Source organism: Vipera ursinii, assembly GCF_947247035.1.
Source record: "Vipera ursinii genome assembly, chromosome: 9".
Lineage (NCBI taxonomy): Eukaryota > Metazoa > Chordata > Lepidosauria > Squamata > Viperidae > Vipera > Vipera ursinii.
In genome coordinates, this window is record NC_139523.1 from 2,524,298 (window position 1) to 2,595,317 (window position 71,020).

At 48.2% G+C, this 71,020-nt stretch overlaps 1 protein-coding gene across 1 annotated transcript; it reads right to left on the reverse strand.

The window, feature by feature from the left end:
• Positions 1 to 697: 697 nt before the first annotated feature.
• On the reverse strand, positions 698 to 28,047 carry CSF3R (colony stimulating factor 3 receptor). The gene is made up of 16 exons (XM_083369016.1): positions 27,911 to 28,047; positions 24,572 to 24,671; positions 24,176 to 24,478; positions 21,825 to 21,948; positions 21,385 to 21,569; positions 20,366 to 20,520; positions 19,919 to 20,069; positions 19,222 to 19,298; positions 18,274 to 18,487; positions 14,625 to 14,813; positions 12,689 to 12,790; positions 11,635 to 11,781; positions 9,207 to 9,347; positions 5,829 to 5,919; positions 4,437 to 4,518; positions 698 to 2,398 (listed from the first exon to the last, which is right to left on the reverse strand). The coding sequence occupies exons 2-16, from the start codon at positions 24,663 to 24,665 to the stop codon at positions 1,886 to 1,888; spliced, it is 2,568 nt and encodes an 855-aa protein (XP_083225142.1). The 5' UTR covers positions 24,666 to 24,671; positions 27,911 to 28,047; the 3' UTR covers positions 698 to 1,885.
• Positions 28,048 to 71,020: the final 42,973 nt, after the last annotated feature.

A 71,020-nucleotide genomic window follows, 5' to 3' on the forward strand; every position in this document is an offset into this window, starting at 1 on the left:
CGTGTCCCGCGGTTTTTTTCGCTTAGTTGCTTGTTTGAGGTTAATACCTACTTATTTGGGTGTTGGCTGTTAGTGAAGATGTGTTCTGTTTTTTTTTGTTTCCTTGTTAGCCTTTTCTATTGGCTGAATAAAATATAAACAGAGAGATAAACAAACCTCACAATCACTAGCACCGAGGAGGTAACTTAGTTGAGTAAGGAAAGATCTGCAGGTAAACAACCAAGGTCAGACAGCACCAAGGATTCCACACATCTTGGAAGTGATAAAAAAATTACCCTCCAAGAATTTTAGGGATGGGAGGAGCAGCTGCAGAAGTAGGTATACTTGCAGATGGATCCATTTTGGCAGTTCCTTCCTTGAAAAGGTAAAGGTAAAGGTTCCCCCGCACATGTGTGCTAGTCGTTTCCAACTCTAGGGGCCGGTGCTCATCTCCGTTTGAAAGCCGAAGAGCCAGCGCTTGTCCGAGGATGTCTCCATGGTCGTGTGGCCGGCATGACTAGACGCCAAAGGCGCATGGAACGCTGTTACCTTCCCACTGTAGTGGTCCCTATTTTTCTACTTGCATTTTTACGTGCTTTCAAACTGCTAGGTTGGCAGAAGCTGGGACGAGTAACAGGCGCTCACTCTGCTACGCGGCACTCGGGATTCAACCCGCCAAACTGCCAACCTTATGATCGACAAGCTCAGCGTCCTGAGCCACCGCGTCCCTTGTAGACTCTCCCAATATGGGTTCATGCTACTTTGTTGCAGAAATTGAAGATGCTTTGATTTTTCTTTTTCTTTTAAAGATTCATGCACACATAGTCCATTAAAGCTTGAGGAAGAAATGGAATGATCTGTATGTGCTCAAGGACCAAGTCAAGGCCAGGGTGAGCTTAGCAGGAGTAGGAGTGTTCCAGGCACACCTAAGAAATCCTGCAACATGTAAGAGAAAAGTCAAAATTTGGTGGAAAGTGGTGGTTTTGGAATGAACACAGCACCACCTCTGGCAGCTGAGGGATGTTAGTGGTGCAGTCCAGATAATCAGGAAACATGGAGATCCGGCAGACAGCTGTTGTGACCAACAAACTTTGTATATCAGTGTCAAAAGAAGCCGCCGGGAAGGAGGATGTCCATTCTAGAGCCTTGAAACAAGGGCTGTGGCCCCTCTATTCCGATCGGAGCAGAAGTCATGAGAACAGATGATACTCGGCAGGACTGAACAGGCCTAACAGTGGCAAAAAAATGATGCAAAAGTGGTGGTGGGGGAACTTACAGCTATTGGGCTGCATCTACAGCTCTTGCAGCACCATGAGACACACCCTGCAGATGGCGAGGGGTGCAGTGTTTGTATTCTGAAGGTGCAGAAATGTTAAATGTGTTAAGGCACCTAATTTTTACCTAATCTTCGAACTTCCTAGCACCTCCCTCCAAGTAGGCTGCTTCCCATCCCTGGAGATGCCATCAGGTCATCTCAATGCCGCTGGCAGCTTCTGGAGCAGAAACGGAAGTGAAAATCCAATATACACACCCTCCCCGAGATTGCCTTCTGCTCATCTAAACCATTCTGCTCCAAACTTGGCAACTTTTAAGACTCATGGACTTCAACTTCTTGGCTGGCTGAGGAATTCTGGGAGTTGAAGTCCACGAGTCTTAAAAGTTGCCAAGTTTGGAGACCCCTGATTTAAAGGAAAGCGCGGCTGCTTCTGAGTCTGGAGAATTGTGACTCTGCCCTGGGAACATGGCCTATCTTTCCCACCTTCCTGGCCAGGAGGACATAGTCTATATAAGGATATAGTCTAAAAGAGAAAATAATGGCTGGCCAGATCTCTCAGGGGGGAGAAGGGAGGAGAAAAAAAGAGAAGGCTGTTCCCCTTGCAGCCCCCCTGGGACACCAGTCGGGTCATTACAGCCTTCGGAAGTTGCAGAGGTCTTCATCCCCGTCAATTTTCAGGCCCTGAAGCAGTGGGAAATCCAGCAGGGCCCCATCCAAGAAAACCGTTTCCTCTTGGAGGCTGGGGGGCGCCGCTCGCTCGGGCTGGTCACTGTGGAACCACAGGTTCTTGTAGGGCTTTGGGCTGGGGGTCAGGCTGCGGAGCAGAGGCTGCCTGGAGCTGGAGCGGATGTAGATGGTGGGCGAGGCTTCTTGCTGGCTGTGATAGCTGCCCCCCAGGACCTTGGCATACTGAACAGGCTCTGGGTTATTCTTGCAGGAGGTTGGCCCTGAGCCCCCGGTGGGCGCAGCTCCCTTGGCTTTGCGGGCACCAGAGTCGGAGAGGGCTGCCGGGCTGTCCTCCGTGGCCGGGCTGGGCTCGCTCTTCCCACAGGAGATGCACTTCTTCTCATCGGCTTCAATCACGAGGATGGCAGACACGATGACGGGGCTGAGCTTGCACGGCTTGGGGGCCTGCAGGGTCTCCTGTGGCAAAAAGGCAGGAGGAGAAGGGAGAGTTAAGGACGGCCAGGTGGCCCCTAAGGGAAGCTACTTCTGGCTGAGTGCAAATGGGATGGGGGGTGGTCCCGTCCTTAGACAGGTTCTGCTGGGGGTGATCATTTCTAGCGTCTTCATTTAGAGGTAGACTATCATGGGGCAGGGAGGCTTTACAGGCAGTCCTTGCCTACTTACTGACTGCCTTATTTAGTGACTGACTGAAGTTACAACAGTGGGAAAAAATAGTTCCGTGACCTGCCCTCGTACTCACCTGATGGCCATTTGGCTGCTTCACAACTAGGTCGCCAGAAGCAAAGTTAACAGAGAATGGAGAAATAAAAGCCAGTTTGATCTAGTGATGAACGTAGCAGGCGAGAAAGAGGGAGACGGGGAGTTCTGGTCCCGCCTTAGCCATGAATGCCGGCTGGGTGACTTTGGGCCAGTCCCTCCCTCTCAGCCCAACCCACCTCACAAGGTTGCTGTGATGGGGGAAATCTGAGGAGGAAGGAGTCTCAGGTGTGCTCCTCACCTGGAATTATTTGTAAAAATAATGAAGGTGGGACACAAACAAGCAAATACATAAAACGTCATGGCCCCCTCAGAGGCCGGTTCAGAGGAGGAAGGGTTGGAGCTGGGAGCGCCCGATGGGGAAGGCAAGCCAGGCTGTCTCAGTGCTCGACCAGATGGAGAGCTGCCTGCCTGCCTGCATCGACACGGGAGGATCGGTTGCTGACCGGCAGTGGTGCCAACTGGCAGCAGATCCCCTCTGTCGAGGAACAGCTGCCTCCCCCACTGATCCAAGGGCAAGGAGAGCGGAGCAGAGGCAAGCCCAGAGAAGAGCTGCAAGGCTACTCGGGAGGAGGTCGCCCCACCCTTCCTCCTCCTGGAGTGGAGTAACTTCCAAGGAGAAGGCAGGAGAGCTAGTCTTTGCCAGGAACAGCTGTTTGCTTTGGCTTACCCTGCCCCGGCTTCGACGTGGGCCTGTTGCTGTTTGCCTTAGCTCGCTTGGAAGATGGCTCTTCACCCTCGCCCTCCTCCTGTGGCTCCGTTTGGCCTTTGCTTCCTTGGGGCCTGGGAACTGCTGCTTCTCTGGGACCTGCTTCTTGCCCTGAGGACCGCCCAGCTCTTGTGCCTGGACCTGCCTGGAGGATGGGACTTGGGACCCTGGACCTTGCCCTGTGAGCGGGCTCCTACTCTGGGGGCTTTCTTGCTACTACAGGGGGACTGAGGGTGGCTGCCTTCAAGGTAGCGTGCGGGTGGAGGGCCAATGGCTGGAACACTGTTTAAGAGAAATAAAGAACTCTTTAGAGGCCTGCCTTGCCTTGGCCACTTGGGTCATAACATAAAACCATAAGTTGTGGTCATGTAATGTTTCACTTAGCGACCAAACAGGAAATCAGGTTATAGGTCTGTCATGGTCACATGATTTTCCACTTAGCAACCTCAGGATTGGTCCCAATTGTGGCCACTACCTTGCACTCTGGCTGCCAGCAAGCAGTCTTCAAGAAATGGGGTTCCCTGGAATGGCTCTGGGGAGACCCCAGTTCTTGCTGAAGCTGAGACTCAGTTGCACTGCATCATGTGGTCATGGTAAGAGTAAAAGGAAAGGACTCCACTTAACCTCCCGAGAAAAGGTTGGAGAGAAATGCGTAAATAAATGGAAATAAAGCTCCGTAAGCCTATGCAAGCTCTGCTTTGCAACTGGTCTGGGCTGTATCTGGACACCCTTATTATCTCTGTATACAAAGCTCATCAGCACTGAATGATAATCAATGCATTTTGGCCCAGTATTTTGTATGAACGCAGCTCAGGTAATTAGTTTGTGGCTCAATGTGTTGTATGAACCCAGGAAAGGGGGTTAATTGAGCTGTCGATCAGGACACGCATATTTTGCAAATCCAGCAAATGAAGATGGGCAGCGTCGCTCCTGCAGTGGTGCTGACACATCTGGCTGGGTGGAAGGTTCATAAAGCAGCAGCTGGTGGGGAAGGAAGAGCAGCTGCCTGTCTCTGGCTTCCAGGCTTACCTCCTGCAGGACGTCGGGGGCCCATTTGCCCAGGCTGCTGTTGGCCGGGTCAGGGACGCTGGGCCAGAACTGCATCTTCATCCTGGGGGCGAGTTGGGGGGCGCAGAGGGAGGGAGGGAGGGAGGGAGAAGCACCTGGTTAGTCTGGAGCTCTGATGGCCTGAGAGGAGTCAAGCTCTACACCTGGATATTGGCCATTCCCTGTTCTGCTCCTGTCTAATATGTGAATCAACACAACCTCTCAACACAACACATCAGCACTGGGTATCTGGAACATGGGTCGGGGAATTTTCTTTCAGGACAAGCAGCTACTTAGGAGGGAAATTCTGTTACACATATATACAAACTCACACAAGTTTGTGATCTTGCCTTCACACAATCTACAACACACACACTCTATCTGTATCTCTATATCATCATCTATATGAGGTGTGGGGAACTCTGGCCCTTTTGTGACTTGTGCAACTCCCAGAATTGCAAGTATTCTATATACTTCTGGAAGTCCACAAGTCATAAAAGGGCCACGGTTCCCCACCTCTGATCTATAGCATCATCTATATATCATCATTTATCTCTTTCTCCCACAGTCGGGTCCCTCAGCCCAACCCAGCCCCCACGGCTTTTGTTGTGGGGAAAATAGGAGGAGGGAGGGGTATTTGGTGTGTTTGCTGTCTTGAGTTACACATAAAGTCATAAAAGTGGGATCTGTGTGTCTATGTGACCGAGTGAGTCTGGGGTCTTTACACATTCTGGGTCCTTCATACGACCTGCGATTTGGTAAGTATTCTTTTGTTTCCCACTGGCATTTTTTTTAATTTTATTTAGCTTTCAGATAAGTAAATTCTTGAAAAGTGGCAGAGTGCTCTCCACAAATCGTGGCACCAGTTCCCCCTCTTTATTGGAGTCTCTCCTAAACTCCTCCTGGCCTTCTTTCATGACTGGAAGTCAAAAGGAGGAGATCTCAGTTTGAAGGAAACGACATCAAGCCCCCCTGCCTTCTCCCATGCTGTTAGCCTTTCCTTCCTGGACTTGGCTAACCCCCCAAGTGTACCCCATAAAACGGGGAAAGGTTCCGGCCTGGGTTAACCAAAACCCCTAGAGAGGATGTGGGAGTGAAGTTCCGGCGTGCCATCTCACTCTCCGTGAAAGAAGGACCGGCCCCGTCCTCTCTCCTGCCACCTGCCACCTTCACATCCAAAGGTGTGCAAAGGTCTTATGCAAGTATGGTCTTTGCCCTCCCTCCTCCTCCGCTGCCCTAGGACATTTCTCCTGCTTCGCCTCTGCCCTCCACCCCACTGTCTCTGCCTAAGCCGTCCCCTGCCCTTGCCGGTGGGAGTCCAAACTCGGGTGCCAAAGCAACGCTCTGCAGCTTCTGACTTGCTCTTCCACGTACCTTTTCCTCTTCTGAAAGCAGATGACCATGCCAATTATCATGGCCAAGAGCAGCCCAATGAGTAAGTACACAATGGTGATGTCCAGGTATTCTGGAAGAGAGAGCAAGGGGTTGGATATGGGTGGATTAGTGGCCACATGGAACTAAAGTGGAACACTGTTGTGGGCCCTGTTCAGAGAGTGTGTGCCCAGGGCCAATTGGCTGCATTGTCGTGTCATCTGCTCTTTGGCCAAAGTAAAAATGAACTAGTATGTCAGAATCCATTTATATCCCATTCACAATTCTCTATATGCATGTTATAAAATCTTATGCCTCTCCCTGGATTCTGCCATTTTTCCAAGGAGGAGAAGAGAAGATGTTAATAGGTGCAAGGATTGTTTATTCAGCCTGCCGGGAGGCTGTCTTCAAAGACCAGGGGAAGAACCTTTGAACTGAGAACAACAAAGGAAGGGGGGGGGGGGAGAGATTTGGTTTGTATCTCCGATTAGAATCTGAAAGGAAGGAGGTAATTGTGGTAAAGGCATGGGAAGATCCCTCTTTCCCATGGAAGGGTTTGACACCTGAATTTTCATTGATCCGGGACTGACCAGATGGTTTGAGGGGAGGGGTTTGACTTGGTGGACTCTTTAAAAGTACCAAACTGTAACACAGTTTCAGATCCTGTCTAGTATTCCTATTACCAATCATGTTTTAGTAAAAGCTCCTTTTGGACAATTCCTGGTTCAAGAGTTCTTTCTTTCCTAAGATGTGGATTGGGGTGGGTCCTGACATAGTACATCATCAACTGATAATTTGTAGGTTTAAAAAATTCATGCAGGCAGAATTGTTCCTAAAAGGAAGAAGGAGGTTGTGCAATTTGGCCTTTACAGGTAGTCCTTGACTCATGACCACAATTGAGCCCAGTATTTATGTTGCTACGTAAAACAGTTCTTAAGTGAGTTTCGCTCCATTTTACAACCTTCTTTGCCACAGTTGGTGAGTGTTTAGTGAATCGTTGTTAAGTTAGTAACCTGGTTGTTAACTGAATCTGGCTTCCCCCATTGACTTGGTTTGTCAGAAGGTCGCAAAAGGAGATCACGTGGCCCCGGGACCCTCAACCATCATAAATATCAGCCAGTTGCCAGTTGTCTCGATTTTGATCGAGTGTGAGGAGACTGCTACAGTCATGAAAAATGGTCATAAGTCATTTTTTAGTGCCGTTGTAACTTTGAACAGTCACTAAACGAATTGTAAGTCAAGGACTACTTGTACTTACACAGATGGGCTTAGAACAACTGATGGACGTAAGTAGGGAGGCCCAAAGAACTGGCCCCAACTAACCCTTCCTTTGAGGCCGAGAGTTCTCAGAGAACAGCTAGGAAAAAATTCCGTAACCCTTCAAGGATGGTTTTATCTTTGAGATGGCCAGGGGGGAAAATTAATCTTGTTTGCCTTTCCTAAGGCCTTTGCTTGTTTCTTTCACAGTAAGAACAGCAATATAAAAGTACTCTTCAAGACAAAAGGATGAGTAGATTCAGTCTTGTGAATTTCCGATGCCTCCCAAAATTTCTCAAAAGCAAGGGTCTCCAAACTTGGCCACTTGGAGACGTAGGGACTTCAATTCGCCAGCCAGCCAGTCTGAAAGTGGCCACATTTGGAGACTCCTTGCTGAAAAGCACCAGGAGAACGGGGGAATCAGGCTGCGTTTGACACCGTGGTCATGTGAGCCTGGCACACGTGCCAGGGAGGAAGCAGGGGCATTATTAAGAGGCACTGAATCAGAACAGTGAGCCATCTTTAGCCAACCATTTTGTATATCAGTTTTTCTTAAATGTTTTTCTCTCAGGACCCCTTCTCGCTTTTAAAAATTATGAGGGATCCCAGAAGGATCTTTTGTCTGTACCAGTTATATTTATCAATATTTACTGTATTAAAAATTAAAATTGTGCATTTGTAGAATATTTAGCTAGTGAATAAAATACAAATAACAATGTTAAACCCCTTAGATATTAATACAAATGTTTTTTCATTTAAAAAGTCCTATTTTTTTAACAAATAAAAAAATAACGTGACACTGTTTTTAGTTTCTGCAAGTAACCGAGGGCTGTAAAGCACTGTGAAGCAGTATATAAGTCTGAGTGCTATTGCTATTGCTATCTTCAATATCTGGCAAATAAATTTGATTTTTGCGGACCTGCGAGATGGTGTGGAAAAAAAAGAAACTTTGATTTTGGGTTTTGCTGACTAGATAGGTTGACATAGAAATGGCTAGTATATATTATTACCTGTAAGTAAAAAGTTGAGGTGTATGTTATTACCTTTTTCTATTGTCCCAAAAAGAGTTGGAGGTCAATGCTTTTCTTTTTTCCTCTCCCCCTTTCCCCTTTTTACCTTACACTTTCCCCCTTTTCCCATTATTTTCATTTTTCTTTGTCTATCTGTATTTTATATTTTGATAAATTAATAGAAATATATACAAAGAAACACTGCTGTAGAGAGCAAAAGGAATGGCTGTGAAGGACAAGAGGCAGAACTGCTACCAGTCAGATAATGGGGCTGGGGGGGGGGCTGGGGGCTGAGCCAGGGCAAAAAAAAAAGCAATGAGAAAATGTCTCAGGAAGGAAAACACTCAGACCTGCAGGATTCTGTTCCCAGAGCTGTTACAGTAAAAGTAATACCTACCTAAGTGGCACTGATTCCTTAGACTCTAGTCTACCTTGCAGGGCTGACGTACAGGTAGTCCTTGAGTTAAAACCATTTGTCCAGCACTGCAGCACTCCCTGGACATGTGAACAAAATTTGGGTGCTTGGCAGCCTGCCCACATTTATGACTGCAGGGGCCTTGCCACTGCCCCCTGTCTCCTCCCCCCCGCCCCATGGCACTTGGCAGCGTCAGGCTGGGGTTGAAGCAGGGCCAAGACTGCGGAAGGCCCCGGGCCTCTACTTCAGGCCCACCCCCGGCGCTGCCACCGCCGAGTGCTGCACTGCGGGGTCAGGCTGGGGTGGCTGAGGCTTTGCACCTCACTCGGTACCCCCAACTCATATGCGCCTTGTGCTGGACCCCCCCCCCCCGAGCATCTCCCACACCTCCTGAGATAACTCCACACTCCTTACCTGGCACTCTGAAAATCCACCTGCAAGATTGTTTAACAGCCGCAACCAGGAGTGCCTGGGATAGCAGTCTTTGAGAAAAATGGTCATGTAACAATCGCTTTGCTCAACGACCAAGATACGGTCCCAACTGTAGTTGTAAGTCAAGGACTACATGCCTCCTTTACACCTCTAGAAAAATCCTGCACTCTCAAAATAGCTTATTGACTTACAAGCCTAATAGTTTTTGCTTTCCATTTCCATGGCCCGTTAACTTTCCCAAGCCCCGACTGCCAGGATTGCCCTTACCCATGTCCTTGGTGGTGATCACAAGACTGGTCCCGTTGGTGCTCCCAACCATTGTAGAGGCCATGAGATGGAGGCTGTACATCCTTGAGGGCCGAAGACCTGAGATGGTGAGGGTGTCTACAGAAGTGTTCACAACGATACCTGGAGAAAAAGTGGGCAACGCTTTGCTATCGTTTCAGACTGGAAAGGTCCAGAAGCCAGAAGGAGGGCGGTAGAACAATAATGACGGGAGGCATTGTTCTATTCTTTAGACTCCTCCTAAAGGTTTTTCTCTCTCTGCTTGGGGTGATTAGGTGTGGCATGAACTTTGGGCAGCAAAGTCTTGGCAAGGTTAGAGAAACCTGTTAAAATCAACTCCTATCATCTTTGTCCATTGTCAATGCCATACTGGTGAGTATATTCTAACACATCTAGAAGACACTATTCGTTCTCTTCCAATATTAATATCCCAAGCAGCAAAAATATTGAGAAGCGCTTGGTTATCTATTTATTTAATTTATATAGTGTCCATCTCACTATCCAGAGATATTCAGTACAGGTTTTTACTGTCAAATCTATTATTATCAAAAAGAGTGCACCTTGTCTCTTTCTCGCCCTGTGCTCCAGGCATGCCAAATGCCCAGGACAAGGGCAGGGTGGGATGTCTGGTATGGTCCCTTGGGACCCCTGGCTCCTCTGCTTTCCCAGTGCCCCTGCCTGCAAATCATGTCTAACCCATTTCCTGCTCATTCGATTTTTATTTTGGACTAAGTTGCTTCCATCTGTTTTCCCCCCCTCCCCTAGGCTCAGATTTTGAAAAGAAAGATCCAATTTCTTTCTCCAGGCATGTCCGACTCTAGCGGCCGTTACTCATGTCTGTCTCTTAGCCCAGCAGCCAGCATTTTCTGAAGAGCCTTTCCACGGTCATCTGTCCAGCATGGCTATGCTGTACGTCGAAGGCAGCCAGAACGCTCTCAGCTTCCCACTAAAGTGGTAGCTATTTATTTACTCGCATTTGCGTGCTTTCAAGACGCGAGGTTGGCAGGAGCTGGGGCAAAGAGCGGGAGCTCACCCCATCACACGGCACTCGGGTTTCAAACTCGGGCTGTCAGCTTTCCAGCATCTTAACCGCTGAGCCTTTGCACTCCCTAAGTTCACTTTTGGAAAAAGAAAAATCCAATTTTCCCCCATGCTCTTTAAAAGAGGGAGACAGATATATTGCTATCCAGTACAGAATGTTGATATGTTGCAAGCAATATATTTAGGAAGCAAGTTATGCAGAGGGAAATCTTTTGCAACTTCCTCCTTAAATTGATCAATACCAGAGGATGTGTAAATTGGTTTAAACCGACTTGGACGGTCTGATTGCATGAAGGAAGTTCATCCCCGAAACACTGAGGATTGTCTACTTATTCGTTTGGAGCATATTGTTTGGGTGAATAAATGCCATCTTGACTTGTGCCGAGAATTTCTAAACCATCGACCTTCTCCCCTTTTCCTCTATGCTGCTTGTTATTTGTTTTGAAGACAAGTGTGTGGTTTGCAGATTATTGCACAATTCACACAGCCTTAGTTGTCTTGGTGTCAGAGGCTTGGATATAATTTTCTAATGCAGTGGAGAGAGGGCAGGATGGATTCTGAGTTTATTTCTAAAGAGATATAAACATATAGAAACAAGAAGCAACACTGGACGCCCTCTCAATAAGAGGGAAAGATAGTGTCAAGTCCACCGTTTGGGTGTGCCGAGGAGGAGGGGGATGGCGTGCTTGGGCTTTTTTGTTTCTGCTTTTTGCTTGGGAATTAGGGAGGGCTACTCTCTGCAGAGATGGGACGGATTCCTTCCCAGCAAGGTTTTTGCCAGGCTCCAAGGCCGTCGTGCTCGGAGGGTGAACTGTTATCTGCCTAGCACCTCAGCGTTCTCAAAACATCTTCTCAGCATCACATTGGTTGCCAGTGGACTGGTCAAGGGGGATGGGATTGGGAAATGGAAAGAATTCCTTTGTGCTTTATACCCTCAGATTCTGCCTCACTTTACTAAAACCACTTTCTCTCAGTAAAAGGTCTTGTGATTCAACTCAATGGAGTCAAGAGTCTTACTTTCCTGAGGGGGCCGACTGGGGCAGGTCTGACATTAGGTGGAATCTGAAGGTAGACTGATCCATCCCTTTTCCTCTAGGACAGGGGTCTCTAAACTCAACAACTTTAAGACTTATGGACTCCATGCTAGCTGGGGAATTCTGGGAGTGAAAGTGCACAAGTCTTAAAGTTGCCAATGTTGGAAACCCCTGCTCTAGGCACATCAGAAAAAAGGGGCCAGAACAGCCCTAGAGGCAGTGGCTGCTCTCTTCTTAGCTGAAATCCAGTTGCAGCCAATAATGGAGGCAGAGGGGTTCCCTGCTTTGGGGGAGAAGTCATTCCCCCCATAGCTGCAGGGAGTGGCCAAACGTACTTCTAGCTTCTTCGTTGGGATCGATCCAGAAGAGTGTATAGCCGGTGATGAAGCCGTTCTGGTCTTCAACAGGGAGGGGACTCCACCAAACCTCAGCTGTGGACACCCCAATGTTTAGGGGATAAACGTTCGGGCTGCTGGCTGGAGCTGTGGAGACAGGAAGGAATCAGAGTATGATCAACCGCAGGTCAAAGTGAAGGGTATGCTGAGCTTGGGTAAAGAGAAGAGACTAGGCTTCGGTTTGCCATGAGCAGTCTCTGGAAGCAGACTAAGAGAATAGCAGAGTTGGAAGGGACCTCGGGAGGTCATCTAGCCTAACCCGCTGTTCAAGCAGGAGACTCTATACCATTTCAGACAAAAGGTTGTCCAATCTCTTCTTGAGAACCTCCAGTGATGGAGCGCCCACGATTTCTGGAGGCAATTGTTCTGACCATCAGGGAGTTTCTCCTTAGTTCCAGGTTGCTTCCCTCCTTGATTAGTCTCCATCTGTTGCTTCTTGTCCTGCCTTCAGGCGCTTTGGAGAAGAGGTTGACTCCCTCTTCTTTGTGGCAGCCCCTCAGATATTAAAACACTGCTGTCGTGTCCTCCCAGTCCTTCTTTTCACTAGACTAAAGATACCCAGTTCCTGTAACGGTTCTTCCTATGCTTTAAACCTCCAGACCCTTTGTCATCTTTGTTGCTTCTGAAGTGCTTCTGGTCACCCCTCAAAAAGTTTAAAACTGGATGAGCAAAAGATCTTCCTGTTTCTACTGACTACTTACTAATAGTTACTCATCATGCCAGCCTCTGACAACAGTGTTCAGAAGGGGAAGATGGAATGCTTGCATTATTATAATTTTGGAATTTAAGTTGATTATCAGGCTCAATCTGCACTACTGTTTTTCTTTTACAACCCATTCCTGGAAAACACAATACCTCCAGAGATGATTAGAAATTACACAGCTTCCCCTCCCCCTCCCCTAATGTAAAATCCCAACCAAGGGAACTTTTGATTGCTTTGGATGGAGGCTGAGCTCAACCAGCCCCCCTCCCCCCACCTGAGTGGAAGACACACCTTTCTGCCTTGTGTAAGCTTCTATTGATTGGGGCATCCCAACTCTGTCTCTGTAGAGGGGGTAGACGGAGATGTTGTAGCGCTGGAAAGGTTCGATATTTTCTGAAACAGAGAAGGGGCAGGTGTTAGTAAGGACTGAAGGGCGGGGGTCAGGTGGGGTACATTCCCACTGCCTCTTAAGCTGCTTCCTCTACTCTTGATTGTGCCCTTTCAAAATGTTGCACCTCTAAATTTGCAATTATTCTTGTGAAAAAATGTTGCTTTTGCATGCCCCTTTAGGAGATGGATGTTGCAGTTGCTTTCTTTTCCCAAAATAGTGTGTTCCCCTTAAAAGAGCAGTGATGAAGTTACTTGGTCGGGTAATGAAACATCTGCAAGCAAACAAGCAAGCTCAGAGAGCACCAAGGACTGTGCAAAATAATAATAATAATAATAATAATAATAATAATAATAATAATAATAATAATAATAATAATAATAATAGTAATTGTGTTGATATTTATTTCACTTGCATTTGCTGTTTTGTGATCAGTTAGATATGACTGAATGTGTTGCCAGGCAGTTGAGGCATATCATGTACTCGAATATTGCACAGTTCAGTAACCGCAAGGAGGGAAAACAGGAGCATTCAAAATGTCAAGGGAGATACATCTGTGGTGTTTCTCTTCCACACATGTTGCAGAAAGTAGTTCTGTAGCCAAAGATGCCACCAGGTTTAAGGGGTCCTCCTCTTCCTCAGTGACACTGTCCGTCTGCCATTTCTGTTCTCCCTCCTCCATCAAAACCTGCCTCTGCTGCTACCCGCTTGAAAACCCTTCCTGTCATTGATCCCTCTGCACCGCCCCCCCCCCCCGGGCTTGCTGGAAGGAAGCTGCAGCCCTCTGGGTGTTGTCCTGAAAGCCAACTGAGAATCCTGGTTCGAGGGCAGCTTCCCTCCAGGTGGGCATTCTCCAGGGAGAAGAATTGCAATTCCCAGAATTCTTGGTAATTCTGTGCATATCGAGGTTGCCTAGGCCACCAATCCATTGTGTTTTTAGAAAGGTGTATGTTTGAAAAAAATACAATAAAGTAAAAAGTAAGGTAAAATACTAAAATAAAAATAATAAAATAAAATAATAACATACATAATAATAAATAAAATAAAAGTGCACCTTTGGAGACAACTTTTGGCCTGCCAACATGCGTTGCCACGGTACCTATCTGTGGGTTGTTTTGCAGCCCCAGGACTCTCCCCGCAGGGATCTTTTCCCCTCCGTGGTGGCATAATGGATTGTGATGTCATACAAAACTCAGTAGCAGTGGAAGTAACATCAATTAAAGGTCTAACTACTTTCTTCAAATGGGTCATTAATACAGTGGGATGAAGATCATGCAAGTGATCCTAATTTGCTTACATCTTTCTGGACCAGTGGGATCCAAGCCATCGTGGGCAGGGGTCTCCTCACTGTTGCTAGAGTGCAAAGCCATGTGGAAGGCCTCTCAAAGTCAAGGGTTGACGTCTTTGATATCTATGGAGATCCTCCATCATCTGGATTGTGGTTGTGGTTGTCCCAAAGGTGCTTTTTCCAAAAGGCAACTGGACTTTCATGGTTTTTTTTCCTTAGAAAAGAAGAAGCTTCTTGGATGAGAAGCAAAATGTTTTCTAAGAAAAAACCAAGGAAGCCCAATTGCCTTTTGGAAAAAGCTCCTTTGGGACAACCACAATCTCCATAGATAACGAAGTCAAGGTTTCCGATCCAAAAAGGGACTAGTTTGGATAAAAGCAATATCTGAAGGTAAGACAAAGTTATTAAAGCAACATGATGATTCCTCCTGGTTCAGATCTGAGCAAAGTTGTGCTGGCAAGTTGGGAAACTTTGGCCAGATAAATGCCAGAGAGAAGATTTGTCTTTGCTCCCCAAGGGTGCCCCCTCCTTCTGCCCCGGCAGTGGATCACCTTGGATCAGGGTTTCTCTCATGCTTTCATTCTGTAGCTTTTGCCACTCAATGTTGCTGTCTTCTGTTGCAGAGGTCACTCGGTGCCACTCAACGATGTAGCCTGTCACTGGGGTTCTCGGGGGATCCCACCACACCCGGAAGCTCTTCTCATCGTGGGGGGATGCCTGGACCTTGAGCACAGGATGACCTGAGAACAGTATCAGAGAATGTAGCAGAATTGAATTGAATTGAATACTTTACTTGTCCAAGTGTGATTAGATACACAAAGAATTAGGGGGCTGGAGACTAAAACATATGAAGAATGGTTGCAAGAATTGGGTATGTCTAGTCTAGTAAAAAGAAGGGGCAACATGATAGCAGTATTCCAGTATTTGAGGGGCTGCCACAAAGAAGACGGGGACAATCTATTCTCCAAAGCACCTAAAGCAGAACAAGAAGCAATTGATGGATACTCAGCACGGAGAGATCCAACCAAGAACTAAGGAGAAATTTCCTGTCAATGAGAACAGTTAACCAGTGGAACTCTTGGCCTCCAGAAGTGGATGTTCCTTCACTAAAGGTTTTCAAGAAGAGGTTGGACAGCCATCTGTCTGAAGTGGTTTAGGATCTCCCGCTCATGCAGGGGCTTGGACTACAAGACCTCCAAGGTCCCATCCAACTCTGCTCTTCTGCTACAGAGGGAGCACTTGGCTCTTTCTGCAGCTGGGATGGGAAAAGGCAGGTGCACAGAGAGAGGGCCTGGGTGGAAAAGCCAGACCGATTCCTCCCCCTCATCAGACTTGGCCTTCAGGCTACTGGATGGTCAAGGATAAGCAATAGGGCCTGGTGTTAGATGCTATTGGCTTAAAGGGAAAATGTCACTACGTATGAATAATGGCTGCATCTCTTATGGATGAGAGATGAGGTAAAGGCAATGTCACGAGGAGATGGCAGGGCATGTTTGCCTCCAGCCTAGACTTGCACGGGCCAAAGCAAGCTCCTAGCTGTGAAAGAAAGCATCTCAACAGCTTGCAATCAACAAACTATCTAGGAAAGTAGGCTTCTTTAGAAAGAAAAGGGACAAGCTTCCTGTTTTGCTTCTGCTCCTTCTCATGCATTGTGCAATTGTTCCCTCCCGCAAAGCGCATGGGGAAAAAACTCCCCCACAGAGAAAGGCTCTTGGAAAATCATGCTTTGCTTGCCTTTGTCATTCGCACTAGCAGTGGCATGAACAGGCCGAGCGCTTTTTTCTGCAAAGGTCTCAGGAACTTGCCTTCTTCTTGTCCCCAACCTGTACCAAAGCCTCTTTTTGACTCTTCCTTCACCTGCGGCTCTTCCAGTCTCTTCCCCATTAAGCAGTAAAGAGCTGTGGGACTTTTGATGTGTGTAGGTACTGCAATGTACTTTGCCGAGTGTTGGATCAGAGGGGGCAGCTTCAGTCCAACACCGATTGGGCACTGGAGGTAGGGGCAAGAAGCCTCTTGTCCCCTTTCTGCTCAGGGCGTTTTCCCAGGCCCCTCTGGCTGCTTTGAGTAGAGAGAGAGTTTGGTTCTTTTATATCAACTTCTTTCTCTAAGCCTGCTTGGTTTCTAGAAATACCCCTGGTCCAGCCTGGATTGTCTCAAAGAGCAGCTGATCCACAGTGGCAGTAGGGGGCTATTTGGTGAAGCAGGAGAGAGCCCACCCAACTCTCTCTATCCCAGTCAACTGTTGTTCAGTGGCTTCTGAATATGGGTTCAGGGAACCTCAACCATGCACTGCATCCATGTCCAAAAAACCCTCTGATCTGACTCAAGTATTTTGCTAGCCTGATCATCTTTTGGATGTGGGTTTAACACTATTCCAAGGGAGAAACTCCCTTTGGGTGCACCTGTAATTAATAGCCTCACAACCTAGGCCCAATTTAACAACTGACTACTCCAGCAGATCACAAGAATACTCATGAATTGCGCATTTCAGGCTGCAAAAGAAAGCCCATTTGGTGCAGTGGTGAAAGCACCAAGCCAGAAACTATTGGGCCCAGAGTTCTCATCCTGCCTTTGGCATGGGGCCAGCTGGGTGACCTTGGTCCAGTCGGGTTCCAAACTAAGCCCTTGAAGTAGGCAATGACAAACCACTTTTGAAAAGCCAGGCAGTTGCCAGCAGTCAAGACACACTTAAAGGCACAACAAATAAAAACAAAGTTAAGAAGCCATTTCTAATCCTCTTAAAAAATCAAATGGAAAAGGACACACAATCGCCCAGAGATTGAGTTCAGATAGAGACGGAGAAAGAAAACGCCCACCCCTCCCATTTTCCCATACCCTCACCACCAGACAAGAAAAGATGCCATACCACAAATTCAGCTTTATAGAAAACTGGTACGTAGTGATCAAATGTTAAATCTGCAGCAGCCAACCTCGTCCCCCAGAATGAGGAGAGTAAGACTCCTCAAGTCTGCAGCTCAGAGACGCTCTGAAGCAGGGCTCTCCAACAGTGGGAACTTTAAGACTTGTGGACTTCAACTCCCAGAATTCCTCAGTCAGCCATAGCTAAAGTTGTCAAGGTTGGAGACCCCTGCTCTGAAGGACAGAATTTATCTACCTCCAAAGTGCATTCAAGAGCCTCTAACCCCCCCCCCCCAATTTCATAAAACAATGCACTAGGACACAAAACAAAGAACGGAAAGCATTAGGATACTAACAGGATACAGAATAACAGGGTTGAAAGGGACTTTGGAGGTCTTCTAATCCACCTGCTCAAGCAGGAGACCTTATACCATTCTGGACAAATGGCTGTCCAGCCTTTTCTTAAAAGCCTCCAGTGATGACGCACCCATAGCTTTTGGAGACAAGCCATTCCACCGATTAATTGTTCTCACAGGAAACTTTTCCTTGTTTCTAAAGTTCTAATGCTGCCATAGATTTTAAAAAATGTATCAGAACATATTTAGAGACCATTCCACCCGCTGTTGATCAAAGGTGGCCCACAAAACTCCCTGCAAACTCTGTGCAAAAGACTGCAGCCCTCTTCCCCACCCCCCAAACCAATATTGTACACAACTGCCAGGGCTGCAACCAAAATGACACAGGCCACACAGGACATCAGTTACAACAAAGAATTAAGGGACACAAAACTTCCAGAAAGACTGCCAGAGCCGGTTGCTCAAAGAAATGGGCCACTAACAGAGGCAATGAGTTGGATACCATCAGCCAGGCACCTAATTTGAAACCCCCACAACAAAACAGCTGAAGAAGGATCATTCAAACAGTTCGTTCAGCACTTGGATCTTCAAGGCCAACTTCTGGGGTTTTCAACCATGGCTGCCTTGCCAGCTGAGACCTCTTTGGTTGGGAAAGGCTGCATTTATATGATCCGAAATTTAGTTTTTCTTCAAAATGTACACTTCTCCAAATTTTACAAGATTCATTAATGTGATAAAGTATATATTTGAATAATGTTTACATTCAAAAAAGGGATGCATTCATGAAAATTGTAGTTATGTCAGGGTAAATTGGTTGTAAAAATTAATCAAGCAAGACTTCAAATAAAAATGTGTATGTTTGGGGAAATCTGTAAATGGAGACAAAGTCTACAGTCCCTTTAAAAATGAAAGAAAAAGACCCCAAATAAAACAAACTGAATAGCAGACTCACAGAAACAGGATACCAAGCCAGTCTACTGCCTACCTTTTTTCTCCAGCAAGAAGATTTCTGTGGGCGGAGATGCACCTCGAGAGTTGTAGGCTGTGAGATAAACCCTTTCGGCTCCTGGAGGCATCAGGAATGTGCATCGCCTCCCGGTGGTGTTGCACAGAGAGAGCACGTGGCCCCTGTGCTGACCGGTGCTGAGTGCTGCCCAGTATCCCAGGATTCTGCCATTGGCCTCATGTGGCTTCATCGGCTGCAGAACGAGACAAAAGCAGCTGGAGACGCAGCCCCCGAAATCTGCAGCTCCCACTGTCTGCGTCCACGCAGCACACTTAATCAGAGTAGCAAAAGAGCTGGAGTTTGCCTTTGCACAGCACACTCGTCTTTGTTTTCACTGCAGCCGCTCTTTTTGGGGCTTCGTAGGTTTTGAGAGCTCAGGACAGTTGGAATAATTTGTTTGCGTGAACCAAGTTTGGAAATGGGTTAGTGCAATATGGGTAATCCTCGACCTACAACCATTTGTTTACTGCCCAAATGGTTAGTAAAAGTTACAACGGCACTGAAAAAAGTGACCTAGGACCATTGTTCACAACCACCGCAGCATCCTAGAAGTCACGTGATCCAAATTTGGATGCCTGGGAACCGGCATGTATTTATGAGGGCTGCCGTGTGGGATCCCCTTTTTGCGACCTTCTGACAAGCAAAGCCAACGGGGAAGCCAGATTCACTTAACGACCATGATACTAACTTAACAACTGCAGCGATTCACTCAACAACTCTGGCAAGAAAGGTTGCAAAATGGGGCAATCCTCACTTAACCGTTACCTCGCTTAGCAACGTAAGTGTTGGACTCAGTTGTGGCTGTACGTTGACCACCTCTGAGAAGATTACCAGCTCCCTCCCGCTCCTGCTGTGCCCCCTGAGTGGGTCTCCTCCCAAGAGCAGCTGCTGGGATGAACCTGCCTGCCCAGTGAGGCCCCGGCTGACCTTCCAGAGCAGCTGCACCTGCGTCCCCTTCTCCGCCTCTCGCAGTCTCCACCAGGCATCAAGCGTCCCTGACGGGGCTGCGGGAGAAAAAGGGGCTTCAGGACCATCAGCATTTGGCTCTGGCCCTGCTCCCTCAACGCAGCCAAGCTGAGGAGAGGGAAGACCAGCTCAGCCTCCGCTGCCTTCAGTCCTGGGGGGCCGCAGTTCAGAAGGTTCAGCATCCTTTGCCCACCCAGCCCTGGGCCAGGGGCAGCAGTGGGATTCAGCCGGTTTGCACCACTTCGGCGGAACCAGTAGCTAATTTTTTGTTGCCCAGGCCCAGAACGGACTTCCGGAAGTGGCATCCACACAGAGAATGGGCTGTTCCCATATTTGAATCCCACTCTTGCCTCTGCCGCATATCCAGTCTTGCCCTAACTTTTCAAGAGCAGCCAAAGTTGGGCAGGGGCTCCCTATGCTTCTGCTTGTAATGTCCCCCCCTCCCCAAATCTTCACTAAACGTATTCGATTGTATGCAGACATGATATGATACAATCCTTCATTGGACACTGTGTCCTAGTTCCCCGAGAAGATGCACCCTGGAAGGGGCTCCTCAACCCCCACGGGCCAAATCCTGAGATGGGAGAAGGCCTTGGCGGCTGACCCGTCCCGATGCCCCGGGGCCTGGCTATCTATGGGGGAGGAGCCCCTTCCCCACCTTTCTCCTGTGTAGTGAAGAGCTTGGCCGAGCTCCAGCTGCTCCAGTAGCTGAGAGGCAGACGCCTGCAGCGCATCTGGAACTGGTAGAGGCTGCCAAAGAGGAAGCCGCACTGCTGGATCTGCCGGCTGGAGGTGGTGATGTTGTGGACCTGGGATGAAAGGGAGGATGGCAGAAACATGGAGAGGCTCCTTCCCTTGCCGACCCCTCCCCCCCAGCCCACAGGACCTCCAGGCCAGAAACGCTTTGAGTAAAAAGGCCTTTGGCTGGATGGAAGAGGACAGGGCCAAGGCGTGATGGGTGGCTACCGGAAAGGGTCCGAAGCCTGAAGAAGAGGGCTTGGGGGCAGGGACAGAAGGGAAAGCCAGGCCAAAGGGGCCTTGCTGGTGCCCCCGAGGGGTCCTACCAAGAGAAGCCATTCTGCTGCCAAGCCAAAGAGGGACTCACAAGACTCCACTCCAGGCTGCCTTCCAGCTGGTAGCGCAGGTCACAGGCCTGTTCCATGAGTCTGCTGTCCTTCGCCGCCTCCCATTTTACCATCAGGCAGTCGCTCTCCTCGGAGATGGGCTGGATGTCCTGGATGGTCGGGGGCTCCAGCCAGACTGGAACGAACAATTTGGGTTGAGCGAGAGCTTTGTACTTTGTTTAAAGTATTTTAATGCCGACCTCCAAAGTTATCCCGAGGGTAGGTAGCAAGAAGAGTAAAGAGTAAATAATAAAATCAAAAGGCAGCCCATATTAAACAGCAACAGGAAAGAGGATGGGAAGGGCTGAAAGAGGCGTGTCGGATGCCTGGCAGACATCTGCACCAGCGATGCCTTTGGTGGCTACCAAGGGGATGTTTGTCAAAAGTGAGATCTTGGATCTTTAGGGTGACTTAGAACAGGTTTTCTCCCCACCCTTGACCTTTGGAAACCATAAGTGGGTCTGAACATGTCTAGACTTTAATGAAGCTCCACCCATCTTTAGAGGATGAAGAATGGACCAGCCAAGAAAGCTGTGTGCCATTCAAAAAAGCGCCTTAGCTGTTGGATGTTGCTACGAGATGCCAGGGTGGAGAGAAAAGAGGAGCGTGGCAATCCTTCTGCTTTCTTCCTTCCTAGAGGTGAGGGGTTTTTTTGGCTGGTTGAACTGAAAACGTTCCTTGGATGAGAAGCGAAACATCTTCGTGGAAAAACCAAGGAAGTCCAGTTGCTTCTTGGAAAAGCACTTTTGGGATGCCCAGGGAGAGAGACCCCATCCTGAGGACCCCCACAGACAGACTCTCCCCGGGCGGTCCTTTTTGCCCGACTTGCAAGGAGCAGCCTTCCTCCCAGCCCAGGGAGGGACCACAACCTCCCAGGCAAGACAGACGGCTTCTCAATGAACTCACTGCAACTCTCCCTCCTTCTCACCCCCCTCTATGGACTCAGCCCCATTCGCTAGAGGAGAGGGCAGGGAGGCCTCCCCTGCCTGACGGCACCCACCTAAATCCATGGGGTCGGCGCACAAGCGCTCTGAGGTCACGTTGCCCAGCGCATTTTCCACAGACACCCAGAAAAGCATTTTTTGATACAGCTGCAGCTCCAGGCGTGGGAAAGTGCAGGAGTGCTGGCCAGGCTCAGGGATGCAGTCTGCGATGGGGGCCAGGGCCTTACACTCCCTGGAGCTCCTGAAACACCAAGAAGAGCTATCAGGGGGGGGGCTGGAGAGGAGCGATGCAGAGAGTGCAGAGAGGTGATTAAAGGGAAAGTGCCCGTCCCTGGCAGACATTATTCCAAGGAGGAAGGGACTCAGTCAAGCCAAAAATTCGGATCATTTGTTTTTTACAAGTTAATGGTCAGGAAGAATGAGAATGAAGAAAAGCAGACCCCCCCAACCCACGTTGGCCCTCGCCTGACCGCAACGGTTCGTCTCCTGTCCTTACCGGAATCCCTTCAGGGCCACGCGGGTTGGGAGGAGACTGTGCCACCCAGGGTCCCACTGGCACGCCAGGCTCTTGGAGGTAACATTGAAGATGCAGGTGAGGTTCTGAGGCTGGGATGGAGGGTCTGCTTGGCGTCCGCGTGCAACGAGAAAAAAGAAGCAGGGAAAAGTTTCCAGCAAAATGATGAGGGATTCACACAATGCATTGTCCTAATGCAACCTAAGTCTCAAAATTGGATGTTCCTGACTGGTGACTTGTTTGAACACACAAGTGTCACATCCGCTGCCCCTCCCACCATATAATTGGTATTTTATCTGAGCCAGAATCTAACATGCAACATCCATCAGCGAGAGCAGAGAAACTTATTTGGTCTTGTGAAACCAGTGAACGGGTGCAGGCTTTCCATTCTGCCCAACACAGCCAGTTTGTTAGGATGCGAATCTATTGCTAAGTTCAGTTTTAGATTTATTGGACAACACCACCCCCCTGCACACACACAAAATGCCTTTCTATGGCATTACTTGGAAGTCGTTTTGTTAATTTAAAAGATTTACTTATGGCCAACTGTTTAACTTTGATTTCTGTTCTCTCGAAGGAAGTAATGGTCATCCAGCATTTTATCTGGCATCTCCCTGTCACTTGCAGCTTGGCTTCCTTGTTGAAGCCATCTCAAGCAACACCATCGCTTTAATGGTATTCCTTAAATGCAGTAAAAAGGCCCTTTCTGTAGATTTGGTTAGAATTGGGATCTCATCACACACCAAACTAGTTGTTCTCCATCACAACAATTTTGAGAGGTGTGGACTTCAACTCCCAGAATTCCCTGCAATGGCCACACTGCAATGGTGAATTCTGGGAGCTGAATTTCACACTTCACAAAGTTGCCCAAATTAGGAAACTACCAGTGTCCAATGGTAAATGTCTGAAGCTGTCTCTGCTGGCTTCGTTGCTACCATCATCAGGAAGGGCTAGAGCAGGGGTAGGCAACCTCGGCTCTTTTATGACTCATGGACTTCAACTCCCAGAATTCCTGAGTCAGCAGAATTCTGGGAGTTGAAGTCCATGAGTCATAAAAGAGCCGAGTTTGCCTACCCCTGGGCTAGAGAATAGCCGATCCATGCATTCGTGGTTGTAACGCAGCTCTGCTCTCAACCAAACCACAACATTCTAGAAAATATACCAATTGTCTGTGGCAAGCTAGTACAAGCTGGACACAGCATGTGACTGGAAACACCACCCCAACTCTGGAAGTTTTTAAGAAGAGATTAGAGAGCCATTTGTCTGAAATGGTATAGGATGTTCTAGGGGGTTGAACTAGATGACCTCCAAGGTTCCTTCCAACTCTGTTATACTGTTATTCTTTCTCACCTTCTCTATTTGTCTGTTTGTTCCTCAGCTCAATGCAATATGCTGCTTTGAGCTTCAAGAAAGGAAATACGCTGGAAATAACCAGCTCAAGGCTTTCTTCAGTTCCCCCCAAAGGGGAGAGAGTTTGTGTGGAGCGAGGATGTGTCATTTTTAAATATTGCAATTCTTGGGAACAGCCCAAGAGAAGGGTCTCCCTCTACCTGGCCCCTTTTAGATGAGTAGCAAAGATGGGGCCTTTTAATGCTGTCTTTCTTCTTTGGCTTATAACAGAATAATGCAGTTGGAAGGGACCTTGGAGGTCTTCTAGTCCAGCCCCCTGCTCAAGCAGGAGACCCTATGTCATTTCAGACAAATGGTTGTCCAAACCTCCAGTGATGGAGCGCCCACAACTTCTGGGGGCAAGCTGTTCCACTGATTAATTGTTTGCCCTGTCAGGAAATTTCTCCTTAGTTCCAGGTTGCTTCTCTCTTTGGTTAGTTTCCATCTATTGTTTCTTGTCCTGCCTTCGGGCGCTTTGGAGAAGAGGTTGACCCCCCCCCTCTTTGTGGCAACCTCTAAAATACTGGAAAGCTGCTATCCTGTCCCCCCTCGTCCTTCTTTTCACTGGACTAGCCTTGCCCAGTTTCTGCAACTGTTTTAGCTTCCAGGCTCCTAATCATCTTCGTTGCTCTTCTCTGCACTCTTTCCAGAGTCTCAACGTAATTTTTGTAACGTGGTGACCAAACCTGGGTGCAGTGTAAGTGAGTAGGAGGGTCTTCAGAGGCTGCAAAGATGTGACCCAAACTCCTTTGTGGCCACTATTTTGACTTTTTTAAAAATCACATCCTGCTCATAAGGGATTTTGGTTTTAGTGCTGGATTATTAGTTCTACTGTTGATTATTGCCTGTTACGATCCATAAACAGGCAGTACGAAGGAGCAAAGGTTCCTTTATAATCACTGCACGGTGGGGATTCCCGTCTGGATCCCTGCAGTGAGACTTACATCCAGCCTGGATCTGGGTAAGGTTCACAACCTGTGGGACGCCGTGTTCCAGCACGCAGCAGCTCAGGGCAGTCAGAGGTTCCTTGAAGGGGCCGACGGTGATGTTGGAAACTTCCACCCCATTGCTGAAGCTGTTCTGCGATCCTTGAAGTTGTTGGTGGCCCAATTTCCAAATGATCCAGATTCTGCTATCCTTTGCAACTGGGCAGTGGTTTCTCCAGATGGTACAAGAAGCCGTGATATTTCCTCCCAAGATGACAGCCGAGGAGTTGACGGCCAAGTGACTGCAGGAGAGGGACCCTGCTGAAGAGGGAGAAAAGGCAAGGTGGGCGACTGCCAAAGGCGGCGGCCTGTCCTTTCCCCAAGGCTCCCAGGCTGGGGGCCTCGAGCACCTACCTCCTGGCATCCAGAGGAGGAAAAGGGCGCATCCCAGCATCCTTGACCAGGGTTCCCACATGCTTCTCGTGATTTGGCTCAGGCAGTGTAACATTTAATCCTGCAATTTACGGAAAGAGACATTCAAGCAGCGTCCAGCCCTTTGCCCTAAGGCCTGCCCCTCGTGCGGGATTTGGCTGGCTCCGAACATGGATGACGGTAGGAACACAGGCCGGGCTGACGGTGGGGCCCCAGAGAGGAAGGTGGCAAAAGGCTAGGATTTCATCCTCTTTTTGTGTACCACACAAAGGGGCATTAGCACCTTCTTGACAACATCCTGGGCTTCTCTGTGCCTGTTGTGGCATCAAGTTTCAGTACGCTAAAAATATTGTTGAGTTGGTGGTACTACATTCTGGGTTTGTGCGTTCAAGAAATAATAAAACAATTAAAATTATTTGTCTAGAATTTCGACGTAGCCACCAAATGCTTTTTATTCTAGGGGCTAAACATATTCAATGTGCTTTTCTTTGGGAGACCCAATCTGAGCCTTGCTCCTTTTTGTCCGGTTTCCAGCTTTTGGGCCTCAGCATGAAGCTGCTAAAGCTAAGCTGAATTCTCCAGGGAAGGAACAATCAGCGTACACGGACTATTGCTAATGTACCATAAGCCATTGAGACTGAAGTTACACAGTCATTGCCTCACAGGGATGGCTCAGGGCCTCTTAGAAGCTCTCCAGCCCCTTTGGCATGATCCTGTGCCAAGCTAGGCCTCACCTCTCTGAGCTGAGTCTTCCCACTGAGCACAGAATTTTGCCTTTGTCTGCGAGGATTGTCTGGTGGTGTGGTAGTGTGGCGATCTGCTCAGAGATCGGGGCAAATGGACGATCACTTGACTATGAGCCAGCAATGTGCAGCCGCCGCCAAAAAAGGTAACACAGTCCTGGCTTGTATAAACAGAGGCATAGAATCAACATCACGCAAAGTATTAGTACCGCTTTATAAAACCCTAGTGAGACCACACCTGGAATACTGCAACCAATTTTGGTCACCATACTACAAAAAGAGATGTGGAGAGTTTGGGAAAAAGTTCAGAGAAGAGCAACTAAGATGATCAAAGGCCTGCAGGCTAAAACATATGAAGAACGGCTGCAGGACTTGGGTTTGGCTACTCTAAAGAAAAGAAGAAACAGGGGTGACATGATAGCACTATTCCGGTATTTGAGGGGCTGCCACAAAGAAGAGGGCATGAAAGTTTTCTTCAAAGCACCAGAAGGCAGGACAAGAAACAATGGTTGGAAACTGATCAAAGAGAGAAGCAACCTGGAATTAAGGAGAAACTTCCTGAGAGTGAGGACAATTAACCAGTGGAACAGCTTGCCACCTGAAATCATGGGTGCTCCATCACTGGAGGTTTTTAAGAAGAGGCTGGACAGTCACTTGTCTGAGATGGTATAGGTTCTCCTGCTTAAGTGGGGGGCTGGACTAGAAGACCTCCAAGGTCCCTTCCAAGATCTATTCTATTCTATTCTGAGCTGGTCTCTCCCACTGCCCCAAAGAGAAGGGATCCTCAGACAAGGCTCAGAGTTGAAGAGAAGGAGAAGCCAGCGCTCACCTGAAGCTGCCCTCAGAGCCCACCTGACAGGGATGCTAATTGAATGAAGGTTGGTGAAGCAGTTCTGATTACAATATAGGGTACAATTAATTCGAAGTATTCATTGAAGATAAATAAGGAAATGCGATGTGAGAGTCTTACAGAAGGGCCACAGTGGAGGGACTGAAGTTTGCTTCACCTCGATTAGGCATGTCTACATGTGTGTATGCAGCTACTTTTCAACTTACGATCACAACTCAGCCCAAAAATTCTTTTGCTAAGCAAGAGAGTTAAGAGCCCGGGATTCTGCAACCATCATAAATATGAGCCTGTTGAGAAGTGCCCAAATCTGGATCACGTGACCACGGGGGTGTGCGCTGCTGCAAGGGTTGTAGATGTGAAAAATGGTCAGTGCTGTTGTAACTTCAGACAGTCACTAAACCAGGGCTCTCCAACCCTGGCTGCTTTAAGACTTGTGGACCAACTCCCATGGCTGGCTGAGGAATTCTGGGAATTGAAGTCCACAAGTCTTAAAGCAGCCAAGTTTGAAGACCCCTGCACTGAACAAACTGTTGTAAGCCAGGGACTACCTTATGTGGCACCAGCCATTTCAAGCCACTTTCCATTGTAAATGTAAACATTAGTTAAATCAATCAATCTGCCATTACCGAAGTATGACCCTAGTGGGCGATTGAATTATTATTTATTAAATCTATATGCTGCCCATCTCAGCCTGCAAAGCGACTCTGGGTGGAGTTGCAGTGTGCTGCTCATTTGGGATGCTTCGGCAGCTGCAGGGCTGCCAGAGGGACTGGAAGGGAGCGGACACAGGACTGGGCGGACGACCAAAGGCAGCTTTTGTGTCCAGGGATGGGCCCTCTTGCCCTCTTCCCCTAGCATGGCTCGACTATATATAAAGTGTGAATTCAAAGCAGTGGCTTGTTTGGGGAAGCCGTCCCACCTGGTCCTGACCCAGGAGTCCCTATGGATCCTGGCAAGGACAGTGCCCAGCTCCAAGAAAGCATCTGGCTATGTGTGGGCACGTACATCATGGAAACCCGAACCACAGACAACTGGGTGGACTGCGCACTGCTCTGTTGCTTTCCCCCTTAAGCCTCTGCTTCTCCTTCCCCTTTCTTTCCCTTTCCAATTTCTCTACTACCTTTCTTTTTATTTAAATTTTATACTACGACAATCTTAACAAAGAAAGGAAGGCAGGCAAAGAAAATTTGACAGCTGATTGAACCATCAGCCCTTCCAGTTTAGATGGCCTGGAGATTTGTCTGCCTGGAAGTGTGACTCTCCACCTATCAACTAGGAGGATCCGGAGCAACGTTTATTACCCCCGACCCTTGAAAATGCTGCCAAATTGAACCCCCTCCCATTCTATTTTTGCAACAGGAGCACCCCAGCGGGAACCAGTAGGCAAAAAGGGGTCAGGCGTCTCAAGGGTCTGGTTTGATGATCCTGCCAGAGCAACTTCCCGGCTCTCCTGCCCAGCCATTTTAGTTGCAATCCGGCCTCCTGGCATGCAGCACCCCTGCCTCCTGTCCCCACATGGCTGTGGCTGGGCACTCAGCAAGTGGCACCTTGCCAAACTCTTGCCATCTGGCTGCTCCTGAGTCTGGCAACACTTTAGCGGCAGCTGCAGGCAAAAGGCACGCAGGCACCCCGGTTGGCACACAGCTACACTCTGTGTGTAGCCACGGCACGTAAGGCAGTGCGAGGGTCCCTGGAAAGATGGAAGAGGCTGCCATGCCCAGCCCTTACCTTAGGCCAGCTCAGGTGCCGCAGCTCTGCTCCCTGGAGGGAACTCCTCTGCCAGCGAGGAAAAATGATCCTCCACCGCCAAAAGCTGTCGTTATTCTCTCTCTCCGAGCAAGGTGATTGCAAAATGCTGCTTAGGGCTTTTATCTGCCCAACTCTCAGGAAGGAAGGAACTCTGTGGCTGACCAGCTCACACACAGGGTGTGCACACTCTTCCTTCGGCTTCCCCCTCCCTCCTGGCTTTTATAGAGCCTGGTGGAGCAATCCACACCTTTGTTGCCCCCACAGGCTGAGCCTGCTCAGAAATTGGAAGGGCCACGTGTGGGTGGGTGCCACGTGTCTAGTGTTCTGGACGAGACAGGATGGGCTGGCATTGTCCTTTCCCCAAAGAGTTCAATATTTCAGAGATTAAAAATACGGTAGGGATACAGGTAGTCTTCAAACCGAGCCCAACATTTGTGTTGCTGAGACAGTCGTTAAGTGAGGTTTGCCCAATTTTATGCCCTTTCTTGCCACAGTGCAATTGTTAAGTTAGTAACAATCTTTCCCATTGAGTTTACTGGTCAGAAGGCCATAAAAGGTGATCACATGGCCTCGGGACACGGCGGCTGTCATGAATATGTGACAGTGGACTCTTTCAGTACCATTGTAACTTCAAATAGTCAGATTGAGGACTACCTATAGCTTGGCTGGGTTCAAATGACGGCCTTAACCTGGACAGGTCTGGATCCAGCCGAGGCTTCCGCCCACCACCGCTGGCTAGGTAGGCGTCAACGGAAAGGTTTTTATTTCTTTTAGATGTTGAGTGAACCTGGTCCATCTGACGATTGTCTGGCCATTCTAGAAAAAGGGTTAATTCAGGAACCTGGTTGAGTTTGTTGTGTGAATGAGGCCTCGGCTACCCTCAGATGCCACGCTGCCACTCAGAGGCAAAGCTGGCCCACGGCAGGACGAGGAGGAGGGCAGATGCCCTGGTGGGATGGAGCTGAGCCAAGGCCCCTGTGGTGCAGGAGACAGCGAGAAGGTCCGGCCAAAGGCGCAAGCAGCCGCTCTCCTTAGGGGAAAGGATGGCTCGTGATTGGGAAAAGCAGGCTTATTGCCCAATTCCACACGACTGTCAAAGTTTCACTTCCCGAGCAAGAGGTTGTTTATTGCATCATTTGGTGGTATGGTCACTGCAGGCAGGAATGGTTTCCACTAGCCTTTGAGAGAAAAGAAGCTGGTCCTCAGTGACCACGCCTCTGAGGTAGACATACGATCATCTGTGCCCTGGCTGTGGAAGTGGCGGGTTCATCAGGCTGACTCTGTACCTCGTACAAAAACTTCAGGACAGATATTCCTTCCCCAAAGGCCACCAGTTCCATGGATCGCTTCTTCTAATGGGACGCCTCCCTTACGCTGCTGAAGGAAAGGAAAAGAGCCGGACATCATGTTGGAGCCACAAAGGCTGTTTTTAACGTTGCCCCAATAGGTCCAACTGAAAAGAATTCACGTGCAGAAAATGTTCAGGAGCCGTCTTACCCATAATTTCAGAGAAAAATTTCTGTAAAATTTTACAGAAATGGGACTTTCAACATCTTTGGGGGGGCAAAAGGATGGAAATGATTGATTTCCAGGCCAGAATTGAATCTCAGTTTTATACAGGGAATCCTTGGCTTATGACCGCAAATGAGCTCAACATTTCTATTGAGCAAGACAGTTGTTAAGTGAGTCTGGCCCCATTTTACAACGTTTCTTGCCACCGTTGTTAAGCAAATCACTGCAGTTGTTAACTCAGTAACATGGCTATTAAGTGAAGCTGGCTTCCCCCTTGACTTTGCTTGTCAGAAGGTTGCAGAAGGGGATCACAGGACGTGGCGACCGTCCTAGGTACACGCTAGCTGCCAAGAGTCTGAATTTTGATCATGGGACCAAGCAGATGCTGCAATGGTCGTAAGTGTGAAAAATGGTCATGTCACTTTTTTCAGTGTGTTGTAACTTTGAACAGTCATGAAACAAATGGTTGTAAGTCAAGGACTATCTATAATCTGAAACCCTACCTCACTCACGGATTATCTTTTAAAGTTGGGGTGTGCAGAGATCATGCACTCCATTGAACTGATCTGCTCCAAGTCACTCTAGAACCACTCTTCTCTTATTCAGCAGGGGGTTGGACTAGAAGACCTCTAAGGTCCCTTCCAACTCTGTTATTCTGTTCTGTTCTTCTGTTACTTCTCCTGGGTGATACTGATCCATAGAAATCACTCTAGAGATTTTTTTTTAGCTACTCTCTTTTAACTCTGATTTTTAAAATGTGCTTTTTCAGGATAATGAGATAATACAATGCAGAAATTTTGTGGATAATGTTAATCTCTTAAATGTGTGATGAAGAGGTTATGGACATTTTCTCCAAGCTTTGGGTACAGTCCTCAAAGAGTTGTTAGCAAATTGAAATGTTTAATGTGGCAGAAGGGAAAAATGATTATTTGGTTGAAATAATGATCTCTACTTAATTTTAATACAACCTAAATGTAAACAAAATGAAATGTAGTTTTGTCCTGACCCTAGTTGTTACTTTTTAGAGTACAATAAAAGGCAGAGGCCTGTCCTCCTTGTTTGACAGATTTTGTGCAACGTGCAACCTTTTCCAATGTGGAGCACCTTAAAAAGATTTTATTTTAATACCTCTGGGGAAGGGATGGGCAATTGTTATAAAGCAGATGTGCAACAGAGTGATAACTTGCACCAAGGAATTAAAGCATCCAGGTTGGCCAGGCCAATTTTCTGAAGTGTTTGCAAGAGTAGTGGCAAACCCTACTACAGTCTTAAAATGGAGCAGAAAAGGGCACAGGTATACCTCAGCCTAGCCTTTTCCAGGAATTGATGCAGTTGATGCAATTTTGACACTGTATTGTAAAATGAAACCTTACATCAGTGGTCATTGATCGTAGCTGGGGAATAAAAAAATATGCAAATAGGATTGCAACCCTATTCAGAAAAGACAAAATGCCTAATATGAGACCAGCCTCACAACATAAAAGGCGCTTGCAGCACCACCGGGAAGATAATGAGTGAATTCCAGTTAAGAGCCTTGGTCGGGACTCGCCAGGTGGGGATGAGGGTGGCAAAGCACGCTTATGTCTCTCTCTTCTCTGCATCTGCAAAAACAGCTGCCCAGACAGCCTGTCCCAGGTGACCAGGTCCCTTACCTTCCCAGGTAAGGAAGAGCCAGGACAGCTCTTGCAGGGCCGGTATGAGGAATATTCTCAACACCTGACAGAAAAATCACTTCATTCGGACTTGGGGTCTGGCCATGCAGATCCTTTGGAAGTGACCGAATCCTGTTATCTGGGAGAAGTTTGAGCCAGTTGACCCTGAGGAAGTGGACGAGGTCCTGGCAGTGGCGGCTCAGCCACTGTGTTCTGTCCCATGAGCTAAGGCCTCCCAGGAGAGGGTCCAATGCTGGCTAATGGCTCTTTGAGGGTAGCAGTGGGACAGCTCCTTCTCACGAGGCCATCCTTGGAACCAAATATATCATACAATTTGTCCAGCCCCCAACCTTTTGGACAAAGGTTCTTGAGAAGGTGGTTGTCACTCAACTTCAGAGGGTCAAATGGATTATCCGGATCCTTTTCAGGCCGGGTTCAGGCTTGGGTTCCAAGACACAATCGATGACCGTTGGAGGGTCCAGGATGGAGTGGTGCCACCATTGTGACCCTCCTGGATCTCTCTGTGGCTTTCAGTACCATCAACCATGGTTTCCTTCTGAACTGGGTTAGGAGTGGGAGGTGCTATTTTATGGTGGTGGTTCTTTTTCCATGGATGGTTTGAAGTGGGGGAAAGATTGAGCCTTAAGCTCCTGCAGCGTGGAGTGCCTCAGGCCTCTGCCTTTCCCTCTAGCTAGCATCTCCATGGAACTTCCAGGTCGGTCTTTTGATAGTTCGAGATGTGCTGAAGACATTCAGTTCTCCACCTCCACCCCTGGCCAGCCAGGTGATGCTGTTGCAGGGCGGACGGAGTGACACAGCCTGGAGGCTGCGAGGATCTGGATGGGGAGGAACTTTGAGGGAAGGTTGTCCGGATTCCCAGGGGGCAAGGACTGCATTCAAGAGCCGCAAGAGACAGTGCAGTTTAAGTAGTTTGTGTGGGGAAAAACGATCAAGACGGCTCCTCTCTAATAGTTCCCAGAATATATGTTTTATGGTGCAAGGAGTCTGCTTAATGTGGGAACATTTTGGTCTACAGAGAGTCCTTGACTTACAACCACCATCAACCCCAAAATTTCTGCTGCTAAGTGATATAGCTGTAAGGACCTGCTTCAACTAGATCTCCCAAGGAAGCAGAACTCTTGAAACAAGCATTGTTTCAAAAGGGACTTTTATTAAGAGTTAGTGATAGCAGGAAGGCAAAGCAAGGTCTGAAGATATTGCACGTGAAAGGTTACATCAAAAGGGCAATTCAGGTCTCCTCCCCCAGGTGTCCAACCATCCATTTGAAATCCAAGCAATCCCCAGAGGCTGGGCTCTTTTGAGAACCTATTTAGTGCCCTTTCCAAGGTCTCTCTCAGTTTCGTTTCCCAATGGTCCCAGGGTCGGTCGTCTGGAGATAAGACAGATGTTTTCATGCCACATTCCGTTCACTTGGAGGAAGGGCAAAGCAGAGCAAGGCAAATACATTCCCTTCCTAACAAAATGGCAGGCCCTGAAAATGAACACATAGGCATAAGCAATAGACAGTAGGCAAATCTATTTGAGGGGTCCTGACAACAGTGGTTAAGTTTTACCCCACGTTAGACCTTTCTTGCTACAGTTGTTAAGTGAATCACTGCAGTTGTTAACTTTTTAACACGGTTGTTAAGTGAATCTGGCTTTCCCATTGACTTTGCTTGTCAGAAGGGGACAAAAGGGGATCACCTGACCCTGGGACCCGGCAACTGTCATAAATACATGCCAGGTAGCAAGCATTCGATTTTTTATCATGTGACCATGGGGATGGCACAACGGTTGTAAGTGTGAAAGAGCCTGACAAACCTTGGCAAGATGGAGTGTCTTTGGGGTTTTGCCTCCACCCCACCCCCGAGTTTGATGATTTGTTGACTCAGGACAAGGTTGTGCTTCCCCAGAGTGAGCTGGTGTGTCATCTGGGGGTCCTCCTGGGCCCTGTTTGATATGCAGGTGGCAGCCATGGCTGGAGGGATCTTTGTACAGATTTGTTGTGTATCGAAGCCCCCCTTTCCTGAACCGTTCAAGGCCTTGTTCATGGTCACTTAATCACTTCCTGTTGGGACTGACGTAGAGTAACGTGCCTCACGGGTGGCCATCCCTGAAGAATGCTCAGAAGCTACAACTGGCCAGAATGCAGCCATCTGAGCAATTTCTAGGTTCAGTCACGTTTCACTTCTGCTGCTCACAAAAAGCTCCCAGATTAATTCCAGGTGGCACGTTTATCACTTTGAAAACCCTACCTTGTACAGGAGCAGGTTATTTGCCTCTTCCTGGGCAAGCCTGCCTGTCCCGCCAGGTTGGGTAAGCTGCCTCTTATATTATCAGAGCGAAAACATCCAATATTTTGCAGCGTTGACATCGGCAGATTGCAGGCCCCTTCCTGGAAACCTTCCCATCCAGAGGGACCTGCGTTTCCTGGGCCTGCCCCTGCCTGGTGGAAGAAGTCACTCCCCCCTGGGGATTTCAAGGGATGGTTGAGGCACCAGGTTTAGCCTTGGTTTTATGATGTTATGTTTTACGGATTTTCTTAGAGTTCTAGTTTTTATTGTTCTTGTAAGCCACCTAGAGTTGTATTTTAAGATGGGTGGCATACAACCCTTTTCAAACAAACAAACAAACCTGGTAAACAATTCTTTCTTGGTTTTTTTTGTTTGAGGTTAGAATAACAGCCCAAGATCCCAAATAGTTAAACAAGTTTCCCCCAAATTTCCATAGGGTTGTTGAATAGGAATTCTGTGGGGCTTAGCATCATAAATTTCTTATACCATTTGAAATAAATCAGTTTTGTAGGAATTACCAGAATACCTTGACCACTGTTTCCATCTCAGCCTCCTCTTCTTTTAGGGCGCCATTCTTGTAGGGCACCCAAAGCTACCCTTTGTGAAGAGAATAATTGTATTGTTAATTCTTCTAAAGTTTGTATCATCCTCTTCTTGGCCCAGATCTCAAGTACCTCAAGAGTAGCAATATCTTGAAGTGTCTACTGGAATGTGTTAATTTGGTGGATTTCCACTATGGGTGGGGGATCTCAGAAGCTTCAGTGGCCTAGAGAACAGCATTAGTGGAAGTGGGAGCTGTGGTAGGCTTGTTCATGCTGCTCACGAGGAAAGGGCAGTTAATAGGATCTGGGACAGAGGAAGGCGGGTGTGTTCAGCTAGCACGAAGAAAGCCAAGTCATCCAGGTGAAGGAATTCAAACTAGAAAGAGGCATTGCAAACCATTTCTGCACAATTGTGAATAAAACTGTATGGACATGTCTCACAGGTGCTTTTTCAAAAGGCAACTGGACTATTTTTTCCCTTGAGGAGGAAGAAGAAAACGTTTTGCTTCTCATCCAAGAAGCTTCATCAGTTCTGGTATAATGGTGGGGTGATGTAATCATTAGTTCTGACAGGATGGGGGGGGGTTAGAAGGGTCATATTTCTTTGCAGTCACCTAGTCATCTGCATGGATATGGCTATAAAATTTAGGTTCAGGGCAGGTGATGAGATCTTTAGATAAGAGGCAAGCCCCAGCCTAGCTACTGAGGGAAAAATCAATGCATATGATCCATGAAAAAAACCCTGAATCATTCATGCTAGAACAGAACAGAACAGAACAGAACAGAACAGAATAGAATAGAATAGAATAGAATAGAATAGAATAGAATAGAAAACAGAATAGAATAGAATAGAATAGAATAGAAGCTGGAAGGGACTTTAGAGGTCTTCTAGTCCAGCCCTCTGCTCAAGCAGGAGAACCTACACCATCTGAGACAGGTGACTGTCCAGCTTCTTCTTAAAAACCTCCAGTGATGGAGCACCCATGATTTCTGGAGGCAAGCTGTTCCACTTGTTAATTGTCCTCACTGTTAGGAAGTTTCTTGTCAATGCTGTGACAAACCAAACTGAAGCCATTTTCATTTTGTCTTCGTTGCCACATATTTAGTTAGAAAAAGGAGGTGTGTGTGTGTAGTTCTCAGTTAGCCAAAACTATTCCCATGGATGGGAACCAAGGTCATTGCTGATAACATCTTGGCAGGCTGGAGCAGCTGGGAGGAGTGCCTGCTTTTCTAAAAATTGGTGAATGTGAGTTATGACAGCAAATTGGGGTGGGAATTGTAACTTGCAACTTTGTAACCAAGGGGAGGGGAATTTAGTCTTGGGTTCACCCTTGCAGGTGCTGTTATGTTGTAGCCAAATAAAAATGTTCTTTAAGGAAGAAATGCTTGTCTTGAAGTACTTTTAAAGGGTCTCATGTATCGGAACCATGATATTTCTCCTTAAATCCAGGTTGCTTCTCTCTTTGGTCAGTTTCCAGCCATTGTTTCTTGTCCTGACCTCTAGTGCTTTGGAGGATAATTTGACCCCCCTCTTCTTTGTGACAGCCCCTCAAATACTGGAATACTGCTATCATATCCCCCTTGTTTCTTCTTTTCTTTAGACCAGCCAAACCCAAGTCCTGCAGTCGTTCTTCATATGTTTTTAGTCTCCAGGCCTTGGATCATTTTAGTTGCTCTTTTCTGAACTTTTTCCAACGTCTCAACATCTTTTTTTAGTATGGTGACCACAATGGGCTGCAGTGTCCCACGCTAAGTGACATGAATGGTTGGATAGAAGTCAGGTGAGAAAGAACAGGAAAAGCGAGTGAGCGCCTGAGAGACAAGGAGGAGAATGGCATTTGCTGTTTACTCTATCCCTGCACTGTTGCTACTTCCTGGGTGCCTCATTAATCCAAACACATGTTTTCCAGAGTCCATGCGGCCATGATGGCAAGTCAGCTCTTTTAATGAATGTTCAACAGGTACAGCCAGCTGGATCCAAAGCACTGCTGGTTGGTTTGGATCCAAATATGATACACCTCCATTTTGATTTATGTATTTATAACTGGTTTAATTAATTAATACTCAATTAATTATTTAAATGTATTTAAAATATATTTAATAAGCCATAAAATCTATAAGATTATTTCTTGGTGCTCTTTAATTGCCTAAGACTATATCATTGACATGACTGAATTGCGAGGCCAGTGTGTTGTGCAATTAGCTCACATGGTGTAACAAGATGGTGGGTTTGTTGTCACTGTGAGTTGTGGTGGTAGGGGGCACGAAGGGAGGCTCAGCCAATCTCAATGTATACATGGTTGTACTTTGACAATAAAGATTCATTCATTCAAACCTCTTTGTGACATCCCGTATTTATTACGATTTTTATCAAACAGAGTCAGAGAGTAAAGATCACATGAAGTATTAGTACCACTTTACAAAGCTAAGGCTTACTAAGGTAAGGTAAGACCACACTTGGAATACTGCATCCAGTTTTAATCATGACAATATAAAAAGAGCAACAAAGGTGATTAAGAGGCTGGAGATGAGAACACATAAAGAATGGTTGTAGGAATTGGGTACGGCCAGTCTAGAGGAAAGAAAGACTAGGGGTGACATGATAGCAGTGCTCCAATATCTGAGGGGCTGCCACAAAGAAGAGGGGTGTCCACTTACTTTCCAGAGCACCAGAAGGCAAGACAAGAAACAATGGAGGAAACTAATCAAGGAGAGAAGCAACCTGGAATTAAGGAGAAATTTCCTGACTGTGAGAACAATTAATCAGTGGACCGACTTGCCTTCAGAGGTTGTGGCTGGAGGCTTTTAAGAAAAGACTGGACAGTCATTGTCCAGATATAGGGCCTCCTGCTTGAGCAGGGGGCTGGACTAGAAGACCTCCAGGGTCCCTTCCAACTCTATTATTCTGTATTCTGTAAATAATTGTTAAGGATTTAAAGGACATTTTGAATTTGAAAATTGCTACTGGATTTAATTTCCATTGATTCCAATGGAAGTTGGAATCTGGTCCCCTAGAACTCCAGTACTTTGTTGTTCATTTATTTTATTTGTACATCATTAATAAAATAATCTTTAATCTTAATAAAAAGTAGAAAAAACAACTTCAAACATCAACTCAAACTAAGGGAAAAAGGCAAAAGGCAAAAAAAATCTACCTTATATTATAGTATTTTATACTAATCAATGGTAACTGGTTTACTAATGAATTCTCTTGTCATTGTTCTGACAGACAGAGACAAATAAAGTAGAACTCCGAGGCTTGAAAATTCCTCAAAGAACATGTTTATTAGTTACAAAGTATCCACACGGTCAAAAGTGAAACCAAGTCTGAATACACAAGTAAAAATTACCCAGTTACAAAGTATAATGTCCCACCCACAAAACTATGCAAGCAACTGCATTCCCCAATATACTCACTTGGCGGGCTTTTCATGCAAAGCCCAGTCCCTGGCTGCGGGAGCAGTGAGTAGATGACCTTGGTTCCCATGGGACAGAAGCACCTGGGCAACCCCCACATCCTAGGTGAGAAGAAAAATGGCTGCAGCGACACTCATTGTAGAGCTGACATCACTACTATAAAATGAACCATGCAAAGTATTATTGTAAGATATCACAACAGCCATAGTAACGTAACGTCTATTATTGAATTCTTCCATTAGTAGGTATACTAGATAGTAGATTCTGCCTTTTCCAAAACATTACCAACAGCCAATCATATAGAACATAGTACATATAATAACAGAGTTGGAAGGGACTTTGGAGGTCTTCTAGTCCAACCGCCTATTCAAACAGGAGACAAATGGCTGCCCCATCTCACTGTCAGGAAATTTCTCCTTAATTCTAGGCTGGATCTCTCTTTGATAAGTTCCACCCATTACTTCTTGTTCTGCCTTTGAGTGCTTTGGAGGATAGGTTGACTCCTCCTTCTCTATAATATTGCAACACTGCTGTTATGTCTCTCCTAGTCCTTCTTTTCATTAGAGCAGACACAGAGTAGATCCAATTCCCACAACCATTCATCATATGCTTTACCCTCCATCCTCTAATCATCTTTGTTGCTCTTCTCTGCACTCTTTCCGGAGTCTCAACATCTTTCGACATTGATTCTAGTTTGTTGTGAGGCATCCCGCTAGACTACAAAGGGCATTCAAGAGGCTCCATAGGTTCTGAAGTCATCTGTGGGGCAAGAGTGAACGGAAGGTACCCCACGAGACCACAGAACGTGCTAACTGGAACATGGAGTTGGCAAGAGGTATTTTACAAGGTTTCCAACAAGGCAGCATGAGTCACTTCCCATAACAGAAAACCTGTTGCAAGCCCCACAGCTGAGGAGCACATGGGTCAAAGCCTTCTCATTTGGGAACTGCATTCCTCCATGGCCGTGGCTGGTCATAAGCACAAACAAGCCACCCTCCACCTGGGACATTGTGGGCTCGGGGTCCGTAAAGCCAGTCAACAGTAAAACCAGTTGGATTTAGACACACTTAGTTGAAGTTTCCCCCAAAAGCCACATCAGGCAGATGTGTAATCTTCCTTTTAAAGAAATATCTAAAATAGATTTAGTGTTCAATGTGGGGAGGTGTTTAAAATGTCCTTGCTATGAAGCGTGGATGGAGCCACGGCCCTTGCTCGGTCAGTTGACCCTTTCCTCTTGGCTGTGCTTCAGATTGCTCCCCCCCCCACAAAGCAGGACTTTCCTCTTCAGGGATGCCAAACAGTTTTTTGGGGAGGAAAGTTACACCCGTTTCCCAACAGCCACAGTTTCTGAATCACTGCCTTCCTCCTCAGCTGCTTTGTGAAGGGCGCTGAGGACAGGAGTAGTAGAGTAGTCCATGCTACTCTTAAGGCGCAGGCCCGTTTGGATCCTCAGTGAATCAAGGCAGCCCCAAATTTGCCAAGTCAGAATCCCTGTATTTTGGGTGGGAAAGTCTTAGTATTTGGTGGTATTGGGGATCCTTGATGCTCTCTGAGCTCGGCTGTTTTCTTGCAAGACCTTTCATTACCCAAACCAGGTAACGTCATCAGTGCTAGAAAGGAGTGGAGGGTTTGCTCTCTGTTTATATAGAAACCCCCTTCCAGCACTGGTGGTATTTCCTGGTTTGGGTAATGAAACCGCTGCAAAAACACAACCAAGCTCCGAGAGCACCAGGGACCCCTCATTTCAACCCTGAGCTACAAATATTCTCCTTTAATGGTGGTATGGGCTGGCAGAAAGCACTATCTTCCTTATCTGAGTTGAGGAAAAGAAAACATGGGGCCGTATTCATGTACATTAATAGACTAACCCTCCCCTGCTCATCCCTCAACTCCTAAAGACTCGGTCAGGATGTAGTGCTGCAACTGTAGAACTAAACGTGCCCCAAATCTCCCCAAACAAAGCGACAGTATGGAAACACCGCAATCAATTTCAGAACTGGCACAAGGCAATCAAGAGATGCTTAAACATTCAGCAACAGCTCACATTCCAACACCAGAATATGCCCTTTAGGTGTCTGAAAACCTTCGGATGACATTCAAGTTTTAAACTTTAAAAAACAATTTCTTAAAAACAGATCCATTGAAATATTAGGCACATTTTTTTTGCAAAATCCACTATGCCTCACATTGCATATCTCTTGTTCCTTTCTGGTCTCCACATTTTCTTGTTGGGCAGAAATGACTCAGTTTTGTAATTTGTTTGACTTAGAAAGTGATGCAATTTCTTGTAGTTTCTTACAGAAAAAAACAAGTTTTCCCCCCAGTAACTTATGGTGATGTGCATCATCATCCATCTCTGTGGGAAGAAGCTTCAAGGGACCAACTGCAGGGAAGTGTCAGGTCAAAGAAACAGCACACAAACATACAAAACAAAACATTGTTGCCTCCTTCTTCCTCTTCCCTGGATTACAAAGCAGAGACAAACAATTGCTGTAAGAACAGAGGCCACAATCAAAACATTCAATACATGTTCTATCAAAGGGGACCCACAACCTGTGAACAGCTTGATATAATGCAGTTGGAATTTTCATAGAATAATAGAATAAGAGTTGGAAGAGACCTTGGAGGTCTTCTAGTCCAACCCCCTGCTCAAGCAGGAGACCTTATACCATTTCTGACAAATTGTTGTCCAATCTCTTCTTGAAAACCTCCGGTGATGGAGCACCCACAACTGCTGGAGGCAAGCTGTTCCACTCGTTTAATTGTTCCCACTGTTAGAAAATTTCTCCTTAATTCCAGGTTGCTTCTCTCCTTGATCAGTTTCCCTCCATTGTTTCTTGTCTTTGCCTTCAGGCGCTTTGGAGAATAGACTAACCCCCTCTTCTTTCTGGCAGCCCCTCAAATATCGGAAGACTCCTAGACAGGCATAACAGAATAAAATGCAGAAAGAGTAGCTTTATTTTTGCCAGCTGATCTGATTGCTCAGAAATTCTCCCAGATTAACTTGAGAGGCTGTGCCTTTGAAAACATGAAATGCAAAAGGTCACCTGGCCAGGGCTTTCATCTTTAAAGGCAGCACTTCCTCAGTCAACAGCAAAAGTAATGACCTTTGTGTCAAAGGAAACAATATTTTTGCCATATCCTGGCCTTTAGAAGAACAGGCCCAGCTTATTTTATTTTTTCAGAGGATATCAACCCTTCATAAAATGGCCTCATTGCTATTTGCACTACAAGAAATGACGTGCAAAGCGAAAGAGGATAAGCGCAAAGAACGGTGAGAGAATAAGTGCAGCACCCCACCATCCCGAGGGTGCCTCCACACAGCCAGCGGCTTCAGCCTTTCATCCAGGGAGGCAGTTCCATGCTTCCCCTTCAGGCAGGATGGAGGGAGCTCCTGCCAATGAAAAGCCCTCGTTGGTTGTCCCAAAGGTGCTTTTAAAAAAGGCAACTGGACTTCCCTTGTTTTTCCTTGAAGATGTTTCACTTCTCATCCAAGAAGCTTCTTCTGTTCTGATTGAATAGTGGGGAATGGAAGGGTTAAAAAAAAATTCTCCACCATTCAGTCAGACTGGAAGAAGCTTCTTGCATGAGAAGCAAAACGTCTTCAAGGAAAAACAAAGTCCAGCTGCCTTTTGAACAAGCAGCTTTGGGACAACCATGACCTGGATGACAAAATCTCCATTTGTTGCTTCAGCTTCAAAAGAATCTTCACTACGTGAACTAGAAGGTGATATATAAGAAGTCCTTCACATTCGAAGGAGACGTGCTGTGGTGCAGATCATCTCTGGACATTCAGGCGGTTCTGCACTCCCAGTCTGGAAGTGCCGCCTAATGCAATGGGGGCACTGGAGGTTATTGCTGAAATAACTGCGGGTATTATTCTGTGATGCCACTCATCGCTTTGGGTGGTGCCTCTCTTCAAAGCTGATGGAAGCCTCATAGCACTGGGTTCACGCGCAGCTGCCACCTCCAGTTCCCTTGGCTGGATTTTGTAGTGGTTTAGGGTTTCTTTCACAGCATCTTTATGGCACTTTATGGACAACTTCAGGCTCCTTCCGGGTCTCCAGTACACGACAGAGCAACTGGCGAGGCGTACAGTGGTTATCCGGTTGGATGACATTCCACCCACCACTTCTAGGCTCCGCTAATAATCAGGGACTCAGTGATGGTGGACTGTGTGATGCAAGACCTCCAGGTGGGAGACACACTTTTGCTGACAAATGCCAAGGATGGAGCAAAGACCGTGAATGTGAAATTTCTCCAATTGTTTGTTGTGTCATAGATACAGAGTCCAGGGCTCGCATCCATAGAGGAGGGAAGGGATAACCTGTAGGCTTTTAGTTTTGAGGAGACATGGATATTGTGTTGACTGAGCACTCTAGAACACAGCCAGTCCAGAGTCTGGCTGTCCTTGCTGCTCCTGGAGTCAATTTCTTTGTCCAAAGATCCGTTGTTCAAAATGATGCTTTCCAAGTATTTGAAGCTGTTTACATTTGTCAGCTGGGTGCTGTCAACAGTGATTTTTGGTTTTACAGGCTTGGTATTTGGCACGGGCTGATACCTCAGTCTTGTTCAGGCTGCTGGTCAGGCCAAAGAGCATCATTGCTTCTCAGAATATGTTCAGCATCAACGGTAGATCACCGTCTTTTTTGTGCCAAAGATCATCAGCCCAGGAGCAGAAAATCGGTCTTGGAATGGGGCAAAGCAGGCCTGTATTGCTGGTCAGAGCCAGCTGTTTTATTCCAGAATACCATGTTAAAGGCTTAGCAGTTCCTCTGAATGGAGGAGGCAATGAACACTCTTTGGGAGTGTTAAGAGGCAACAACTTTCTGCTAGCAGCATCTCCCCCAAAGACTCTCTTCCAGTGATGTATTATAATTATATTTAAATGTTACCATCAGGGAACACGTGGCGTCATGAGTGAAGATGAAATGAAAATACCAAAGAGAAGGAAAATAGAATTCTTAACAGAATAGCAGAAGCAGAAGACAAACAATTGCTATAAGAACCGAGGCCACAAACAGGACTTTCCAAAGAGAATACACATTCATGTGAACTCTTAATAGAAACCAGCAGTTAGAAGTTTAATGTTCAAAGCAATAGTTAAGGGAGCATCATTGTTCCGACCAAAATATCATCATCACCACCACCACCACCAACATCATCATCATCACTTTGGGTGATGTTCTATCAAAGGGGATCCACAACCTGTGAACAGCTTGATATAATGCAGTTGGCATTTTCATAGAATAATAGAATAAGACCTTGGAGGTCTTCTAGTCCAACCCCCTGCTCAAGCAGGAGACTCTAGAGTAGACCACGGGTGTCAAACTCGCCACGTCACATGACATGTTACGATGTATCATGACTCTTTTTGCATTGCTGGAGCTGGGGTGGGCGCAGCCTCCGTATGATGCAACTGGCCCACAGGCCAGCAGTTTGACATCCCTGCTCTAGACCATTTCTGACAAGTGGTCATCCGGTCTCTTGAACCTCCAGTGATGAGGCACCCACAATTGTTCCACTGGTTGATTGTTCTCACTGTCAAAAAAATTCTCCTTATTTCTAGGTTGAATCTCTCCTTGATTGGTTTCCATCCATTGTTCCTTGTCTAGCCTTTTGATGCTTTGGAAAATAGTTTGATCCCCCTCCTCTCTGTGACAGCCCCTCAAATACTGAAACGCTGCTTCGTGTCTCCCCTAGCCCTTCTCTTTGATAGACATACCCAATTCCTGCAAGCGTTCTTCATATGTTTCAGCCTCAAGCCCCCTAATCATCTTTGTTGCAGTCTTTCCATAGTCTCAACATCTTTTTTATATTGTGGTTACCAAAACGGGATGCTATATTCCAGGTGTGGCCCAATTCCGTGAATGAATGTTAGTAAAAACTGCATCTGCCACTCTTTCGTATTAAAACTCACATAAAATTCTTTGTAAGAGGAGCTATAAATTGTCCTGGTGGATCAGAGCTCTGTCCAGCCAGGCCATCCTTCTACTTCCAGCTGGACATCGATATTCACAGGCAGGAGATAAATCAATGGCTTCTCCAGTTACGCACATTTGTATTCATCAGAGGAAGCTTCTCACGAGCACAAGAGCCATTTGTACTTTACTTTAAACAAGCAGCTCTCCACAGAGTTAAACTGGCACATCTAAAGGCAGCACCGTAGCCTCAACATTATGGCAGAAGTTGGAAATAAAAAAACCCTGTTTTCAGGTGACAACAAAGCTGCAATCACATCTCTTGAAATAAAATAAAAGGGCCTGCACGATCCTCTAGCAAATCTTTGGATTTTTCCTGCAGAAGTTTTAACAATCAACATGGAGGTGATAAGCCAGAATTAAGGTAAAGTTTCCCCCGCACATGTGTGCTAGTCGTTTCCCACTCTAGGGGCCGGTGCTCATCTCCGTTTCAAAGCCGAAGAGCCAGCGCTTGTCCGAGGACGTCTCCGTGGTCCTGTGGCCAGCATGACTGGACGCCAAAGGCGCACGGAACACTGTGACCTTCCCACCGTAGTGGTCCCTATTTTTCTACCAGAGTTACCCTGTGGTAAGATGAGTGGCAAATAAATTTATAAACAAAGAAGAAACCTTTATTGTTATTCTGAACTCAATGATCACACCATAGTTCACCAAATTCATTGGACACATCTCTGCTGTGGCTTCCCAGCTGTTACTCATAAAAAGCAATTCATCCTGTCTGATTATACTTTTAAACTTCTCCTTAAAGCTGGGCTATATAAAACTGCAAGAAGTTTAGACTGATGTCATTTAACTGCATACAGGATTTTGCTGCTTGTGTCTCAAATAATCATAGACCCTGAATTTTCAAGTGTCATTTTAAAAAGAAAACGAAGAAAGAACACTATAACTAAAGAAGCTACCTATCCTTGGCCCGGCCCTGAAGGATCCTTCCCTCTTTGGGGTTTGTTAGCAGCTTTTCAAATGTTAATTCAGAAGAAGGAAGTGTGGGGTTACTTTTGTTTCTCAGAACAAGACAGGCTGATGACACACGTGGCCCTAATCCAGGAAGAAGGGCCAGGTTTCGTGTCTTGGGGGTATTTCTCCCTGTCACCCACATCAGTAGAAACCTCCAAAGAAGAAGTCACTATTTTGCATTGTTGCAGCATAGCAGACAATTGATGTGGCTGTAACTTCTCATCAAGGAGTTGTGAATAAGACTTGCAAAAAACTTCTTCCCATCATGTATCGCCATCAGAGGCTGCTGGTTTCCAGGATGTAACAATTCACTCCTTCCGGTCCTTGCAGCCTCAGTTTGAACATGGATGGGTAAAATATGTCAGGCTGTTCAAAAGCAGTCTCTGAAGTGACCGGATACAGGGATTCCTCAAATTAAACCACAGCTGAGCCCAAAATTTCTGTTGCTAAGCGAGACAGTGTTGTCCCATTTTACAACCTTTCTTGCCACAGTTGTAAAGTGAATCACTGTGGCTGTTAAGTTCATTACGTGGTTGTTTAAGTGAATCTGGCTTCCCCCATTGACTTTGCTTGTCAGAAGGTCCCAAAAGGGGATGATGTGACCCCGGGATGCATGCCTCCTTAAGTAACACGAGCTGCCTGCAATTAGTGCAGGTTCGAGTCCCACCAGGCTCAAGGTTGACTCAGCCTTCCATGATCCTTCCGAGGTAGGTAAAATGAGGACCCAGATTGTTGGGGGCAATAAGCTGACTTTGTAAAAATGCCGCTTGGGGGTGTGTGTGAAAGCCCTAATAAGCAGGCATATACATAGAATGAAGGCTACTGCTAAGCTTGTAAGCCGCCCTGAGTCTTTGGAGAAGGGCGGGATATAAATGGAATTAAAATAAAATAAAAAAATAAATAAATACAGGCCAGTTGCCAAGCATCCAAATTTTGATCATGTGACCACGGGGAAGTTGCAACTGTCATAAGTGTGAAAAATTAGTCATTATTCATTTGTTTCACTGCTGTTATATTTCAGTGCTGTTATAACTTCGAACAGTCACTAAAAAACTGTTGTAAGTCAAGGATTACCTGCAGCCAACTCAGAGAGGTGGAACTTCCATTTTCTCCTGGGAAGAATTCTCTGCACTGGCTCCAGGGTCGACCTTTTGGTGGTATGTTGGTGTTGGGCAGTAGCTGGCCTCTCCTTAATAACCCTGGTTAAAATCGAACTTGGGGGAGATTCCTCCTCAGCGAGATGATCTCTTAGCAGCCCTTCACTTATCTGCTTATAGGGCCACCTCAGGGCCATTTCAGTTCCTGCTTCTTGGGCTGAGGGAGTAAGGCTCAAAAAATCAATTTCTTCTCATTTTTGTACCTCTAGAAATGAAGAAAGGAACGAGCAAGAAGCGAGCTCTCCAAATGCTGTGGAATTCCACACCTTTCAGCCTTGGCTCAATATGGCCACCCCGACCAGTCACCAGGGATTATGAGAGGCCAAAATGGTTCCTTCCCCTGAACAAAAATCTTATGACATTCTGATTGGTGTTTAACACACCACTACTTACATAAACTCAAATACTTTGGCCACCTAACGAGAAGGAAGGACTCACTGGAGAAGAGCCTAATGCTGGGAAAGGTTGAGGGCAAGAGAAGAAGGGGATGACAGAGAATGAGGTGGCTGGATGGAGTCACTGAAGCAGGAGGCGTGAGCTTAAATGGACTCCAGAAGATGGTAGAGGACAGGAAGGCCTGGAGGAACGTTGTCCATGGGGTCGCGAGGGGTCGGACACGACTTCACAGCTAACAACAACACTTACATAAAAGAAGAACTAGAAGGAAGTATGTGTTTTCATCCAGGCTTGGCCGCTCATGTACTGATTTAGGCCACAATGTGGTTTTATTTTTAAAACTTGGCATCTTATCTGAACCCAGCCAATCTGTTTTGAAAGTCATGGTTTATGGATTAGGAAAGTGTAGTTTATTGAATAAACCATGTGAAGCAAATCATAGATTATATAAAGCATCAAATCAGTCATTACAAAACTTGTATCTTTGTAATATGTACCTTCAAATCAACGTTGACTCCCGACAAGAAGTGGTTTGCCCTTGCCTTCTTCTTGACTGGCCCAAGATCACCCAGCTGACTTTGTGCCCAGGCACGGTCCCTTGGACTCTAGCTTGGTGCCTTAACCACCACACCAGACTGGCTGTCTTGTAATATTTTGTTTACTCTGTACAATGAGAAAGTTTTCACAGGTTTCCCTAAAGAGAATTTAGATGCCTCAAAGCCTTTTGTGACTGCGCTAGAACTGCCTCTTCTTCTGTCCGGAACCCAATCTCCAAACGAGGCTGACTCTCAACTCTGGGAATGCCATGTTTCTGCATGTGACCACCAGATGGTGCTGCTTCCCTACTCTTCGCTCCGAAAGGTTCCCAGCAGCCACTGAAGGTCTGATCCTGCCTTCATAATGCCCCATGTTAATACAACGTATACAAGCCACAGAAAGGGACTAAAATCTCCTTCACTCATGCCGATACAGGCAATCCTTGACTTTCGACCACAGTGGAGACCAACATTTTTGTTACTGAGCAAGATAGTTGTTAGGTGAGCTTTGCCTCATTTTACGACCTTTCTTGCCGCAGTTGTTAAGTGGCTCACTGCAGTTGTTAAGTTAGTAATACGGTTGTTAAGTGAATCTGGCTTCCCCCATTGACTTTGCTTGCTGGAAGGTCACAAAAGTGGATCACGTGACCCCAGAACCACTGCAACCGTCATAAATATGAAGCAGTTGCCGAATTTTGACCAGGTGAGCACAGGGAGGCTGCGATGGTCATCAGCGTGAGAAACAGGCACGTCACTTTCTTCAGCACCCTTGTAACTTTGAGCGGTCACCCCACGAATGGCCCTGAGTCCAGGACTGCTTGCACTTGACCCAGGAGAAAGCTGGCAAAAGGGTACCAAGGTCATGGACTCAGTGTGAAACTTGATGTGATGGTTGTTCACCCATGGCCAACAAATTCTGGCATCCTAAAATGAAGAATTTACCAGCAGGTAAAGGCTCCCTAGGGCTGCCCCCTGCCAGCCTTTCTGAGGAGGGCCCCCCAAATAAGGACATGCCCAGTCAGAGTGCTGCAGGAAGCAACCTGGCCAATTACAGCAACAGGCAAATACTGCCCTCCCTTCCAACCTGCCTTCTCTTACTTCCGCTCACTTCCGGGGCTGGCACCTGTCCAGAAAACCCGACTTGGAGGGTGGCAAAGAGGTGGAAGGTGCCTTCAAGCTGCTCTCTCCCTGGTTGCCCTTCCTTAGTGCACACAGCCTCGCTGCTCCTCATTCCCAGTCAAGAGGCCGGTCCCTTCCATACTCTGCCTTGCCTTCTACGGTTCACTCAACCCTATAGTTCAGGATCCGGGCCCTGGTCATTTCCTTCTGGCTACACTAATCTGACAGTAATCCCTCACAAAAATGACATTTCAAGTGCGTTCGGTTTGCTGATCTGTTCACCCTCCGTGGCTAGAAGATGTGGCCATTCCGTTACACCACAGAAATCTGTCTGAGAAGAACACCAGCCTGTCATGACAATCACAGTTCAGGCTGTTTCTGGATTAGGCACGACTCAATCCTGATGAGCTATTATTTGAATAAACACAGGGAGGTTCCCCTTGCATGATGGAACCAAGAACCAGTGAGAATGACCTGAGCCAGGATTTTGGGTAAGATCCTCATGAACAAATCAAGGATAAGGCAAGAAATCCAAAGGGGGAAGTCTCTCTTAGTGTCTTTTTCCCCCTCAGAGGACTGGTGGCTGGAAAAGATTCATTAAAAAAAAGGCTACATCAAAGGCAGAAAAGATGATTTGTCCAGAGAGAGAATTGGGCCAGAGCAGGCAAAGGAGCCGCGTGGCAGCAAATTGGAGCCTGCAATTTCAGAGCTGTATCTCCAGAGCCACCGGGCTATTTGTGTCCCTCCTCCTCCTCCTGCTGCAATTATGAGTGTGTCTTGCACTCACATTTGAAATGCAGCCGAGGCCGCTTGCTATTGTTTGTCGTGCACCCCAGCTGAAGAATTTCATCATCCTGAGCTTTCATGGGCTGCCTCTTTTGTATTCCACACCCTTGCTGCTGAAATGAAGGGCTGCTCTCCACCAGCCCAGCCACATCCTGCACAGGGAGGCAGGAACAGAAACGATGTACCAGGTGCACCCTGTTATCAGCCTAAGTAGTGTGTCACCCGCAATTTCTCCTACCTGCCAGGTAATGAGAGCTGGCAGGTTGCTGAGGCAGAAGCTTTTCACAAATGAGAAACTGTAAGCAAGCACAGTGGGGATTCGGGGGGGGGGGGGCGGGGAGGAGGAAGGGAGAGTCGTACCTTGAGGTGTCATGTGCCTCATTGTTTTGAGCAACCTGAGTGGCTAAAAACCACTCAGAGAGGGGTCTGAAATGCTTTCAGAGCAGAGGAGCTGCTGAACAGGAGCTGCCTGGCTCCTCTTTTCAGGTGCAGCTTGAAACATCTGGAGGGCTGCCCTTGGGGATTTTCTGATGTTCTAAATATTGCCCATGCAGAGAAAAATGTACTCCATGCAGCCTAACTTTTTGTAAACCATAGTTATGATCCCATAGACTTGGTTGCCCCCATAGACCTGGTTGTCAATATAAATCGAGGCCTGTTAGATAAATATATTCATTTAAAATGTGATACCTAGTTTGAGAGCTCGCTACAGTTTTCCAGTATGGCTGCATCATAGACTGGTGCTAGACCATAGGGATACTATCAGGGTGGTTTTCAATCTCCTTTTCAATCATTCTCAGAATAGAATCTCCTTCCCCTTCCCCTCCTCCTCCTCCTCCTACAACCAAGTAAACAATGTCATTGTTATGTTAATTTATATTGAATCGCATTTGCCACTTTAAAGCTTGTTCAGTCTCTTTGAAGACATCCTTCTGGCGCTCTCTGCAGTCTGCTCTGATTTTCTCCTGAATTATCTGCTCTCATTTCCTCATTTCCTCTACAAGCCTCTCTTGCTATGCATGTGTGACTCCGGGATGTTTATGAAATTATGTTAAATAATTGGCCCAAATGGTCGCAGGTCCCCACTGCTTGCTTTCCTCGTCTCACAAACAGCCTTATTGGTTCCCATCACCACTTTCATGTTATTTAACCAGTTTTTTCTAAGAATACCTCAATAAAAATTGAAAATGCTAGACAATTTAATTTTTTGCTAAATACTAAATTTGTCATTGTTCTGTTAATTTATATTGAATCACATTTGCCATTTTAATGCAAATATTAAATGGTAAGTTGGAAAACGAGACCAGATAATTCAGGAGAAAATCAGAGCAGACTGCAGAGTGGGTCAGAAGGAGGTCTTCAAATTATTTAGTAAATAAATTCAGTTTATTTAGAAGGTGACAAATGCCAGCCTCATATTTATATTTTAATCAAAAGTAGTAAAGAAGTCAGTCCATAGGAAGGATCTTGCAGAAGGCCATGGAAGATGCTTGGCATATCACAGAAAAAGCTGTTGTGTTTTTGAGAATGTCCTCTCCTTCATTAACCACACACAGAAGGCTGTGGTGGATCGTGAGGTTAGGCTGCGCGGACGATCGACAGGCTTCTGTTCAAGCTGACCCAGCAGTTCCAAAATGGGCAACCGCGAGTAGATAGATGGGTACCATTTCAGTGAGCAAGTTAAGAGGGACATGAAAAGAGCCCCCCAGCTGGGCATCCTCCAGCAATGGTGATGTCACTGTTCAATCCTTTCAACCCGGAAGCGTTTATTATTAACCACACTGACATTTCCTTTGATTTTTTCCTAATCTGGAGTACAAGTGAGCTAAGTTATGATGTTGGTGGTTCTATATAACTCTCAGAAATGGAAATTTCTATGCTCTGGAATACCTCTTCTACTTCTTTTTATTAATCTCTACATTAAAAGCATCCTGTCTTGAAAATGATTTTTCTGGGCAACTTTTTTCCCCATGACCAGAATTCAAGAGCAAAATGGTTGCCACTGTAACCAGCCCAACGGATACAACGGTTCTGTTTTCTGTTGTTATGGGGGTAACACAACAGTCTGAGGAACTGAGAGATTACACAAGCTAGCTCTGGTCATTCTGCTGGCCGCTGCTCCCCCCAAAATCCTGCTGCAACCAAAGAGTTGATATTTTTGACATTTAGGACAATGGGCAAGATTGTCCCATCCTGTTTCTTTGCTATTTCTTGACCCAAAATTTCTTAGGCACCACATTTTTTCCTGATTCTACTCTGGTGCCTTCAAAAACAGACTGGACATTTATTCATCTAGTTCAAAATGGATTTTTTTTTACCAAAAAGACAAATAAAAAATAACTTGAGGATTATTTTAGATACACTGGAATACTATGAAATGAACCCAAGGAAAACAAATGGCTCTAAATTTCTTAAATGCTCAAAAAGCCTTTGATAACTTAAGCTGGCAATTTATGATACAACAGTTAAACTGTATGGACTTTGGAGAAAAATTTATAAAAACTATTAAGACAATATATGATAAACAAACAGCAAAAGTAACTATCAATGGGGACTATATGGAGAACTTTAATATAAAGAAAGGCACAAGACAAGGATGTCCACTATCCCCACTGCTATTCATATTAACTTTGGAAGTTCTCAATAGGAATATCAGACAAGACCTGGAAATTAAAGGAATGGAGATAAAAGATGAAAGCTATAAATTACAGGCATTTGCAGATGACCTGGTATTGATCCTAGACGAACCATTGGAGAAAACGTCTAAACTATTGAAAAAGATAGAAGAATTTGGAGAAATAGCAGGATTAAAAATAAACAGAGAAAAAAAACAAAGTTATAGTTATACACCTTACAGATAGGCAAAAAACACAACTGTCAGAAAAAATAGACTTACAAATAGTTAAGGAAGTTAAATATTTGGGAATATACTTAACAGCAAGATGTGCAATGATAAAAGAAGATAATTATATAAAATTACTAAAGCAAATAAAAATAGATTTGGAAAAATGGAAAAACTTACAACTATCAGTGCTAGGAAGCATAGCTACTGTGAAAATGAATATTTTGCCGAAACTCCTTTTTTTATTCCAAACAATACCAAAAAATAGAGAAAATGTTTTTTGATTATTTGAATTGTTCCATTATTGCTGTTATCGGGGGGGGGGGTTTAGAATCATTGTAATTTTGTTGCTTTGGAAAATATTATTATTATTATTATTATTAATAATAATAATAATAATAATAATAATAATAATAATAATAATAATAATAATAATAATAATAATAATAATTTTATTTATATACCGCCCTTCTCCCGAAGGACTCAGGGCGGTGAACAGGGCAAATGTATAAAATACAAAAAATACAAAAGTTAAAAGGAATTAAACATAATGCCCAAGGTAAAAAACAATAAATACAAATATTAAGAACAATAAAAAACCCAACCCACCCCCCATCAGGCCAAGCTGGCTTGTTCAAATAAATGCGTTTTCAGATCGCGTCGGAAGGAGCGGAGGTCGGGCGCCATCCGGAGCTGAACCGGCAACCAATTCCATAACTCCGGGGCGCCCACAGAGAAGGACCTCCCCCTGGGGGCCACCAATCGACATTCTCTGATCGGTGGAACCCTGAGGAGGCCCTCTCTGTGGGAACGCACAGGGCGGAGGGAAGTTGATGCCGGCAGCAGGTGCTCCCTAAGGTACTCCGGACCCATGCCATGTAGGGCCTTGAACACCATTACCAGTACCTTGAATCTCACTCAGAAGACAACTGGGAGCCAATGCAGCTCACGGAGTAGAGGTGTAACATGGGAGTATCGGGAGACTCCCAACACGACTCTTGCGGCTGCATTCTGTACCAGTTGGAGCCTCCGAGTGGTCCTCAAGAGCAGCCCCATGTAGAGAGCATTGCAGTAGTCCAAACGAGAGGTCACGAGCACATGAGTGACCGTACACAGGGCATCCCGGTCTAGATAGGGCCGCAACTGGCGCACCAGGCGAACCTGGGCGAAGGCCCCCCTAGTCACGGCCACCATGTGATCTTCCAAAGTAAGCCGTGAATCTAGGAGGACTCCCAAGTTGCAAGCCCTATCTACGGGGGGTAATAACTCACCCTCATAGAAAGAGATGGAATATTCTGAATATCCTGGGATGCCGGTATGCACAGCCACTCAGTCTTGGGGTTGAGTTGAAGTCTGTTCCTCCCCATCCAGACCCGAACCGCTTCCAGGCAACGGGACATTACGTCGAGGGCATCACTGGGGTGGTTTGGGGTCGAAATAAAAAGCTGGGTATCATCAGCATACTGATGATACCCAACTCCAAAACCACAAATGATCTCACCCAGCGGTTTCATATAGATGTTGAACAGGAGAGGCGAGAGGACCGACCCCTGAGGAACTCCACAAGCGAGAGGCCTTGAGGTCGACCTCTGCCCCCCTGCCAACACCGACTGCGAACGTCCCAGGAGATAGGAGGAGAACCACAGGAAAACTGTGCCTCCCACTCCCAATCCCCTGAGACGCCGCAGCAGGATACCATGGTCGATGGTATCTAACGCCGCTGAGAGGTCTAATAGGACTAGGACAGAGGAATGTCCCCTGTCCCGGGCCCTCCAGAGATCATTCACCAGAGTGACCAATGCCGTCTCCGTGCTGTACCCGGGCCTGAAACCCGATTGGTACAGGTCTAGATAATCCGCTTCATCCAGGACCAGAGGGAGCTGATGCGCTACCACACTCTCAACAACCTTCACAAGGAAGCACAGGTTGGAGACCGGACGAAAGTTATTTAACACAGCTGGGTCCAAGGCAGGCTTCTTGAGGAGAGGTCTCACCACCGCCTCCTTCAAGACGGCGGGGAAACTACCATCACTCAAAGAAGCAGATATGACCGCCTGGAACCAGCCTCGTGTCCCCTCCCGAGCTGCATAAACCAGCCAGGAGGGGCACGGGTCCAATAAACATGTGGTGCTCAGCCTCCCCATAATCCTGTCCACTTCCTCTGGAGTTACAGAATCAAACTCCTCCCAGGTAATATCGACAAGACCGCCCGCGTCCTGATCGTCAGACTCTGCCCAGTCAGAGTCCAGACCGGTCTGAATCTGAGCGATTTTGTCCAACAGATGTTGACTAAACTCCTCGGCACGACCCTGCAAAGGTTCCTCCCTCACCTTCTGGTTAAGGAGGGAGCGGGTCACCCTAAACAGGGCGGCCGGACGGTTATCTGCGGACGCGATAAGGGTAGCAAAGTGATTAGACCTTGCCGCCCTTATCGCTGCGAGAACCTAATATAGGTTCTTAGTTGCAATCGGTCGGATTCGGATCGGCTGGACCTCCAACAGCTCTCAAGGCCCCGTCTCTGACGCTTCATCTCCCGAAGCTCCGCGGAAAACCATGGAGCTCTCTGGGATCTGCACCGGGTCAGGGGCCGCAAGGGTACAACTCGGTCAAGAGCCTCCGTGGCTGCCCTTTCCCAGGCTTCCACTAAGGCATCCGCCGAGTTGTGAGCAACGGAGGCAGGTGGGGGCCCCAGAGCTGCCTGGAACCTATCAGGGTGCATTAAGTGCCTGGGGCGGTACCATCTAATAGGCTAATAGGTAATCCCACGACCTGCTCCGGAGCTCCGGGGGCAACCGACCCCTGCTTCCCCCCCACACGATCAATCCCGGACCTGGCCTGAACAACAGTTGCTGGACTACCCCCCATTTCCAAACAACCACAAGAAATTCCCACCCCACTCCCTAACCCCACAAAAAATTTAACTAAGAAACTAACCAGGGGCCTCTTATTGAATTTATATCGGAGGCCCCTGCCCCTGCCCGGCCATTAAGAAGCCAAATTTAAGACAGCAGATCAATGCTTCTTGGTTGGAGAGAGGGGGGGAGGGAGAGAGCAATAGCAAGGGCACTTAGATTTATATACCGCTTCGCAGAGCTTTACAGCCCTCTCTAAGCAGTTTACAGAGTCAGCAAATTGCCCCCAACAATCTGAGTCCTCATTTTACCGAACTCAGAAGGATGGAAGGCTGAGTCAACCTTGAGCCGGTGAGATTCGAACCCCCAAACTGCTGGCAGTCAGGAGTAGCAGCTTGCAGTATTGCATTCTAACCACTGTGTCACCATGGGGGGGGGAGAGGGAGAGGGGGAGGGGTCTGAGGGGTCCATGGTGCTGTTTGATGTTTCTACCCAAACTAGGTAACATCATCAGTGCTAGATGCAAGAAAACAGCCAGCCTCGGAGAGACCCCTGACCGACAAATATTCTCCTCCTTTATTGGTACACTGTTCTTTGTCTGCCCATTAAGAGGGAGATGAGTTCAGCACAACATTCCCTAAACTAAACATTGTCACCTGATGGGATCTCAGAGGTGTCTCTTCTTGGGGGCCTTTGGAACAGCTTCCCACCTGAGACCCAAGGCACACACCCCCCCTGCCGTTTTAGCCACCCCAGAAAGCCATGAAGACCCAGGTCTTCTCCAAGCTTTGGGCTAGGATGGAGATTAAGCCAGGAGGCAGTTTGGTCTGGTGTTGCAGGGGAGGGTGGCCTTGTTCTTGCTGGTCCCTGCCCAGAATCATTGTATGCTAATGGCAGCCATATCATTCCTCTAAATCCAACCAACCAGCAATGTGAAAGAAGAGGGATCAGAGTGCAGCAGAACAGCCAAAATTAAGAGTTTCCACTAATGAACAAATAAGCTAATAGAGTGTGCCCCAGCCGCCTGTTTCTAAACTTTTATTTATTTAAATAAATAAAATCCTTTTATTTATTTTCAGCTTTTTTCTATGAAGGCAGTTTTATGTAGCTGTTAAAGAGGAGCAGAGAGAGTCCTGAGCCCTGTGGCAACACGCAAAAGAGGGGCCGTGGCTTTGGTAGATCATAGAGACCTTTGTCTGTCACAGGTGCAGGTCACCAAGGTGGAGGAGCAGGTGCCCTTTAAGGGGAGGCGAAGGGAGGCGAGTCATCTCCCTGGGAATTCTGAGGGCTTTATGACTTCATCCCTGAAGGCCAAAGTGTCAGTTGGTGACAGTTATCAGAGTGAAGATGCCTTCCTGGAGGTCAGCTGCTCTTCAGTGGGGCTCTGGGACTCTGGGGGACCTTCCCTGATTTTGTAGCCAATCCTTAGAGGGGTAACAGGGTGAGAGAGTGGGATAGGTTGAAGGCTCCAGCCAAGCCATTAGGAGCTTCCAGGCCTTCTCCATGAGGGTTGGGCTCTTGTACTTCTGCAGTGGTCCTGTTGATTTCAATGGGCAAATCTATTTCAAGGCTTAGCCCAAACCCTGTTGAGTCTGCTTCCAAGCCCTGACTTCAGAAGGTAAACAGCAGACTATTAAGCTGCTGAGCGGTGCTGAAGCCTTGGTGGAGCTTCTGGAACAAGAGGCAACCCACATCCAAAGAGCTATGGTTTCTGTGCAAAAAAGGACCAATAGGCAGCTTTAGTGATGGGTTTGGCTGCTTCCTAGAGCCCTTTGTCTGTCACAGGTGCAGGTCACCAAGGTGGAGGAGCAGGTGCCCTTTAATGGGAGGCGAAGGGAGGGGGGTCATCTCCCTGGGAATTCTGAGGGCTTTATGACTTCATCCCTGCAGGCCAAAGTGTCAGTTGTGACAGTTATCAGAGTGAAGATGCCTTCCTGGAGGTCAGCTGCTCTTCAGTGGGGCTCCTGGACTCTGGGGGACCTTCCCTCTTTTTGTAGCCAACCCTTAGAGGGGTAACTGAGGGTGAGAGATTGGGATAGGCTGAGGGTGGGGGTGAGGGCAAGAGGGTTAGGGCGAGGGTGAAAGGGGGAGGGGGAGGTTGAGAGACGGGGAGAGGGGGGAGGGGGAGAATAAGGGTCAGGATCAAGGGGAGGGGGACAGGGAGGGAGGGGTTATGGGGAAGGGGAGGAACAAAAGGAAAGTTTAAAAGGGGGGAGAAAGTTGAGGAATGTGAGGAGGACAAAGAGGTGGAATGGGCTGGGGAGGAGAGGAGGGGAGTGAAAGGCGAGGTTGGGGGGGACAGAATGGGGTGGAAAGGGAGGGGAGAAGAGGAAGGGGAGGGAGAGGGGTATGAAGAGGTGAGACGGAGAGGGGGAGGAGGTGAGGTAGATGGGTGGGGGAGGGACAATTAGGGAGGGGGGAATTCTAATCTTTTCATGTCTTCATCCAGGCAGGTTATTATCAGAGGTAAGTGAGAGGGAGGCTGAGGGTGGGGAAGACAGGGGGAGGGGGATTGGATGGAGGAGGGGAAAGGCGTAGAGGGGGGTGAAGCAGGAGTGGAAGGGGGATATGGAGGAGGAAGGTTATGGGGGTCAAAGAAGTTAGCCAGGGAGGTAGATGGGAGGGGGAGGGGCAATTAGGGAGGGGGAATTGTAATGTTTTTATCCATGCAGGTTATCATCCAAGGTAAGTGAGAGGGAGGGAGAGGGAGGGTGAGAGAAATGGAGAGGTGAAACATGCGAGGGAGGGGGATAGGGAGAATAGGATAGAGGGACAGAGAGGTTGAGTGGGCTGGGCAGGAGTTACAAAGCGAGGGCAGCTAGGGGGGAGGTGGAGGGACAATTAGGGAGGGGGGAATTCTAATCTTTTCATGTCTTCATCCATACAGGTTATCAGAGGTAAGTGAGGAGGAGGGTGAGCGGAATAGGGAGAAGGGGAGGGGGAGAGGTAGCAGAAAGGGGAGGGAGAGGAGGACAAATGGGTGGAGTGGTATTGGGGGGGAAAGGGGAGGAGGAGAGGGGGAGAAAAATCAGGGGAGGACCTGGCAAGGGCCATGAGGGGAGGACGGGGAGAGGGAGGGGGTACAGGGAGGGGTATTTGGAGGGGAGGGGAAGGAGGGAGAGGGAGAGTGGAGAGGCATGGGCAGGGAACTGAGTTCCCTCCCTTCCCTTTCTCTCTCCCTCTCGCTCCTTTCTCCTCTCTCCTCCCCTCCCTGTGCTGCTCCCCATCCCTCTTTCCATCCGCTCTCATTTCCCTATCCCTTCCACTTCCCCTCCCTCTCTATCCCTTCTCCTGCATACCCCACCCCCTAGCTGAAGCAAGAAGGGGAAGGGATAGTGAGGAGAAAGGGGAGGGAGAAATGGGTGGAGTGTTATGGGGGAAAGGGGAGGAGAGGGGGAGGGGTATTGGGAGGGGAGGGGAAGGAGGGAGAGGGAGAGTGGAGAGGCAAGGGCAGGGAACTGAGTTCCCTCCCTTCCCTTTCTCTCCCCCTCTCGCTCCCCCCTCCCATCTCCCCTCCCGCTCCCCCTGTATCCCTTCTCCCCCTCCCCCCACAACCCACCCCCTAGGTGAAGCAAAGAGGGGTGGGTGATAGGAGAAAGGGGAGGGAGAGGAGGACAAATGGGAGGAGTGGTATGGGGTAGGAAAGGGGAGGAGGAGAGGGAGAGAAAAAGCAGGGGAGGACCTGGCAAGGGCCATGAGGGGAGGATGGGGAGGGTACAGGGAGGGGTATTCCCTCCCCATCCCCTGCCAATTCTCTCCACCTTTACATCCCCTCTGCCTCTCTTTCGCCCTCCTCTCTCTCCCACCCTCCACCCCATCTTCCCTCTAGCTTCCCCTCCCTTTGAAAGGCCAACGAATCTCTTCACTCTGATAACGGATCACTGCAGATAACTAACATTTTAACCTGCACGGATGAAATCAATTGTCACCCCAGTTTAAAAGGGGGTATCAGTGCTTTTAACATTGATGTCCAGGCTTCTTCTTTTTTTAACTCTTAAGATAACATCACGTATTTATTTATATATCAAACGTCTTACCCGCCATCTTCCTGCTGGAAAGGCCTCTGGAGATTTTTCTAGGATAGGCCCATGCCTGTGGAAGTTGGTTGAGAAAGTGGTGGCATTGCAGCTCCAGAGGACACTGAGGAAAACAAATTATCTGGACCCTCTTCGGTCAGGTTTCAGGCCCCGATATGGGACCAAAAGTGGCCACATTCATGGATGATCTGTGGTTGGTCTCCTTCAGCTCAACGACTTTCGATCCTTTTTGGCTGACTTGGGGGCCTAAGGGTGGGTAGCAGAGTTTTGTGCTGGTGTCAGGACTGAACCACTATATCGCCTTCTAGCTTCTATTGCTGATCAACTTGCCAAAGAGCAAGTGGGGGGGTGAGTGCGAGGGGAGGAAATGGAATACCAAGAAGCCGATTATGGACTGTGACAGCCTGCAAGAACGCCAAGGTCACTACTGAAGGTGCTCGATGGAGATGTGGACTGTTCCCATAACAAAAATAACTTGTACCGTTGGACAATGGGAACACCCGATGGCTGCGAGTTCCTTTACCTTTTGGGGACTCAATTGCCCTGGACCTTCCTTCTTTTGGCTTTGCTAGTCAGACAGCGGACAGCTTTCTCCCCTCCTTCCTCTGAGGCCGGTTGTAATCGGTGTTAATAGGGAGCGAGAGATCCAGCCCATTGCCTGTCCTCTTTGGGTTGCCACAGGGCTAGGTACTCCCTCCGCTCCTCTGCGAGATCATCCGTCAGCAGAGGATGAGATATCCTGAGGACGCCCAGCTCTACGTCTCCATCCTGGGTGGAGTGAGAGATGCGGTGGGCGCTCTTTCATGGTGCCTGGATGAGGGACAGCAGGCAGACTGTGGACCTGGCAAGACAGCGTGGCGGTGGGTGGCCCCTCTGTCCAGATTTATCATATTTGGTCTAGGATGGGATCGCACTACTCCAGACGGACGCGCTGTGTAACTTGGGGATCCTCTTGAACTCTGACCAAGTTCCCCTTGTATGCCAGTTATGCCCCTTTCCTGTCAGGAAGGGCCTCCGCTCAGTCACTCATGCCCCGGTCATCTCCCGATTGGACTATGGCCACAGGCTCTAGAAAAATCTCCAGAGGCCTCTCCAGCAGGAAGATGGCAGGTAAGACTTTTGATATATAAATAAATACGTAATGTTATCTTAGAGTTAAAAAAAAAACAAGCCTGGACATCAATGTTAAAAGTGCTGATATCCCCTTTTAAACTGAGGCGATAATTTATTTCATCCATGCAGGTTAAAATGTTAACAGTTATCTGCAGTGATCCGTTATCAGAGTGAAGAGATTCGTTGGCCTTTCAAAGGGAGGAAGGTGTTCTGTTCCAGCCTACAACCGGCCCTGTTTGTTGTGATTCAGGGTCAGCCTGTGGGTTCGGCAGTTGGGTCGGATGACTCAGAGGAGGAGGAGGGGGGTGCTGAAGACCTTGCTGAGGGGGTTGAAGATCTTGCTGATGAGAGCCCTCAGCCAGGCCCCTCCCACTTGGTCACCACGGAGACCCAGCTGTGTGAGCCTGACAGCGTGGATGAAGATGACCCACAGCTGGCCCTGTTCAAGGACACCCGACGCAGGAGGCAGTCAATTAGGAGTAAACAGAGGAAGGCAATGGGGCTTCTCGGAAGGAGGCAGAGAGAAGCCACGTCCTGAACTCTATATAAGGGGAATGTGTGGGGAGGGCTGGTTTGCTGAAGGCAACCGCTCGGATAGTTCGTGTTTCTTAAAGCTCCTGTTTCTTGGTTTGTGTCTTGTTTGTTTTTGTAGCTATAAATTTGGCAGGCGTAATTCCAGCCTCTTGCCGTTTGTAAAGGGGTTGTCCCTGCCTTTTCTGCAGGGCCGGTAGCAGGCTAGTACAGAACAGTTTGCCTTCAGCCTCCCACCCCTTACTAATATTATGGAGCAGCTACGTGCTGAGAATGCCCAGCTCACCCAGCAACTCACTTTGCTGGCAGCTCAGGTGGCTCAACTGCAAGCTCAGGTTCATGCTGCACCCCCACCATCACCCCCACCCAGGAGAAAATGCCAAGTTGCAATGCTGGATAAATTTACTGGCAATCCAGAACTGTTTCCTGCTTTCCTGGGACAATGCCAGCTCTTTATCAGCGTGAGAGCAGCTGATTTCCCCACTGACCAGGATAAGGTGGGGTTTGTGTTAAACCTTCTTTCGGGTGATGCAGCTCGTTGGGGCACGCCTCTGCTGGCTCAACCTAGCCCATTGTTGGACAACTTTGTGGGGTTTTGTGATCATATGCGTCTCATGTATGAGGACCCTATTAAGACGCAGACTGCTACTCGACGCCTGAAAGCTCTGAGGCAGGGTCAACTACAGGGCTATATCAGCGATTTTCGGCTGCTTAGCCAGGATTCCGCCTGGAATGAGGCTGCGCTTGTGGATGCCTTCCAGGATGGATTGTCGGAGGAGATGTTGGATGAGCTGGCCCGTGTGGATATTCCCTCAGACCTGAATGGGCTGATCCATCTCTGCCTGCAGATCGATGCTCGGTTGCAGCAGCGAATGAGTCGCCGTGCCACCCCAAAGACTCCTGCAGCCCCTGTTGTGCGTGAGCCCCCAGTTCAAAGGGAGGAGCCAATGGAGCTGGGTGCTGCCAGGTCTCGTCTATCGGTGACTGAAATGAACAGACAACATCGGGGGGGGGGGTTTGTGTTTTTACTGTGGGGACCCTGGGCATTTGGCTGTTTGCCCAAAGAAGCGACAGTGGGCATCAGTGACCGAGTCTGCCCCGAGAAAGTCCCCTACTTTTCTGTCGGGAAACGCCCCGAGCCCGATCTAGACGGTGTGATAGATCGGGCGTCCCACAACAACACTGAGCGACGTCTTTCCGATGCTGCCTGTGGACCTCCACGGCATCTGATTTTGGAGGCACGTCTGATCCTTCCTGGCAAGCCAGAGGGGATTCCAGTCCATGCCTTAATTGACTCTGGGGCCACCACAAATTTTATGGACTCAGCATTTGTGGCCAAATGGGCTGTTCCCCAGTGCCCGGTGGATCCGCCCATGTTAGTGGAGACTATCGATGGTCGAGTGCTCCTGTCTAGGCCAATTATGGCCGCCACGCAACCATTATGTATGGCCATCAGTTCCAATGTGGAGGCCATCCAGTTCTATATCACCTCAGATCTGCACTTCCCCGTGGTCTTGGGACTGGCGTGGCTCTGGGCGCATGACCCACAGATCTATTGGTCACAGAACTTGGTCACCTTCCCAAGCTTGCAGTGCGTGGACCACTCCCGCCATATCTGTGCCGGCCAGGTGGAGGGTTCCCCAGGGGTTTCCTTGCCTCCCGAACTGTCCGACTTTGCTGATGTGTTCAGCGAGACAGAGGCGGATCAATTACCTCCGCACAGGCCCTATGACTGCCCCATTGATTTAGTCCCTGATGCGCCTCTCCCAGTGGGGCGTTTGTACTCCATGTCGGACCCCGAGTTGGCTGCATTGCGGGACTTTCTGGAGAAGAATTTGGCTCGCGGTTTCATCCGGCCCTCGTCCTCGCCAGTGTCTGCACCCGTGCTCTTCGTCAAAAAGAAGTCGGGTGAATTGCGGCTTTGCTGCGATTATAGGAAACTCAACGCCATCAGGGTGCGCAATTGTTACCCGCTGCCCCTCATCCCCGAACTCTTGGACCGACTCCGGGAGGCTAAGATCTTCACGAAACTGGATCTGCGTGGAGCTTACAACCTCATCAGGGTTCGGCCGGGTGATGAGTGGAAGACGGCGTTTGGTACTCACTATGGACATTTTGAGTACACGGTGATGCCGTTTGGCCTGACCAACGCCCCTGCTGTGTTTCAGCATTTCATGAATGACATTTTATGGGATTTGTTGGATCAGTTTGTCGTGATCTACTTGGATGACATCCTGATCTACTCCCCGTCACGTGAGGTGCACCATCAGCATCTCCATCAGGTCCTGCAGCGACTCCGAGAACATCGGCTGTTTGCCAAGTTGGAGAAGTGCCAGTTCTACCGGGTGACCATCGATTTCCTGGGTCACCGCATTTCTCCTGAGGGCATCGCCATGGAGCCGAGTAAGGTTGAGTCTTTGCAGAGTTGGCAACCCCCGCGTCGCGTGAAGGATGTTCAGCGATTTCTTGGGTTCGCCAACTATTACCGAACTTTCATCCCTGGGTTTGCTGCCTTGACAGCCCCCCTCACCCGGCTCCTGCAGAAGAAGACTCGGTTCCAGTGGAACGCTCCAGAACAACGGGCTTTCCAGACTTTGAAGGAAGCCTTCATGAAGGAGCCCATCTTGAAGCATCCTGACCCGCAACAGCCGTTTGTTGTGGAGGCGGACGCCTCCGACATTGCCATTGGGGCGGTGTTACTCCAGGCAATGACGCCCAGTGGTACCCTCTTCCCTTGCGCGTACCATTCACGAAAACTGAACCCTTCGGAGCGCAATTATACAATCTGGGAGAAGGAGCTGCTGGCCATCAAAGTGGCGTTCGAGGCCTGGAGGCATCATCTGGAGGGAGCGCGGCATCAAATCGAGGTCCGGACGGACCATAAGAATTTGGAAAGCCTACAGACCGCTCAGAATTTGAACCAACGCCAGATCCGGTGGTCTCTTTTCTTTGCGAGGTTTGACTTCTGGGTTTGGTACATACCTAGCGGGCACAATCAAAGAGCGGATGCTCTGTCCAGGAAGCCCGAATATTCCTGAGTGGAAGACAAGATTCTGCCCAGAACAGTGATCCCCGTCGAGTCTTTTGCTGTGGTGCGGGAGCCGGTTGATATACGGGCTCGGATTCGGGAGGCACAGCAGCAGGAGGTGTGGGTGGCTCAGCGGAAGGAGGAGGTGGGGCCAGATTCTCCTTGGACGGTCACGGATGGACTCTTGTATTATCGTGACCGGCTCTACGTTCCGGGAGGGCCAGTCAGGGGACTCATCCTCAGCCATTGTCACGATAACCCGGCGGCGGGGCATTTTGGCCTGTTCAAGACCCTGAACCTGGTCTCCCGTACCTTCTGGTGGCCCCGTGTCCGACACGTCGTCCAGTGCTATGTTACCTCCTGCATCCCATGCAGGCAGGCCAAGTCAGCGACAGGGGCCCCGCCTGGATTACTGCAGCCTTTGCCGACACCCAAAAGACCCTGGGGGGCTGTGTCCATGGACTTTCTGACGGATTTACCCCATCCTCTGGTTTTACGACAGTGTACGTGGTGGTGGACATGCTGACCAAGATGGCGCACTTCATCCCCTGTCGCGGCTTACCGTCAGCCCGCGCCACTAGTCGTATGTTCATTCAGCAGGTGTTTCGGCTGCACGGCCTCCCTGATAGTCGTCTCTGATAGGGGGGCCCAGTTTACAGCCCGCTTCTGGCAGGAGTTGATGCATGCGTTGGATATCAAGATTTGCCTCTCGTCCGCGCATCATCCTCAAACTGACGGGGGAACCGAGAAGGTCATTGGTATCCTGGAACAATATCTGCGCTGCTACGTCAATCTGCAGCAAAACAATTGGGTGGACTATCTGGCCATAGCTGAGTTTGCATTTAACAATTCGCAGCACACCTCCACACAGATGACACCGTTCTTGGCCAATGTGGGATATCACCCCCGGTTTTTCCCCCCTTTCTCCCATGGACTCACTGGAGCCGGCAGCGAACGACTTCATGGCAGAGTTACAGGCGATCCATCGATTGGTGCGACGTCAGTTAGAGAAGGCCAAGGCTGATTACAAAAGGTTTGCTGATCGGTCAAGACGGGATACGCCTCCACTATCGGTGGGAGATCGGGTCTGGTTGTCCACCAGGAACCTACCGTCAACACGGCCGGTGAGAAAGTTAGATCACCGATATTTAGGACTGTTCCCAGTTGAGGCTGTCATCAATCCGGTCGCCTATCGCTTAACTCTGCCACGTTCCCTGCGCGTGCACCCAGTCTTTCATCGGTCTCTGTTGGTCCCCGAGCAACCGGCCTGTCCACTCCGCCGAGCGGAACCTCCCCCATCAGGACCTCGTGATGGAGGCAGCACCCCCGAGTACGAGGTCGCCAGCATCAGGGATTCCCGTTGGCTGAAAGGTCGTTTCCAGTACCTGATTGAATGGAAAGGTTACGGACCAGAGGACTTCACCTGGGAAGACGCGACCGCCGTTCATGCCCCTGTGTTGGTGACCGCTTTTCATGAACAATTTCCATCCCGACCGCATCTGGATCGGCAGACCCGGGGGAAGGGCCCTGCGGTGCGGGATAGTGTTGTGATTCAGGGTCAGCCTGTGGGTTCGGCAGTTGGGTCGGACGACTCAGAGGAGGAGGAGGGGGGTGTTGAAGACCTTGCTGAGGGGGCAGCTGTGTGAGCCTGACAACGTGGATGAAGATGACCCACAGCTGGCCCTGTTCAAGGACACCCGACGCAGGAGGCAGTCAATTAGGAGTAAACAGAGGAAGGCAATGGGGCTTCTCAGAAGGAGGCAGAGAGAAGCCACGCCCTGAACTCTATATAAGGGGAATGTGTGGGGAGGGCTGGTTTGCTGAAGGCAACCGCTCGGATAGTTCGTGTTTCTTAAAGCTCCTGTTTCTTGGTTTGTGTCTTGTTTGTTTTTGTAGCTATACATTTGGCAGGCGTAATTCCAGCCTCTTGCCATTTGTAAAGGGGTTGTCCCTGCCTTTTCTGCAGGGCCGGTAGCAGGCTGGTACAGAACACTGTTTGTGTATCTGGGACAACCCCTTTTTCCTTTTTACAGTCAATAGGCTGGAAAAACCCAACCCAAATTTATTTACAGTTCAAACAAAAAAGCAACAGAATATTTCCTTCAATAAATGAATCAAAATATCAAATGAGTCAACAAACAAGAGTTAAACAGAAGTATCAAGAACAGACCAGGATTCTGTTAGAATGTCTCCAAACGGTTGCCTTCAGCAACCAGCCCCGCCCACACCTTCCCCTTTTATTAGCAGTCCCAAGGCGTGGCTTCTCACTGCCTTCTCCTCCTCTCACTGAGTTGCCTCATTGATTTTCTCTGCTCTGCTCTGCTCTGCTGGATTGCCTTCTGCTTCTAGCATCTCTGAACAGATTTAGCTGTGACTCTGAGTCTGACATCTCATCCTCACACAGCTGAGTCTCATGAGGAACATGACTAGAGGAGCCAGACTGAGAGACCTGCAGTGCATCAGAGCCTCTCTCTGACACCAAAGGCTATACAAACCCCCCCTCCTCCTCAGATTCATCGGACTCAGCTGCTGGGAACACAGGCTGACACTGAAAGATGGGGTGGAGGGAGAGAGAGAGAGAGGAAGGAGAAAGAGGCAGAGGAGATGTAAAGGTGGAGAGAATTGGCAGGGGGATGGGGTGGGAGAGAATCTCTCTCCCTATCCCCTTCCCTCCAAATACCCCTCCCTGTACCCTCCCCCTCTCCCCCTGTCCTCCCCTCATGGCCCTTGCCAGGTCCTCCCCCGCTTTTTCTCCCCCTCTCCTCCTCCCCTTTTACCAATCCACCCATTTGTCTTCCTCTCCCTTCCCTTTCTCCTCACTATCACCCCCCCCTTCTTGCTTCAGCTAGGGGGTGGGGTATGGGGGGAGGGGGAGAAGGGATACAGGGGGAGGGGAGGGGGAGGGGATAGGGAGGTGTCAGGGGATGGAAAGAGGGATGGGGAGCAGCACAGGGAGGGGAGAGGAGTGAGGAGAAAGGAGTGAGAGGGGGAGAGAAAGGGAAGGGAGGGAACTCAGTTCCCTGTCCTTGCCTCTCCACTCTCCCTATCCCTCCTTCTCCGCCCCTCCAAATACCCCTCCCTGTACCCCACCCCCTTCCCCCTGTCCTCCCCCTCATGGCCCTCAGCCAGGTCCTCCCTTTTCTCCCCCACACTCCTACCCTTTTCTCCCAATACCACTTCACCTGTTTGTCCTCCTCTCCCTCCCCTTTTTCCTACCTCTCCCCCTCCCCTTCCTCGCCATTCCGCTCACCCTCCTCCTCACTTACCTCTGATAACCTGTATGGATGAAGACATGAAAAGATTAGAATTCCCCCCTCCCTAATTGTCCCTCCCCCTCCCACCTACCTCCCCTCCCTTTGCAACTCCTGCCCAGCCCACTCAACCTCTGTCCTGCTATCCTATTCTCCCTGTCCCCCTCCTCCTCATGCTTCACCCCCTGCCTCCCCTCTCCATTTCTCTCACCCTCCCTCTCCCTCCCTCTCACTTACCTTGGATGATAACCTGCATGGATAAAAGCATTAACATTCCCCCCTTCCTAATTGTCCCTCCCCCTCCCATCTACCTCCCTGGCTAACTTCTTTGACCCCCATAACCTTCCTCCTCCATATCCCCCTTCCACTCCTGCTTCGCCCACCCCTCTACGCCTTTCCCCTCCTCCATCCAATCCCCTTCCCCCTGTCCTCCCCACCCCTCAGCCTCCCTCTCACTTACCTCTGATAATAACCTGCCTGGATGAAGACATGAAAAGATTAAAATTCCCCCCTCCCTATTTGTCCCTCCCCCTCCCATCTACCTCCCCTCCCCTCCCGCTCCATCTCTCACCTCTTCATACCCCTCTCCCTCCCCTTCCTCTTCTCCCCTTCCTTTCCACCCCATTCTGTCCCCCCCACCTTGCCTTTCACTCCCCCCTGTCTCCTCCCCAGCCCATTCCACCTCTTCGTCCTCACAATCCTCAACTTACTCCCCCTCCCCTTTTAAACTTGGTTCCTCCCCTTCGGCATAACCCCTGCCCTCCCTGTCCCCCTCCCCTTGATCCTGACCCTGATTCTCCCCCTCCCCCCTCCCCCCTCTCCCCCTGTCCTCCCCTCCCCCTCCCCCTTTCACCCTCGCCCTAACCCTCTCGCCCTCACCCCCACCCTCAGCCTATCCCAATCTCTCACCCTCAGTTACCCCTATAAGGGTTGGCTGCAAAAAGAGGGAAGGTCCCCCAGAGTCTGGGAGCCCCACTGAAGAGCAGCTGACCTCCAGGAAGGCATCTTCACTCTGATAACTGTCACCAACAGACACTTTGGCCTGCAGGGATGAAGTCATAAAGCCCTCAGAATTCCCAGGGAGATGACCCCCCTCCCTTCGCCTCCCCTTAAAGGGCACCTGCTCCTCCACCTGCTCCTCCACCTGCTCCTCCACAAAGGTCTCTATGATCTACCAAAGCCACGGCCCCTCCTTTGCGTGTGGCCAGAGGGCTCAGGACTCTCTCTGCTCCTCTTTAACAGCTACATAAAACTCCTGTGGGAGGTCTTCCCCTCCCTGTCGCTCCCCCTGATCCAGACCCTGATTCTCAACCTTTCCCTCTTCCTTGTCCTCCCTGTCCCCCTCCCCCAATCCGGACTCTGTTTCTCACCCTCACCCTCCCTCTGCCCCTCCCACTCCCCTCTTTCACCCTCGCCCTAACCCTCTCGCCCTCACCCCCACCCTCAGCCTATCCCAATCCCTCTCCCTCCATTAAAGGGCACCTGCTCCTCCACCTTGGTGACCTGCATCTGTGACAGACAAAGGCCTCTAGGAAGCGGCCAAACCCATCACTAAAGCTGCCTATTGGTCCTTTTTTGCAGACCGCTCAGACCGCTTCTCCAACCCTCATGGAGAAGGCCTGGAAGCTCCTAATGGCTTGGCTGGAGCCTTCAACCTATCCCAATCTCTCTCCCTCTCTTACCCCTCTAAGGGTTGGCTAGAAAAAGAGGGAAGGTCCCCCAGAGTCCGGGAGCCCCAATGAAGAGCAGCTGACCTCAAGGAAGGCATCTTCAATCTGATAACTGATAACTGTCACCAACTGACACTTTAGCCTGCAGGGATGAAGTCATAAAGCCCTGAGAATTCCCAGGGAGATGACTCGCCTCCCTTCGCCTCCCCTTAAAGGGCACCTGCTCCTCCACCTTTTCAGTTTTCAAAGTTAACTTTCTGCTTGCCTGCTTCTCCTATGCATACACGCATACATACATACCGTATATCTGAACTCCAAGTTCTCTTGTTCATGTAGGTAGACATTTACCATATATTAAATATATTATCATATTATAGCCTATTGCCTTTCAGTTCAATCATATAATCCATCCTAATCTGATAAAATTGTGATTCCTGCTTCTGATGCCTCATTATTATAACTCTGATTTTTTTCCTAATGTTGTAAATTGAAGAGGCTTTGATGATCCATATCTCAAGTGTTATGTTGTCTAGAGCTTTCCAGTACTCTGTAATTATTATTTGGTAATTATTTTATTTGCTAAAATGAAATTGGTAATTCTTTAATTTCAGTCTTGAGGTTTGGACCTGCAAATAAATGTGGTAAGCTTAACTCTGGAGATAATTCAGTTTTTTCTTTAGGGACGGCAGTTACATCTCCCCAGATTCATGTTGAAGAATATAAGTTCATATTTTATTCCATAACCCCATAGCCTCTCCGACATTTGGCAGAATAATTCTGATAGATACGTGTGAATTGAGCAGGATTCCAGTGCCAGCTCTGTATTATATTCCACCGCACTTCTTGCCCTGAAGTTGAGTTGAATTCCCCTGGATTCCATTATTTCTGCCAATTTGGCACCCCAAGCTTCTCAGTTTCCTTGAATCCAGGGCTCTTTTTAAGACTGGCAACTTTAAGACTTGTGGACTTCAAGTCCCAGAATTCCCCAGCCAGCCATGCAACTGAAGTCCACAAGTCTTAAAGTTGCCATGTTTGAGAGCCCTGCTTTAAACCACGGGGTGGGTTTAAACCCGCTTAAAATCATGATAGAATCATAATTTTAACTCTTAAGTCTTATCTGGAATCTAATTGGGGTGTATGTGTGTGTGTACGCACACACACACGCACACACACACACACACACACACACACACACACACACACAAACAAAGGTTATCGAGTAGCAGGGAAGGAGACAAGCCTGATACCCCAAAGAACCAGCATCAAAAACATGGCAAATGCACTACTTGGCAGGGGGCCGTGGGGGGGGGGGGGAGAACCCTGGGCCTTTGGTCATGTAGATGGCTTTTCACATTTTTTTGTGGGGCGGGGGGTCTGATTTGCAGGTTCAGAGGGAGCCAGATCATTTGGTACAGACCTGGCTTTGTGTGAAATGCTGCCCAGAATTGCAGTCAGTGGACTGCTGTCTTCAGGCCTGAAGACTCCTTACTCTTCTTATTTCCAGCTCCTTGGCTGAAGAGGCAATGTCACAAGGGGGGCAGGACAAGGGCCCTGGGCTCCCTAGGGGCTACAGCTACCGTCTCCCACCTTCTCCATCAAGCTCACTGGCATAAATCCTCTGCTCCAGGGGTCTTCAAACTTGGCCCTTTTATGAATTGTGGACTTCAACTCCCAGCATTCCTCAGCCAACGTGCCTGGCTCAGGAATTCTGGGAGTTGAAGTCCACAAGTCATAAAGGTAGCCAAGTTGGAGACCCTGCTGCAGGCATTTCTAAGCATATCAAGGCTGCCAAAGTGATTAGTCTTGAAAGTAGGATAATTGTTCCATTATTGCTGTTATTAGGGGGGGTTTCCATTTAGAATCATTGTAATTTTGTTGCTTTGGAAAATATTAAGAAGCCAAATTTCAGACAGCAGATCAATGCTTCTTGATTGGAGAGGGGGGGAGGGAGAGAGCAATAGCAATGGCACTTAGATTTATATACCGCTTCGCAGAGCTTTACAGCCCTCTCTAAGCAGTTTACAGAGTCAGCAAATTGCCCCCAACAATCTGAGTCCTCATTTTACCAAACTCAGAAGGATGGAAGGCTGAGTCAACCTTGAGCCGGTGAGATTCGAACCCCCAAACTGCTGGCAGTCAGGAGTAGCAGCTTGCAGTATTGCATTCTAACCACAGTGTCACCATGGGGGGGGGGAGAGGGAGAGGGGGAGGGGTCTGAGGGGTCCATGGTGCTGTTTGATGTTTCTACCCAAACTAGGTAACATCATCAGTGCTAGATGCAAGAAAACAGCCAGCCTGACCGACAAATATTCTCCTCCTTTATTGGTACACTGTTCTTGTCTGCCCATTAAGAGGGAGATGAGTTCAGCACAACATTCCCTAAACTAAACATTGTCACCTGATGGGATCTCAGAGGTGTCTCTTCTTGGGGGCCTTTGGAACAGCTTCCCACCTGAGACCCGAGGCACACCCCCCCCTGCCGTTTTAGCCACCCCAGAAAGCCATGAAGACCCAGGTCTTCTCCAAGCTTTGGGCTAGGATGGAGATTAAGCCAGGAGGCAGTTTGGTGTGGTGTTGCAGGGGAGGGTGGCCTTGTTCTTGCTGGTCCCTGCCCAGAATCATTGTATGCTAATGGCAGCCATATCATTCCTCTAAATCCAACCAACCAGCAATGTGAAAGAAGAGGGATCAGAGTGCAGCAGAACAGCCAAAATTAAGAGTTTCCACTAATGAACAAATAAGCTAATAGAGTGTGCCCCAGCCGCCTGTTTCTAAATTCCTTTTATTTATTTAAATAAATAAAATCCTTTTATTTATTTTCAGCTTTTTTCTATGAAGGCAGTTTTATGTAGCTGTTAAAGAGGAGCAGAGAGAGTCCTGAGCCCTGTGGCAACACGCAAAAGAGGGGCCGTGGCTTTGGTAGAATTCTGAGGGCTTTATGACTTCATCCCTGCAGGCCAAAGTGTCAGTTGTGACAGTTATCAGAGTGAAGATGCCTTCCTGGAGGTCAGCTGCTCTTCAGTGGGGCTCCTGGACTCTGGGGGACCTTCCCTCTTTTTGCAGCCAACCCTTAGAGGGGTAAGAGAGGGAGAGAGATTGGGATAGGTTGAAGGCTCCAGCCAAGCCATTAGGAGCTTCCAGGCCTTCTCCATGAGGGTTGGGCTCTTGTACTTCTGCAGTGGTCCGGTTGATTTCAATGGGCAAATCTATTTCAAGGCCTAGCCCAAACCCTGTTGAGTCTGCTTCCAAGCCCTGACTTCAGAAAGTAAACAGCAGACTATTAAGCTGCTGAGCGGTGCTGAAGCCTCGGTGGAGCTTCTGGAACAAGAGGCAATCCACATCCAAAGAGCTATGGTTTCTGTGCAAAAAAGGACCAATAGGCAGCTTTAGTGATGGGTTTGGCCACTTCCTAGAGG

What these genes read in the sequence shown, in the direction of transcription:
- CSF3R (XM_083369016.1), bottom strand. Translation starts at nt 24,665, where the DNA reads ATGTTACACTGCCTGAGCCAAATCACGAGAAGCATGTGGGAACCCTGG. An exon ending in AGCTTACACAAGGCAGAAAG is followed by an intron (nt 11,782 to 12,688) that starts GTGTGTCTTCCA and finishes CTGTCTCCACAG; the next exon opens with CTCCAGCCAGCAGCCCGAAC. An exon ending in TCCCAACGAAGAAGCTAGAA is followed by an intron (nt 9,348 to 11,634) that starts GTACGTTTGGCC and finishes CTTTTTCTCCAG; the next exon opens with GTATCGTTGTGAACACTTCT.